The following is a 72,089-nucleotide window of genomic DNA, read 5'->3' on the forward strand; positions in this document are numbered from 1 at the left end:
TTTGCTTAACATGTTACGGATAATAAGTTAGAACCAAGCAAACCTGATCAATCATGACAATCACCCACCACCCACTCAAACAAGTCCATTTATTTTTCACTGAATATATAAGACCGCATAAAAAAATAGCTTTTATGAGTAAACAATATTTTATCTGCAACAATACCCATAAACTACACATACCCAAGAATCAAACATAAAAATGTAAGCATTTTGAACAAAGATAATTTACTATTGCACCAATATTCTATGTGGTGAGAGCAGATGGGTCCCAACTCTGCAGTAACAGAAAATTTTCATCTCATCAAGATGACAGAATGACATTAAAATGTGCATCATGCTGTTGTACCATAAATAATCTCATCACTGTATTAGCAGCCACCACTTAACATTAATCATTGACTAATCTTAGAAGTTTGTAGCATTATAGGATGCAAGTAAAATCCCAAAAATATGCTAAACACATGCCGTTTCGTGCAAATGGTTTTAAATCAGTGTGATGCTTTGTATGTTAACACCCTTTTGAATAGCACTGGTACAAATGGACACATCAGGTTACTGCAGTTATGTGCTGCACACAACTTGCTGTAAAATTTGTGTGGTAATGTTAATCTGTGGATGACACAGCAGATTGGTTGAAAATCTAACAGCAAAGAGGTAGGCTTGAAAATTGCAAGATATTCCCACAGCTCCATTTGTTTCATTCTGTTTTGCAGGTACATTCAACTGGAAACTTTAGATTACATACAGTAAAAAAAAAGTGTGATTATACCTGACCTGCTGAGATTCACACATTTTTTTCTAAGATGCTTTTCAGCTTTGTTCCTTACTGAAAGTTTGATTTCATAAACCACACAGATTGTCAGCACTCCACTTCTGCACATTTTGCACTGCTGTTCATTATAGTGCTTTGTCATGGATGGGATGCTGGCGCTTATCCCAGCAGTCATTGGGAGAGAGGCCCGCTTGTCTATCACAGAGGAGACACATATAGACAGAGAAACACATTCACAGACAGATCACAGAGCTACTTATCGAGTTGGCAAGTTTTACACTGGATGCCCTTCTTGACATACATGGAGAATGGGCAGGGTCGGCCTTAAACTGGGCACCATCTGCTCTGGAAACATGCACACTAACCTCTTGTCCACCACCCTTGCCCACATTCACACCTACAGTAAATTTAGAGTTGCCAGTTCACCTCACCTGCATGTTTGTGGAAGTGGGAGGAAGCTAGACAATCTGGAGGAACCCACCCAAACATGGGGAGAACATGCAACCTCAACACAGAAAGGACACGGTCGGAAACTAAGCTAGGACCATCTCACTGTGAGGCAACAGTGCTAAGCCACAAAGCCACTGTGCTGGCCGTTAACTGCTTTCCAATAAATAAAAAAAAAAAAAAAAAAAAAAAAAAGGTAAATTGAATGTTCCATTCTTTTCAATGAGGGGATGCTGGAAATTTCCACCACCCCTGGCTGTGGAAACAGTCGGTACACAAGACGACAGCATTCCACATCAAAAGTTAAAACTCACGACTTTTTCCACTTAACACAGTGAGAAGGTCAAACCACATTTTACCTTTAACAATGTGGAAAGAGACAGGAATAAATGGACTTTTCATTCAGAGACCCCTGGCCTTATATCAGGTACACAGGATTGATATTAGAGAAGAATTAAGTAAAATCGTCACAAAAAACTCGACATATTAAGCGACAATCACAGCTAGAGCTTCCTGCCTTAATATAATATGCAAAAAGCTAAAGCACTCGCAGCTTTCAATTAAGAAAAATTACTGCTCACCTCACTGACGGAGATGTACTGACAAGTGAGGAGGGTGTGTTGAGAAAGTGGAGCAAGCACTTTGAGGAGTTAACAAATAAAGATGAGAGAGAAGGTTGGCTGATGTGCAGAGTGAACAAAGATGTGAGATGAATTAATGGGGATGAAGTGAAGATGGCTAAGAAGAAGATGAGTGGAAAGGTAGTTGGCCCATATGGGTGATTCTTTAACTACGGGCACTATTGGCCTTGTAAATGTAATTTCCACCACACCATTGCCTTACAATATAAAGCGCCTTGGGGCAACTGTTTGTTGTGATTTGGCGCTATATACTTGTGCTCTGATGTCACTGTTTATCTCCATAGAAACTACCCAAACAATCTTTCATACAAACTGTTTAAAGGGACATTACAGTGTTGTGGTGGAAATTACGGCAATAGTGTGGGACAACTACATTTTGTTTAAAAAAATAAAATAAAAAATTACAACAGTTGTATGACACTGAATACCTCAATTATGTTTTGATTATTTTACTGATATTTTATTCAGATATATTTAAAAACATTATAAAAAATGTTTCTTTACCATTCATTTTTATCATTGAAGATCAAAAGTCTGGGTGTGGGACAAGCACAAAACGGCAATATTTGCATACAATGATGCTGAAAAAAGGTGAAAAAGTCATCATAGACTACTAGAACAAATTTCTTAACACACTTTCATTGTAAAGATAACTATAAAAGTGTGAAATTTCCCCTTTTTTCTGTTTCTCATACAATATGATCAAAGGACATAAGTGTCCGTAGTCTAAGAATCACCCATATATCAGTGGAGGTATGGCAATATTTTGAAGAGACGGAGCCACTAGGCAGGAGGAGAAAAAAAGGCCAAAAGACGAGGTCTATAGAACATGGTGAGGGAGTTAGATGGGTGGTGTGACAAAAGACGATGCAGAGGACAGGTTGAGACAGACAGGGATGATCTGCTGCGGTGACCTCAAACAGGAGCACCCAAGAAGGGCAAGTTGACACTATAACATTACAGCATCTCACATGGACATCTACAGTCTGCGAGTGCAGACAGCAATTGTTTTTACAACTGCTATGACTTTTTTTTTTTTTAAACTGTCAACGTGAATGCAAACAATGTTAAATTGTTTTTACTGTAAAGGACATACACAAAAATGTTAGTAGTAGCTTTTCAGATTTTACTTACTGCTGCTTGCAAAAGAGAAAATATTTTTTGTTGAATATGTGCTAGATATACAAAATGTCTTGTAGTTGGCAGGTCTGCCATCCATACAAGTTAGCTCTGTGATATATTAGTGACCTGCACAGGGTGCTCAAGATGTACCCAGGTCCCACCCAGTATCTGAAGGATTAGCTCACAGCTCCATCATGTTGATCTGCTCACATTCTCTGGCACTGGTACACTGTAAAGCCTGACAAAATACTCAGATGAATTGAGGAAAGTGATTACCTTCAACCAGTTAAGTTCAGTTGGCTCCAGTAACCAACCAATTAAAAATTATTGGAATATAGTAAAATTAACTTGATTCAATTGTGTTACATGAACTCATAACCTCTTGATAAAATAATATGAAGTATTTTCCATTAATTCACAGTGGGTGTGGGGGTTACCCAGAAAAAAAAATTGACATATCAGACACTCTCAGATGCATTGTGGTGCATTTTCAGGTCAATTTACCCACCAAAAAAAAATTCATTTTTTTGTTGCATTTCAGTGATGAGGTAATCCTGTTTGGCAGCCATGATAGTACAGCAGGGTGCTGGTGAACTAAGAGGTCAGCAGATCAGTCCCTGGCTGTTTCTGGGTGGTACAGTTTCCTTGAACAAGAAATTAAACACAAAGTTGCTTCCAGTCCCTGGAGTCATTGGCTGTAAATATGAATTAGTCAAAACCGAGGCTTTTTGTTGAAATGGTACAAGTGTTTTTTTTTATGTATTACATATTTCAAATCATTTGCAGGAATGACATGAATGACTACAAAATACTTCAACCTATTAAGATTGATGTATCGTATGAAATAAGCTATTTTAATTATGGTACTTCATTAGTATATGTTTGTGTACTTGAATTATTTGAGTTATCTAAACGTAAACATTTAAGGCAATCGGTTAAGTTGTGTTGTAATAACTCATCGAGTTTTACAGTGTAGGGAAAAGGAGCTCACATCCCTGTTACACAATGATATTTAGAGGTGAAGACAACTTTGTTGGGTGCCTTTAGAAGGCTGTGCCATATGACATGGCCAAGGTGCATTATAAAGAAGTATTCTTGTTGTACATTATGTTATGCACACTAACATTCATCCATTCCTAACTTCTGAAAATAATATCTTTCATGACTTTGAGAACTGCTGGACTGCAAGCATCTGACCTGTCGCTTAATCATCAAAAGCCATTTGTCTTATAATGAATGTGTGATCCAAGAGGTACTGAAATAGGACAAGTACCACAGTCAAATCACACTTAACAGAAAACATCAAAGAGTTAAACATATATAAACACACACCGTAGCCAAAAGCAACTGAATTTAACCAGCTGAACTCCCTTCCCATCCTACCCGAGTAGTTGCGCTCATTGAAACCCTGGAATATGCTGACAGCACACCTCATCTCAACCTGATGGGCAGCACAGCGGCATGGCTTTTCTTCCCACTAGACTCCGTGCACAATTAAAAACAAATGATATGGGAGCGCTTTCCACTGGTCTATAGTGGTATAAAAGCCTTTGTCCTCCATTTTCATGATCAGTCACATTTCCTCATATGGCCAGTGGTTTGTAGGAAGGTGAGCTTTGATTGACAGGTGAAAATCTCCAAAACAGGTATAACCTGATGAGGCTAGTAAAGATTCCAGGTAGGTTCGGAACCTAAAATGAACACAGGAGTGAGGGAGAGGAGAAGACATTTAGGGGAAACCATCTTAAATATAGACACAATGTGAAAATCTGCACAGATAAATGTTACACACGTGCTGCTCGGGTACTTTTCTCTTACCACAATATAGTTGTCTTTTAATTGGAGGCCATAGAGAACCCAAGAGGAAGAAGTGAGGAAGGTGGCCACAGTCAGAGGGAAGGACAAGCGCTCCACATTACGACTACGCACAATCTCAACCTAGTCAAGAAAAAGTTTGGAGGGGGGGGGGGGAAAAAAAAAAAAAAAACTTGAAACATGCAGTACTGCCAAAAAAAATTATAAGAAGTTTGTTTTTAATGGTCTTTTCAGTTTGTTTTATGCAATTCTACAGTAATTGTATATGCATTGTAACTAAGGGGATGTGACCCAAACAAACAGGGACAGAGAATAACAGGAAAACACAGAGGAGGCAAAGAAAGGCAGGAAACTGAGCGGGGGTCAGTCAGATCAGTAAGACAGATGGAGAGAAGGAGACAAACAGGATAGTAGATGGAGCCACAAGACAACACAAAAGAGACAAAAGAAGAGACGGACAATCGCTTTGATTTCTTCACCAGTAAATATCTGAGACACAGAGACTTTATGCCTGAATATGTTGTTTGCATCATCCTGACGTCACTGATGCATAGACTGCTGAAGATGGGGGGGGGGGGGGGGGGGGGGGGGGGGGGGCAAATACACCTCAAACTCTCACCACAGGCTGTGGTTTGATTATTATCATGCTATCAGATATTGTTACACAGTTAAGTTAAAGTCTGGCATGACCACATGCAAACCATCCCAAAGGCAAAGCAATCCAAAGCAGCTCTAATCCCTCACCTGGACCTTTTGAATCAGCTGTACTGGAGGCTGCAGCCCAATTAGGAACCACGTTATCACACTTTTGAGTCACTTTAATCAAAAGTAACCTCAGAGAAAGCAGGTCACTATAAAATGTAGAGGACATATATTGTTGAAATTTTTGGGTTTTGTTGACAGCTGAGTTATGGCCCACAAAATTTATAATAATAAAAATAAAAAAGTAAAATAAAAATCAAACAATAACCAACAAACCTTCTTTTAGGATTTTATCCGAGTGATTCCACAAGTATGGGTTGATAATTAAATTGCTATTTAACAATCTTATGTGTTGCCTTTTATGACTGCAATTTTAAAAATATTTTGTTTTGTCTTATTGTAAGGATGTTGTAAAAAGCACTGTCAAATGCCAAATGACACTGTAACAAATGCCTGGAAACTGCCATAAAAAAACATGTTAATTTTGTATTATTATTAAATGTCAAATATGTATTTTCCCCATCAGTGATGACCAGAACATTTTTGGCTCCATGTAGATGTTCTGTATGATTTTAAACTGTATTGGTGGATGGACTAACTTATGACATGTTCTTGTTGTTATGGCCTACTGGGGTAATGACAATTTTGTTTTCAGCATAATACTTTTGTCATTACATCCAGCAGTAAATTAAACTTCTTTCCACCATTCTTGTGCAGGCAAAACTATTTCCTACCTGCGCACTGTGTTTGTCTGTAATGCTTGTAGTGCAGTACCAGGTCAGTGAGCGGTGACAGGTACATGCTGATGGTGAAAAGGCTGCAGGTGAGGCCAAGCTGGTTAAGTTTAGTTTCTCCACTGGGCACAAACATGTTGAAGTAGAACCAACTGCAGACCAGCATGACTGCCGCTGCCACAGTTTGGGACATCACACGTGCCTGAAAGAACAACAGGATGACACTGTGAGATATATGCACAAATTAATCTGAGATGCAGTAATCACACAGTATTGATGTCCTGAGTGTGTGGAACTTGTAACCCATGTTGTAGACAAGTTATCTGCGAGTGTACATGTGTGGCCATGCTTACCTTTTCTTTTGTGTAGTTCAAGTACCCTATGATGAAAAGGACCTGAAGAAGTGCCCCAATAATGTTGACCAGGATAAGAGTCCTGTCTTTCTTCAGGAGACCATAGTACAACCAACCCAGATTACTACGGAAACAAGAACAGCACCTTGATAGTTAAATAAGGAAACAATGAATTTGTCACTTTAAAGATAGAAATGAGGCTAAAATACTTACTTGAGACAGGTGGTGAGAAACGGGAGAAACTGGATATTGTTCGCACTCTTGGATGCGTGCATTTTTTTCAGGTCGGTTCTATCAGAAAGATACACAGAGAGAGACTTTCATAAACTTGACAGTTTTTGTTTTTGGTTGTCGTCACACAGAATTGTTTGTCTTTTATGACTATGAAGAGAGAGAAAGGAAAATTAAAAATAAAGGTGGGTCTGGCTTGTTTGTGTACTGTTACAGAAATCTTTGAGGTTGTGTTGTTTCAGATACACCATAAGATGTTTCCATTAGTGGATCCCTTAAATGCACTTGGAGCCTGTTTCAGAAAGTACTTTTAATCTCTGTGTAATCATTTTTTATTTGTTTAATATGTTTTAATCTGCATCAGCTTGCTGTTACTCATTATTTGCAAGGAGGATACAAAATCTGATTTGTTGCATTTCTGATTTACATGCTGTGTGTCCTTTGTGTTGTGCATATCAAAAGTTATACTATTTGTATTCTAACATTTAATCAGTTTTTACGGATTAAAATTCTTTGCTGAAACCCATCTGTCTGCCTGCCTATATGTAACATGCTAAATTAATAAAAAAATATGCAAGTTTTGACAAACACCATCACTCCAGACATTTTTCATGGTTTTTAATTAACACATGCATATTGCTGAAGTCACCAGTTTTCTGCCACACCAGCTCCAATTCTTTCGTTTATGCTAATGCATAAACATATTCTCATATTCTGCATACATGACATTCATTATTATTTCTAACTCCACTGAGGCAAAATAGTAATATTTAGCTTATTTTCTTTTTTTGCAGTTTTTTTCATGCTGATTTTTTTTTTTTTTTTTTTTTTTTTTTTGCAGTGTTCCTTTTTATACATGTGCTCTACTCAGGGTTAATTTGAGCTGAGTGAACAAACTCAATCTGTTCTAAGGTTTCCAACTCAGAGTTTGTCGAACCTGCTTTCTGAAACACTGCCCCAAACGGTGTTGAACAAATCACATGCAAACACACAACCTACTTTACATGTGCCTGCCAGAACAAGCTCAGATTGTGTTCCACTACACCATTCATTCATTCATTCATCTTCTACCGCTTAGTCCAATTAAGGGTCGCGGGGGGGCTGGAGCCTATCCCAGCAGCCATAGAGCGTAAGGCGGGGTACACCCAGGACAGGACGCCAGTCTGTCGCAGGGCCACAAACAGACAAACAAACACAGACACTCCCACACACACACCTACGGACAATTTAAAGATTCCAATCCACCTCACCCACGTCTTTGGATGTGGGAGGAAACCGGAGCACCCGGAGGAAACCCACGTGCTGCCCATTCCACTACACCAATATTCAAATAATTTCTAAAAGAATAAATGCAAATGAAGGTGTTAAAATATGCTAAAATGGCCCAAAATTGGAGATTCACTGGTCCTCAGCTATATCTACCAGAACCCAAAATGTCAAAACTGAATACACAGTAGTTTTAATGCAGTTACTGACAGAAATTTTGAAGACTAATTCATTGACAAAATTAATCCTATGCTTGTCTAAACCTTCTTGTGAGGTTTGGCAAGATCATGTACAAGGTGCATTTAGTATATGAGATATGTGCATTTTTTTTTTTTTTTTGATAAATCTGATATTTGGCAAATTAATCTATTCAAGAAACACTGTAAAGAGTTCTACCTAATCTCAAAGAGTTAACGACACTGCAATGTCTATCTCCATAAAGTGATGGAAACCTGTTAAAAGAAAAATATCTCTTCTCAACATTCTGAAACTAGTGTTCACAAAAGATTGGCGAAAGATTGGATCAAATGTGAAGCACTTTGATCAGCTGTATCAGAGGGAAAAGCACGAAGAAATGCAGTACGTTTACATTTTAGAATAGAATAGAGAAAATTTATTATTATCATTGTACATGACACCAGAAAAAAAAATACTGTGCATGACAATGAAATTAAAAGCAATCTCTTAAAAGCACAATTAAAATAACCCTAAAAAAAGTCTACATAAAACCTAGTTAAAAACACGCAATCACAAAGTTACTCTACAAAAGCTGTTCAAAAGTTTTACATTTAAAAAAAATAAATTAATCACAAAACATGAAGTGCAGCGTTAATTTAATCTAACAAAAAATGTGCTAAGTGCTACAAGTTCGCCAGCATTTGCACATATACATTTTGCATTCACTCTGTTGAGCCTCTTAGCAGTGAGATGTGAGGTTTGATCATGTCGACATAAATATGTCAAAAGAAACTCAGAAGTGTGTGTTTCTATTCAGAGTGAGACAAAAAAAAAAAAAACAAAAAAAAACTACGACATTCATCAAACTTACAGTCCAGTCGAGAACATCCCGACTGTAAACACGATGCAGGCCCATGACAGCAACACAAACCAGTCCATAGAACAGCAGAAGAAAAACTAACACACTAGCTGCTGCTCTACCCTGCAGGCAGAATCTGCTTTATAGTCGAGACGTTAAAATTAGGAAGAAAGACAAGCAACTCACTAACGTCGCCACTAAGAAATTATTTCCGTGTTTGCAATCAGTGTACACAGGAGAATCAGCGCCCTCATTGGTTGGGTGATAAAACACGTGGGGTTAAGGTGCCCCAATCGCATGCTGAAACGATTCCGTCGTGCAAGACGTCATTACGTCATGACGATCTGAAAGACAAGAACAGTTTATTATTTTGAATAATACGTTCATGACGCTAAAAAGGCTGCCCTCGTGAAACATTTCGTTATTAGGTTTTAAAATTAAATGCTTTATAAAACTTTAGTATAAAGTTATGGATAAAAGGATTTAATATTAATTACCATTGTTACTGTTGCTTGTGTATATTTTATTTTATTTTATTTGTCTTAATTGTGTTGTTTTTAATATTGTATTGCTGTTATAGAGGACCACATCGGAAATAAATGTTTTCATGCTTTAAGGTGTTATCCTCGGTTTTATTTATACCTGTATTTATTGGTATGAATTATACAAAATAAATCCATCCATCCATCAATTCTTTAAAATACACAAAGTTGATAATATGCACGTTATAATGCATGTTTTCTATGATTATTATTATTGTTGTTGTTGTTGTTGTTGTTGTTAAGAATAAGATCAACTTTATTTACCCAAAGGAAATTATTTTGCCAGAATACCGAAACAGGAACAGTAAACAGTGAAAAATGTTTTTTTAATAGACATTTGCACAAGATGTTGAACAATATTGCACATAACTCTGAGTAACTGAATAACTGTGAATAACTCTGTTCAATTATGTACAAATGGGAGGAGTTATATTATATTGTTGTTGGTGGTGGTGGTGGCAGTTTTACTGGCATTTAAAATTCTGATTTTATTATTTATGTTGATGGTTTAATTATTTCCTAGACATATTGTTGTAACTGGCTGTTTTCAAAGTTTTTACTTTAATATTTATGATATGCTCTTGGGTGTCAGTATTGTTTGTATTTTTCAATAAAGTAAAAAAAAACAAAACAAAAAAAAAAACAAATACCGTATGGTACAATAAAATAAAGGCGCTACAATGTTTTATATCATTAACATTATCAGCCTTGAACAAAATCCCTTTAGAATTTAAGATGAAAATCAAAGTAAAGAGAGATCTATTTCATTTTCAGAAAAAAACCCCCCACTTTAAATTAATATTTATTGCTGTTTTTAAATGCAATTCATGTTCACCATAATGGAGCATCCAGTAATCACATCCAAAATCTCATTGATGATGTCATTATAGTTTAAAATTTTTTGAATGTTTTGAATATAATTAAATTCCTCACGTTTTGCGTCAGTATTTTCTGTGAGGCTCATTTAAGGTTTTGGAAGTATTATAAAAGGACAATACCAGCATTGTTAAGATGTTAGTGTCAATACGTACAACTTCAAATTTTATTTATGTCTACAGGAATACATGATCGTCAGTTTTTCCACATACTCATGTTATTATGAGGCACTCCAAATGACTAGAGTTCACAGTATTCAAAGATGTACAGCAGCCATCAAGACCAGTGCAGTACTTTCTGCAGTAGTTTCTGTCAGTTTATATCATTTAGTTATATCACTGTCATTAACTTGTTACTAGATCCTTCAGAAATTTAAACTTTACAGAAAACATGATATAAAATTATAATACTGCAATGTATTTAAGCAAGGATCATTGCTATCTTCCATCATTGTGAAGAGCTGTTAATTATCAGTTTGTTTATGACACACTGATATGGATTAAGCAGCCAGTTGATGTGAATACAGTCACAATCCTTCAAATAATCTGAAATAGAAAAAATAAATGGATTTTAAAGGATTTTCATAGGCCCAGCTTTGAAGAAATTAATTTCATATAATGCATCAACAATTTTAAGGGTGTCTCTCAAATTGTTGCTGGATTCATTCTAATTTTGTGACTGCTGTTACTGATACTAAGTATATGCATTAATAGTGTTATGGATTGCATTTATATAGGGCTTTTCCATCTGAATCAGAAGCTCAAAGCACTTTTCAAAGATGTCCCACATTCACCCATTCTCACACACCCACACACCCACACACACACACACACACACACACACAACACACACACACCCACACACACACACACACACACACACACCACACACCCACACACACACACACACACACCACACATGCAGCATAAATACCATGACTTCCTTTAGTCCTTCAGTACACACAACCACATAATGGAGAACACCGTTGACTTCACAGTTGTCTGGAGACAATTATTGATACCCTCCCCTTCTTCTTCTTCTTCTTCTCCTTCTTCCGACTGTTCCCGGTACGGGTTGCCATAGCAGATCAGTTGTTTCCATCTCACCCTGTCCTCTGTACCTCCTCTGTCACACCACCACCTGCATGTCCTCCCCTCAGCACATCCATAAACCTCCTCTTGGTCTCCCTCTTCTCCTCCTGCTGGTGGCTCCAGCCATCAGCATCCTTCTCCCTATATACCCTGGGTCCCTCCTTTGCACATGTCCAACCATCTCAATCTCGCACTCTCTGACTTGTTTCCAAAACCGTTCCACCTGAGCTGTCCCTCTGATATTTCATTCCTAATCTTGTCCATCTTCGTCACTCCCAAACAAATCTCAACCATCTTCAGCTCTGCCACCTGTCTTTTTGTTAGTGCCACCATCTCTAAACCGTACAACATAGCTGGTCTCACTACTGTCTTGTAAACTTTCCCCTTCACTTTTGCAGATATTCTACTGTCACAAATCACTCCTGCCACCTTTCTCCACACACTCCACCTGCCTGCACTCTCTTCTTCACCTCTCTACCACACTCTCCATTACTTTGGACAGTAGACCCCAAATATTTAAACTCATGTAGAAGTTATGATCGTGTCGGGATCACCAGTGAAGAATTTGTGTTGGGTGCGGAAACACAATTTCCTTATTTTATTTTGATTCTACGTGTTCATCGTTCCGTATTGCCGTAGTAGATGTAGTTTGTATCTTTATTCACAGAAGTTACGGATATTTATGCAGTTCAGCACCACCAGTTACCTCACAGGAGCTTGGACAGAGAAAAGCACCACAGGGATGCAGAGAAAAGCTTTGTCGGATGTGTGTGTGTATATGCATGCGTGTCTGTGTCAGTCATCACCCTTCACATATTGATTGCAGGTTTTGTGGTATATATTGCACACTTAATTAATAATAACTAATAATTAATTCATTAATTATTATTAAGTCACAATAAATACTTGCTTGGCTTTATTTTATCCACATTTGCAGCATAACATCATCCAGAACAATACTGCTGAGGCCCATAGTACAGTGAGTACCACGGTCCAGTGAACAGATGTGTTGTGTTACATATGTTGTTGTGATGAACAGATGTGCTACAATACATGTGTTGTATCATACACAACTTTAGAGGCTGTCCGATCACCTGCAGTGAACTTATACTATGACGTGATGACGGAAAAACAAACAGCTCAGGTTTATATTCTGGTTTTGAATGCATATGGTGTGTGGTTTTACAGGGACCAGTGATTTTTGGCAGTTTTCAGTTACACCTCTGAGGTTTGCACATGGAGCCAGGTATCATGGTTTGTTGCATTTCAACATACGTTGGAAATTCAGCTTTCCCTCCATGAAAAGGATGAAGAAAGTAGTAAATGAAAAAAGTGAGACGTTGAGTGAGGAGGCGAGAGTGACACCTTCACACCCAGCTGTCAGTTTGCTCATAGACTTGTCTCGCTGCACTCCCCTTCATCGTCCCCTCTCTCACCTCCTGTGTTTACTTTTCAGAATGTGAAATCTAAGCCCGGGTAAACTGTGTCACCGGGGATGAAAGAGAGTGGAAGCATAGAGGAGGCGATGAGAAAATAGAGAAAGACCCAGAATTTTGGAGGGAGCTTGAGAGGTTTTGTGGAAAGAGAAACGGAAACCTTCGCCAAAATATTGCCGTCCATCAAAATTGCAGTGATGTCTGAAGAATTCAAGATGCAACATCGCAGCCACGAAATATGCTTTCAAACAGACCAAAACATCTTACATCACCATTTGCTTTTATTTCACGAGATATTTCACATCTTCAACAGTTTCTCTTAATATAATTTTCTCTATGTACAAATTTACAAAATGACACAAGGAAGTTTTTACAAAACAACTGTTATACATGATGACCGTCAATGTACTGTGGGAAGTCATTTCAGAATGAAATTATCAATGTGCAAAGAGGTTCAAACCAAGACTTAGAACCAGTTCAAAGAATGAAAACAAAAACCAGAAACAACTGATGTATCACCAGGAACAAAACCAGAAACTTTACAATGTATTTTATTGTTTCAGAACAGAAACCTTTATTTGAAATAATGGTTACCGGTTAATAATGTTATTATTACTATTATTATTATTGTGTTATTACAAATTAAAATCTTTTCTGCTTGCAATAACTTGGTGCTGAGTTCACGTACATCTTGGAATGAGAGAAATCTACCAGCGGTGGGTGATTAAAGTGAAATGTTGTGTGCTCTCGTTTCCAACCAGTGGAGGTAAATATTGTGATAACATCGAGTTACATATATGAAAGCTAGATGGCAGACTCACGCGTGGCCGTGTGCCGACAAGGAGCCTCCTGCGCCATTACAAAAGAGTTTGTCTTTTTTTTGTTGTTCTTTTGTTTTCTTTCTGGTTTTCTGGCCTCCACATTCACTCAACACACACGCTGTATTGCACATCTGGTTACTTTGTGTCCTCCATTTTGCCCTCTTTGGTAATGGCGGCTGTGAGCCCACATAGGCACGGCGGGGTTACATTAGCAGTACAGGGAGTGTGCACTCTAGCTTTCATATATGTAACTCTATGTGTGATAAGTACCTTTCAGGCATGCACATAACTGGTACTCATGGCGCTTGTACGTGTTAAAAATAAATGATGCGCAGCAGAAAATACAAGGGATGCACTTCATAGGAGGAAAAGCAATGACAGATTGTAAAAAAAGTGTTTCCCTCTGTGTGCTGTCTGCTGTGCATCAATGATTTTAGCACACTGCGAGCATGATGAGTACCAGTTATGTGCACCCCGTTTATAAATTTTGCTCTTAGACATAAACTTAATCAATGTTTGATGGGCAAGCTAACAGGTAAAGACAAGTTATGTTAGAAATAGTTCGCTAGCTCCAATTAGGGTGAACCATGTGGCCAACATGGCCTAGGCTGGCTAACTGCAGTATTAGCGATAGAGTAAAATATAGTGTACATCAATAGATATTTTTACAATGTCTGAAAGATACATATTGTTGTCACTGTTATGCAGCCTTGAAACATTATTAAACGGTAATTATTTTGGTTGTAACTGGTTCGGGAATGATAATTTTAAAGTGGAACCTAAAACCAGAACTGTTAAAATAGATTCTGCCCGAAATTAACCAACTGAAAAAATTCTGGTTTGAAGCCTGGTTCAAACACCAGTCAGTGTACCACAATACTGTCACCAAGGTTGGGTAGGATTACTTTGAAAGAATACATGTGGATTACATGTATCTATGTACATACATTTGGATTACTTGTAATCTGTTTACTTTTGGATTACATTTCAAAGTAATCCTACCCAACCTTGACTGTCACCATAACAAAAATGAAGAATCTTGGCCTATATTTCATTTCATTTCATTTGACACATAGTTCTCTTGATCAGTGGCTCCACACACTGATTTAAATTTATGAGTTTTTCTGATTTGTTCACATGAGTTTTCATATTTTTCTCATGAAATACAGTAGTTTAATAGAGTAAAGAATAATAAAAACATTTTTTTTTCCATTTTTGCTTATTTTAACACAAGCATAAATATGCATTACTCTTTTAAGGGGACATGAGAGGCTCCAAAAAAAAAAAAAAAAAAAAAAAAAAAAAGAAGTTGAGCTGCATTTGTCACTTTTGTTGTCATTCTCTAAAATCTGAAGCAAGCCACTGATACACACCAGCTACATATCAGACACAATATGGCGTGCAGTCAAGTTTTCACTGGTTATGAATAGTAGTAATATGGTTTTGGTTTGACGCCACAATTTTATTGGATGTGCAGCCGGTGTGGCTTTGACTTTTAAGTGAAACAACAAAAACACAAGTTTTTATAACATCAAATACCTCTGATCTGCATGGAAGCTGCAGTACCTGAACCAAGTGTAATTGTTATAGTGTGTAAATATCACAGTGGTGCATACTGTATGACCGGGAACTGAGGTGCTACATAACAACATGACAAAAATCCTACATTTCACCACGGCTACAGTCCGTACGCATTACCAGCACAGAGCAGGAACATTGAGATTGAAAAGCTGAAACGAATAATACAATTACACAGCTGTGCCAGCGGTATGAAAGCATTAAGATGAATTAATGACCTTTAATGTCATTTTCATGTCTCATCTGTTTTCTTGAATTCATGGTAATAATGTCAGAAAATGGTCCACAATAAGAAACTGCTGTCCTCACAGGTAAAAAAAAAAATCTTTGAGGTCCTCTTCTGTGGAGCGATCCACGTTCCACTCTCACGCAAGCAAACGCATCACACACAAACACACACACGCACATGCACACACAGTTCTGTCCATGCTCATATTTATATATAAAAAAATCTGTATAAAAAAATCTCTGAGTGTTTATTGTGCCAGTGACCAGCACTGGCTAGCTTTGTCGTTGTTGTGGCCAACGTCCCGGCGGCTCAGTTAGCCTCAGTGTAGCATCAAGGCTAATAAGACTGGGATTATGACACTTAAGAGAGACAAGGAGACCGGCCGTGCTCCTGAACCGCCAATGCTCCTCTGGACGTTGGGCTCCATTGCAGCTGGGTCGTCTGCGGAAGGAAAACAGAAGGACAGTCAGTGATCAGTCCTTCAGTTTAAGATACAGTGTGTAGGATTTAGTGTCCTCTAGTGCTGCGATTGCAGACTGCATTATGCTACGGCTGGTCACAATTTTGATTCCCTTTCATATTTTTGCTTCTTTGGTAACAGGGATTCATCCTCCTTTGCCTTCTCTTGTGAACACAACATGTACAATCCTCAGTTTAACAAAAACAAGGGTTTTCAAACTAGCCAGCGTATATGATTGATTTTGTTTCTTTTTTCTTCAGTATTGCAGGTGCGATGCAAAATGTGTCAGTATGACCCTTTTGGGCTACTGTATCAACATTGTGGTGAATCCAACTGAGGGCCTACTCACATGTCAATATAACGGACTCATACTAAGTTTTTGAAACTTCAATTTGTTGTTGTTGTTGGTAATAACGTAACACTGTCTTAACAAAATCTGCTGCTGCTACAAATACTAAATGGTTTGCACTACTGCAGTATCTCACTTTTTACTACTACCTTAAACACTACACTGCAAATACTTGTGCACTTTACTGTTCTTACTGTCGAAATGTCTTGTCCTGTCATCACTGGGTGAAGGTGAGAAATGCAATTTTGATTCCTTGTATGCCTAGTACATGTGAATAATTGACAATAAAGCCGACTATGACTTTGACTTAATAAGACACTAATGAAGAAATGGTTTTGAATGTTATATTATATTTATATATTGAAATTTGCGACTGGAAAGACAATTGGAACAATAGTCTTCCCCAACATGTCTTGGTCAACCATGGAAAAGACATTTTGCCTGGAGGTCTGTTTTGCCAACAAATGATACCATTTGGAGCATAATTTTGAAAGAACATGACTTTTATGCAAAGCGGCCAAGATAACTGAAACTTTGGGGAATGATTGTACACAGACTGAAGTTTACTTTTGTAGGATTTATTACAATTTTTCTGAGTTCTGTTTTTGTGGGTCACCTTGCACAATGCAGCATGATTTCTTTGAGAAGAAGTCTCACCTGCTGGGAGCTGGTTAGATTGGGTGTGCACTCCTCCAGCACCATTAAATTTAGGGTCTTCCTCCGCCAATATCTTTTCTTGTCTCTTCTGCCTTGGCTTTGTCCAAATGGGTCTTCCCAGAACCTTTGGGCCCAGCCACATCCACTCTCAGCTTCAAACAGTCTTGGCCGTGGTGATGCATTGGTTTGGCTGGTGAAAGACAGACAGAAGCATAAGGTGAACTTGCGTAGCTTTCTCAGCATCACAGCAGAACAAAATGGGCAGTGTGGAACACTTACAGATATAATAGTAGCTCTCGCCCTGTCTGAACTCCTTTCCCAAAGTGAAAGGGGTGAAACGCTGGAACTTCTCGGAAAACTTCTCAGGAGCATGTGGGGCAAAGGGCCGGGAACATTCCCAACGAAGCTGGTCAAAGGAGTGAGGCTTACACACATCATAGTCCTCCTTCTCCACCATATAGAGAACGTAGCGCTCCGCTGCGTGCGACGGCACCTCTCCATGTGCATAGTGGGGGCAAATGATGTCCAGATAGTCATTGATACGCACTTCGACTGAGTAGTCATCCCACAGAAAACTATGGGGAATAAAAAAAAAAAGAGCAGGTTATTCACAAAACCTGTATACATACACTGGAAAAACTAAAACTTGAAGCAGCTGGAATGACTGTGACTGCTAGGTTAGACAATCATCTATAACATTACTGCAACAAGAACAGAGTCTTTCAGTCATACTCGATGTGGGGCGTGGCAAACAATGGTTACAATGAAATTTCCAAACAAAATTTCCAAGGGTTTTATCCACCGTATGGGTTTTCCCACATGTGGGCTGTTTTCCAGTGTTGATTTTGTAATAAAATGAACTGTAAACTGGTGTTGTTCTTGGACCTACCTGCAATTTAAAATGTTAATAGCCCCAACTTAAAATATTAAGATACCAACTCTAACTTAGAAAATATTATGCTAGTAACCCAATTTAAAATATTGAGTGAATAATGCTAACTTTAAATATTAGGCTAATAATCCTAATTTACTTCGATACATGTACTCAACAATTTTAGAATTTCAACAATTTTAGAATTGTACAATGACCAGTTAAACCCTAACTAAAAAATATTATGTTAGTAACCCTAAATTAAAATATTAAGTGAATAATGATAATTTTAAATATTAGGCTAATAACCCTAACTTACTTCGGTTCATGTACTCAACAATTTTAGAATTGTACAATGACCAGTTAATAAATCCCTAACTAAAAATATTATGTTTGTAAACCTAAATTAAAATATGAAGTGAATAATGCTAACTTTAAATATTAGGCTAATAACCCTAACTTACTTCAATACATGTACTCAGCAATTTTTAGAATTGCACAATGACCAGTTAGTAAAACCCTAACTTAAAATGTTACATTAGTAACCCTAATTTAAAATATGAAGTGAATAATGGTAACTTTAAATATTAGGCTAATAACCCTAACTTACTTCGATACATGTACTCAACAATTTTAGAATATGACCAGTTAGTAAAACCCTAACTAAAAAATATTATGCTTGTAACCCTAATTTAAAATCTGAAGTGTATAATGCTAACTTAAATAGGCTAATAACCCTAACTACTTTGATACATGTATCTCAACAATTTTAGAAGTGTGCAATGACCAGTTAGTAAAACCCTAACTTAAAAATGTTATGTTAGTAACTCTAACTTAAAATATGAAGTGAATAATGCTAACTTTAAATATTAGGCTAATAACCCTAACTTACTTCAATACATGTACTCAACAATTTTAGAATTGTACAATGACCAGTTAGTAAAACCCTAACTAAAAAACATTATGCTTGTAACCCTAATTTAAAATCTGAAGTGTATAATGCTAACTTTAAATATTAGGCTAATAACCCTAACTTACTTTGATACATGTACTCAACAATTTTAGAAGTGTGCAATGACCAGTTAGTAACCAGTTAGTAAAACCCTAACTTAAAACATTATGCTTGTAACCCTAATTTAAAATCTGAAGTGTATAATGCTAACTTTAAATATTAGGCTAATAACCCTAACTTACTTTGATACATGTACTCAACAATTTTAGAAGTGTGCAATGACCAGTTAGTAAAACCCTAACTTAAAAATGTTATGTTAGTAACCCTAACTTAAAATATGAAGTGAATAATGCTAACTTTAAATATTAGGCTAATAACCCTAACTTACTTCAATACATGTACTCAACAATTTTAGAATTGTACAATGACCAGTTAGTAAAACCCTAACTTAAAACATTATGCTTGTAACCCTAATTTAAAATCTGAAGTGTATAATGCTAACTTTAAATATTAGGCTAATAACCCTAACTTACTTTGATACATGTACTCAACAATTTTAGAAGTGTGCAATGACCAGTTAGTAAAACCCTAACTTAAAAATGTTATGTTAGTAACCCTAACTTATCTACTCATCACTAATTGAAGAAAATAAGAACAACCCCAGGTTTCTTTTCAGTACTGTAGCCAGGCTGACAAAGAGTCAGAGCTCTATTGAGCTGAGTATTCCATTAACTTTAACTAGTAATGACTTCATGACTTTCTTTGCTAACAAAATTTTAACTATTAGAGAAAAAATTACTCATAAACCATCCCAAAGACGTATCGTTATCTTTGGCTGCTTTCAGTGATGCTGGTATTTGGTTAGACTCTTCTCTCCGATTGTTCTGTCTGAGTTATTTTCATTAGTTACTTCATCGAAACCATCAACAGGTTTATTAGACCCCATTCCTACCAGGCTGCTCAAGAAGCCCTACCATTATTTAATGCTTCGATCTTAAATATGATCAATCTATCTTTATTAGTGGCTATGTACCACAGGCTTTTTAAGGTGGCAGTAATTAAACCATTACTTAAAAGCCATCACTTGACCCCAGCTATCTTAGCTAATTATAGGCCAATCTCCAACCTTCCTTTTCTCTCAAAATTCTTGAAAGGGTAGTTGTGTAAAACAGCTAACTGATCATCTGCAGAGGAATGGTCTATTTGAAGAGTTTCAGTCAGGTTTAGAATTCATCATAGTACAGAAACAGCATTAGTGAAGGTTACAAATGATCTTCTTATGGCCTCGGACAGTGGACTCATCTCTGTGCTTGTTCTGTTAGACCTCAGTGCTGCTTTGATACTGTTGACCATAAAATTTATTACAGAGATTAGAGCATGCCATAGGTATTAAAGGCACTGCGCTGCGGTGGTTTGAATCATATTTGTCTAATAGATTACAATTTGTTCATGTAAATGGGGAATCTTCTTCACAGACTAAAGTTAATTATGGAGTTCCACAAGGTTCTGTGGTAGGACCAATTTTATTCACTTTATACATGCTTCCCTTATTAGACGGTATTGCTACCCAGCTTTATCTATCCATGAAGCCAGAGGACACACACCAATTAGCTAAACTGCAGGATTGTCTTACAGACATAAAGACATGGATGACCTCTAATTTCCTGCTTTTAAACTCAGATAAAACTGAAGTTATTGTACTTGGCCCCAAAATCTTACAAACATGGTGTCTAACCAGATCCTTACTCTGGATGGCATTACCCTGACCTCTAGTAATACTGTGAGAAATCTTGGAGTCATTTTTGATCAGGATATGTCATTCAAAGCGCATATTAAACAAATATGTAGGACTGCTTTTTTTGCATTTACGCAATATCTCTAAAATCAGAAAGGTCTTGTCTCAGAGTGATGCTGAAAAACTAATTCATGCATTTATTTCCTCTAGGCTGGACTATTGTATTCATTATCAGGTTGTCCTAAAGTTCCCTAAAAAGCCTTCAGTTAATTCAAAATGCTGCAGCTAGAGTACTGACGGGGACTAGGAGAGCATATCTCACCCATATTGGCCTCTCTTCATTGGCTTCCTGTTAATTCTAGAATAGAATTTAAAATTCTTCTTCTTACTTATAAGGTTTTGAATAATCAGGTCCCATCTTATCTTAGGCACCTCGTAGTACCATATCACCCCAATAGAGCGCTTCGCTCTCAGACTGCAGGCTTACTTGTAGTTCCTAGGGTTTGTAAGAGTAGAATGGGAGGCAGAGCCTTCAGCTTTCAGGCTCCTCTCCTGTGGAACCAGCTCCCAATTCAGATCAGGGAGACAGACACCCTCTCTACTTTTAAGATTAGGCTTAAAACTTTCCTTTTTGCTAGAGCTTATAGTTAGGGCTGGATCAGGTGACCCTGAACCATCCCTTAGTTATGCTGCTATAGATGTAGACTGCTGGGGGGTTCCCATGATGCACTGTTTCTTTCCTTTTTGCTCTGTATGCACCACTCTGCATTTAATCATTAGTGATCGATCTCTGCTCCCCTCCACAGCATGTCTTTTTCCTGTTCTCTCCCTCAGCCCCAACCAGTCCCAGCAGAAGACTGCCCCTCCCTGAGCCTGGTTCTGCTGGGGGTTTCTTCCTGTTAGGGGGGGTTTTCGTTCCCGCTGTGGCCGGTGCTTGCTCGCGGGGGGTCGTTTTGACCGTTGGGGTTTTGCATAATTGTTGTGTGGCCTTGCCTTGCGGTGTGGAGCGCCTTGGGGCGGCTGTTTGTTGTGATTTGGCGCTGTATAAAAAAATTGATTGATTGATTGATTGAATAATGCTAACTTTAAATATTAGGCTAATAACCCTAACTTACTTCAATACATGTACTCAACTATTTTAGAATTGTACAATGACCAGTTAGTAAAACTCTAACTTTCAAATTAGTCAAAAACAAGACAATTAAGTCATCTGAATAAACTATAAACTTACATGAGTTGGGCTCAAAACCTGCCTTGATATTTAGAGTTTTGTCAAGCTTTTCCATTTGGACAGCACAGATTGAACAATATAAAACATGCTTATTCATGTGTTTCCGCACAGTTAAAGCGTGTAACTCTCTCTCTCTCTCTGTGTGTGTGTGTGTGTAAGCCTGTCACTGTGACAGAATTAGAAAGCGCATGAGCAGGCTGGACCCGTTCACATTGTTTTGCAACGAGTACACATGCCTCATTTCTCATCTTAAAGCTCTACTACCATCCCGATTACACACCTCCTCCCTTATTCATCTGGTCCTCGCCCTGCAATAATACCTTCTTTTCACCTTCCGTCAGGTTTGGATTCCTTCCCTCTTTCCATGCACACAGCTCGGTGCCCAGGCTCTTTCGGCACCTGGATGTTCGTCTGTGAACCTGCCTGCTGTGGCTCTTGTTTTGACTCCTCAACTTAATTTGCTGTTTCTATTGCCATCTCTGTCTCTGTTTTCTCTCAATTTGTCTGTAATTTCTTCAAAGAAACAGACAGAATGGGGTGGAGACACTCAGACTGTCGTGCCTTGGTCCTTTTCATCTCTACCCTTCATTTAGTTTTATGGCTTTTTTTAAAGTGCTCTCTGGCTCCTGTTTGCTTGCTTCCTGCTCATTTCCTGCTGAAGCACAGCATCATGGTGAAAAAGCAGTTACAGATCCGATCCCACTGATTTGCTGATCACATAGAATAAACTTTGATTTGGAGATTCATTCAAATTCCATCTGACATTTAAAGTTACAGTGTGCAGGATTTGGTGTTATCTCGTGGTGAGGCTGCAGACTTATACTGTCGCCGGTCATGATTTTGTTTATCTTCAGGTTTTAACTTCCTTGGCAGAGGGGATTCATGCTCCCTTGCCTTTTATTTTGCTAATCTTGTATTTCATCCAAAAGAATTCAGTTTAAAAAAAAAAAATCACCCAAGATATTTATTTTTTGCAGACTTTCATGCTTCATGCTCTTTATTGTAAATTATTTGATATGCAGAAGCTTTTCAACATTTTTGTAGTCTTTGGTTTATGATTTTTACTCCTTATGATTTTTTTTTTTTTGCACAGATTTTCTGGAACTTCAGTGCACGCTTCAGCAAAACACCCTGCACTAACTGTGCGTCTGCTATTGTTTACAAGAGCTGCAAGCGTTTGCACCAGCATCAAAGCCTGGGCCGTGGCGGCTCTGATCCCCCCCCCCCCCCCCTTGGTGTTGTGACTCCCGTTAGGATCCCCCAGCCATGTCACAGACACGCCGGCTCCAAACGTGGGCCCCTGACCCCTCCCCTATGTATCAGTTAGCACTAACCTACCTGTCAAAACATGCTTTGTTAGCCGAGCGCGGCTCTGCACTTGTTAGCCAGGGTTAATAAGTACGTCATCCACCAAACCCATTTCAGACTCACTTTGTAGTATGTCCTGTGCAAGTGGACACGCCCTGTGTGTGTAGTGAAAGGAAACCATTAAGTGCAGCATAATTGGGCAAATAATCTCTGCTATCTTCTCTGTTTTCCTCTGAGTCGGCCCACTAATAGCGGTGCAGGAGAAAACAAGCTCTGTTGTGGCTCTTGATAAAGGAAAGAATACTTTTAACTTGCGTGGGTGACACCTTTCCCTACTGTGTCCTTGTTAAGGCACCTTGACTCTTGCACGAATTTTGGCTCCGCACTGCCACGCAATTCGTTGCACCAATGCATGTCATTAGATGATCTGCACCTTGACACTTGCATGAATTTGATCCCCACACTTGCACGGAATTTTGCATACCAATGAGTATACTCATTGTAAACTGTACGTGCATTGACACGCAGTGTTTGCGAATAGGTTACACAATATTCACGGCTAGTTCACGCAAGTGGTATGAAATTTATGCATGCTAGAAATTTGAACATTTCAAATCTTCTTTGCGCACTGGTACGCAGCCGTGCACAGTTCATGAACAGTTATGATGAGTTTAACTCATTGACACGCTAAATTACGTGCCAATGCAGGGATCAAATTTGTGCAACTGTCAAAGCACCTTTAGACAAGCTCCCAATAAAAACACGATGGCTGTCAAATGCTAATAAACAACAGTTTCTGTTGTCACTTTCATTAAGAAGCTCTCCTTTTATCCTTCTCTTCACCTCCTCCTACCCCCCCCAATGGCCCAGCTAATTAAAAGCTGTTAGGGGTCTGGGGCCAATGTGCTCTCTAGAAACGGAGGTGAGGACAATGAACAGGGTGTAATTATACCCTTCTTTCCCCAAAGACAGAATGCCTGAAGGCTACAGGGCTCCTTTAACCCCAGTAACCTACCCGCTGTGGAGTTTTCAACATTCACACTGCTTGGGGTGTCTGGTGAGTGTTTTAGTCTTTTTTCAGATTTCTGAAAACTTCTGGATGTCGTTTTGTGTCACCTTACGCAATAACATGCCCAAAAAAGAGAAACCTCAAACTCACAAGTTTTCATATTTGTTTTTCTACTTTGGCAACCACAGTTGTGTCGGACACGCAAAGTAAATAGCATTCAGGATCTCCCGTCAAGTGTTGTGACACTGTGTAATGGGTTAGTGAGATCATTAAATTGTTCTTTAAAATAAAAAAATCCCGTCATCTTCTCTGTGTTGTATTTTGCATGCACGTGGATCTACTGCCCCCACTGTTGAAGCAGGCAGTTCACCTTATAGACATGTTGATGTTAGGAAATGCGCATGTTTTGTGTGGCATTTTGCCATTTTTGTAATTTATGGAATATTGCAAAGATTCTGCCTGTTTTATCTTTGGCTGATGCAGAGATAATGCCTTATTTCACCTATACTGATTGTTTGATTGATTGATTTTCCAGGTGTCACACACCACAAAGTGCCCAGATCCACATGGACTTACAAGACACAATTCAACAATATCAAGAAAGACTGAACTGAACAACCAACCAGGATAACAGAAGACATATAGTCAGATGAATACCTTCTGCAAACAGTTTAATTATGATAAACTGCACAATAAACAAAAAGTGTCTTTCAATTTAATTTTTTGATCTTGCCACAAACTAACATTAGAGGTGTTCATTTGGTTCAAAATGCTGCTGTTTGAGTTCTAACAGGGATAGAAAATTTGACAATATGACCGCAGTTTTCTCTCATGTCATTGGTTTCCTGCTTATGGGAGGATTCAGATTTTAAAGTTTTATTAAGTGATGAAATTTTAAATGATCTACCAAGTAGATCTTGTTAAACCCTATGTGCCATCCCATACTCCATATGTCTCCCATACTCCTGTAATCCTCTCTGTCCTGAGGATTAAAAGAAGTCTGCAGGCCACAGAGCCTTTTCATTTTGTGTGTCCTTTACTGTGGAACAGTTTGCCAGCTGAGATTGGAACAATGTGATTCTGTAGAGGCTTTCAAAATATACGCCAAAGAAACACTTCTTCTACTTATAATCAGGAATAATACTATTAGCATCGTGTTAATGAGTACTTATTGTGTCTGCATAATTGTAAATTTGGATTTGCAAGGCATTTGCATGTTATGTACCTGAACTGAAAATCGCGATACAAATAGAGTTTATTCTTATTATGTTGAGTAGTTGTTTGTGTAGCGAACAGCAAGCACACCAGCAACACCTTGTCCTAAAATCGTCCTTGCTTTCTCCATCTTACTTCACACTCTTCAAGCTCTCTGCAGCTGGAGTCTCTTGTTTCTGCTCCATCTTTCACCTCTGGCTGACACTTCTCAGGAGAGTGAGAGTCACATTTACGTGATAGCTGTGCAAGCCCCAGATGTGTGCAAAGATAAAAAAAAGAAAAAAAAAACACTGCCACCTTGTCGTGTGTGTAAATGTTTTAATCGGGGAGATTCTCTGAAGACCATTATTGAGGGCGTCTCATGCCCCAGGCTCATGAGTGCATCTGTTATGAAGACCTGCGTGATTGTGTGTGTGTGTATGGTACATACTGAGGTGTGAGAAAGCACTGAGGTGGCTGCAGAAATTTTACGCTTAACAAAAAAACAAAAAAAAAAAGCCAAAACATTTTAATTTCTGACCTCCTTCTCGGCTTAGCATCACAGAATGTCTTATCTTCTCTGTTTACAGCCGTGTTAAAATAGCACAATACTTATAGCCGCAGCGGATTATTATTATTATTATTTATTTATTTATTTTTTGTCCTTTATTCTAATAACCTTAGAGATCTCAGGAAGAAGGAATTTTCACTGTAATGCCTCCGAGTGAGCAGTTTCCTCTATTCCTGGGTCAGGCTTGTCAATCCAAATTTAGTCTTTTTAACAGTGCATTATGGCTGAATGTCCCATTAATTAAACACTTTTTAGGCTTAATATGTTTTACACCGTGACGAAAGTAAATGGAATTTTGCATTAAAAACAATGTTGCTGCAAACATTAGCACAACTCACCTCTATTTACTATTTACTTTTGTACATTTGACACACCTCATCAATTTGCATATGAAATGTTGACTTCATTATACTTTATTCACTTTTAAGAGGTCATAAACTGAAAATACCGATACTAACTGATATCAACTAACAACACTTAAAAATATGAATGGTTAATCTGATTAAATTTGAAGATATAGTATAGAACATGGTAGAAGTGTGAACATTGTAGTGCATCATAACCTGACAACTATGTAACCGAAGGTATTCTCCTTTGTGTATTTGAAGCCTATAAACAGACAGGAACAAACCTTAAAGATTTCACACAGTTAGCCTCAGTAGTTCTAACATTATGAGTGTTTCCTCTCTGGGCCCCTGTCAATCATGGGCCCCTAGAATCCTTCTCCTTATTCTCCCCTTTTGGCACCCCTGCACATGTGTGAATTTACTGTGCGTGCACACCAGTACAGCTTTAATGGTTATGACAGCAGGGCCGGGTTTCATGAAGCAGTCTAATCTTTTAGTCTGCTAAACTTACTTAGTTGACTACAGTTAGTTGCCCACATTAGCCTGTTTCACATAGACAGCTAAACTAGTAGATTAGTTGTTTAAACATTAGTCAACATTTACATGGGCATAGCAGCCTCGGGAGTGTCCATTACGAAGAAACGCCTCCATATGCGTGAGAGTTATCTTTACTTCTGAGTTGCTACAACCTTGGGCTGGAGCTGGGCCCTGAGGAGAATCGTTCTTGGTCTCCACATCCGTAAACATCTCCAATGGATTATTCCGGTCACTGAACACCTGCTCCCGCCACAAGGCTCTCCTTCCTTCCTGCTCCATCAAGTGGGGTTACATGATAGCCACCATTTTTGAGGGTAATATATTGAAGTTTTGTAGACTGAAATAAGATTAGTCTCCTCTGTAGCAGGCTAAATAAAACTTTATTCAGCTAACATGAATCTTTAGCAGACCAAGCGATTTGTGCAATGACTAACGTGAAAAAATGAAGTCGATGAAGTGAGTTTAGTTGACTAAACAAGATTAGACCGCTTTATCAAACCAGGCTCTTCTTCTCTTCTTTCTTTCTTTCCTGCAGTCCCTCCATTTGTCCCCAAGCCCTCAGCAGCTTTGACCCAAGGCCTGACCTCAGAAATCTGTCTTTCACTGTCTCTCTGGAGTGTGTTTCAAATTGTCAGAGGTGGGTCAAAAGGCTAAAGTTCAGGATCACAACATCTCACACACTATACCACTGACTCAGCAGAGAAGATATTTGTTTTGTGTGCACACACACACACACTCACACCACACAACACACACACACCACACACACACACACACCACACACACACACACACACACACCACACACACACACACACACACACACACACACACACACACACACAGTGCCTCTGAAACACCAAACAGATGTGCCCATTTGGTCTGCAGGTAATCAGTAGTTCGTGTGCATACACTGGAATGTCACAACACTCGGGTTGTGGTTTGATGGTTTGTACATTCTCACATGGGCACTGATCAACTTCCAGTTGCACTCTGACACGCTTTTACCGTTGAGGTGTACATTTAATACTCTATTAATTTGCTATGGTGTGGCAGATTCACGCCTGTGTTCACACGGGCTAAGGAGCTGTCAGTGGTTATAATGGTTTAGCTGTTCACCCAGTGGGCTGCTCGATTAGAGCCAATCTAATCTACACTGAAAAAGTCTATCTATTTTAGCCTCTAATATAACTGAGCTTCAGTCTTCCCTTGAGCTCATTGTCGTGCAAACGCAGTGGGAACCCAACTCTTTTCTTCCTCTGCTCTGTACTGAAGCTGCGTTTACATCACAGGCTGAAGTGGCACCCAACTGAGCTTTTCTGGAGCATGTGACAAGCCAAATATGATTTATTTTGTCCTTAATCACTCTGCCAGAGTGACCTCAGTGAGAAGAGTGAGGTCAGAGTTTGTGGTTTTCAGCGTCTACGACACACTCCTCTCTGTAATAATGCCATTGATTCATTAAAATTAAACGTTTCAACAACTTCTTATGATAAATAATTGAGTGAAATAATAATATGGTGATGCTCAAACACTGAATACTCACAAGCACTAACACAATGCTGAATATGACACAATGAATATAACAACAATACAGGCCCTGAGGCCCTTTAGTTCTGGTGCTCATTCCCAGATTTTGTAGCATGATAAAGACAAGAGTCATTGACTCCATTGGATGGGACGTCAGTCTGTTGCAGTGTCTTGATCCAGGACACAGGACAGGTAGTGTGAGCAGGACTAAAACCTGGGTCTACATATTACAGACCAGCTTTCTTATCCCACTGAGTCACCTGCTTTATGACATTTATCTGCAGAAATGGAATATAGCATCTGCTTATGAACACATGGACACATCCATCCATCCATCCATTTTCTTCCGCTTTATCCGGAGTCGGGTCGCGGGGGCAGCAGCTCAAGCAAAGCCGCCCAGACCTCCCAATCCACACACACCTCCCCCAGCTCCTCCGGGGGAACCCCAAAGCGTTCCTAAGCCAGCCAAGAGACATACTCCCTCCAGCGTGTCCTGGGTCTTCCCCGGGGCCTCTTCCCAGTGGGACGTGCCCAAAACACCTCTCCAGCGAGGAGCCCAGGGGGCATCCGGAAAAGATGCCCGAGCCACCTCAACTGACTCCTTTCGACGTGGAGGAGCAGCGGCTCGACTCCGAGCTCCTCCCGAGTGACCGAGCTCCTCACCCTATCTCTAAGGGAGCGCCCAGCCACCCTGCGGAGGAAACTCATCTCGGCCGCTTGTACTCGCGATCTCGTTCTTTCGGTCATGAGCCAAATCTCATCACCATAGGTGAGGATCGGAACGTAGATCGATCGGTAAATCGAGAGCTTTGCCCCCCTACTCAGCTCTCTCTTCACCACGATGGTCCGATACAGCGACCGCATCACTGCAGACGCTGCACCGATCCGTCTATCAATCTCACGCTCCATCCGTCCCTCACTCGTGAACAAGACCCTGAGATACTTAAACTCCTCCACTTGAGGCAAGGACACTCCACCGACCTGAAGAGGGCAAAGCACCTTTTTCCGGTCAAGAACCATGGCCTCGGATTTGGAGGTGCTGATTTTCATCCCGGACGCTTCACACTCGGCTGCAAACCACCCCAGTGCACGCTGAAGGTCCTGATTTGATGAAGCCAACAGAACCACATCGTCCGCAAACAGCAGAGACGAGATTCTGTGGTTCCCAAACCAGACCCCCTCTACACCCTGGCTGCGCCTAGAAATTCTGTCCATAAAAATAATGAACAGAACCAGTGACAAAGGGCAGCCCTGGCGGAGGCCAACGTGCACTGGAAACAGGTTTGACTTACTACCGGCAATGCAAACCAAGCTCCTGCTGCGGTCGTACAGGGACCGGATAGCCCTTAGCAAAGGACCCCGGACCCCGTACTCCCGGAGCACTCCCCACAGGGTGCCCCGAGGGACACGGTCAAACGCCTTCTCCAGATCCACAAAACACATGTGGACTGGTTGGGCAAACTCCCATGAACCTTCGAGCAGCCGATGGAGTGTGTAGAGCTGGTCCAGTGTGCCGTGACCAGGATGAAAACCACACTGCTCCTCCTGAATCCGAGGTTCGACCATTGGTCTAATTCTCCTCTCCAGTACTCTGGAATAGACCTTACCGGGGAGGCTGAGGAGTGTGATCCCCCTATAGTTAGAACACACCCTCCGGTCCCCCTTCTTAAACAGAGGGACCACCACCCTAGTCTGCCAATCCAGAGGCACTGTCTCCGATCGCCACGCGATGTTGCAGAGGCGTGTCAGCCAAGACAGCCCCACAACATCCAGAGACTTAAGGTACTCAGGACGGATTTCATCCACCCCAGAAGCCTTGCCACCGAGGAGCTTTCTAACCACCTCAGTGACTTCGGCCTGGGTAATGGATGAGTCCGCCTCCGAGTCCCCAGTCTCTGCTTCCTCTTCGGAAGATGTGACGATGGGATTGAGGAGATCCTCGAAGTACTCCTTCCACCGCCCAACAACATCCCCAGTCGGGGTCAACAGCTCCCCACCCGCACAGTAAACAGTGCTGGTGGAGAGCTGCTTCCGCCTCCTAAGGTGTCGGACGGTTTGCCAGAATCTCTTCGAGGCCAACCGATAGTCCTCCTCCATAGCCTCCCCGAACTCCTCCCAGACCCGAGTTTTTGCCTCTGCGACCGCATGGGCTGCGGCATGCTTGGCCTGCTGGTACCTGTCAGCTGCCTCTGGGGTCCCACCTACCAACAAAGATAAGTAGGACTCCTTCTTCAGCTTGATGGCATCCCTTACTTCCGGTGTCCACCACCGGGTTCGGGGATTGCTGCCGCGACAGGCACCAGAGACCTTGCGACCACAGCTACGAGCAGCCGCATCGACAATGGAGGTGGAGAACATGGTCCACTCGGACTCCATGTCTCCAACCTCCCCCGGGATCTGGGAGAAGCTCTCCCGGAGGTGGGAGTTGAAGACCTCGCTGACAGAGGGTTCCGCCAGTCGTTCCCAGCAGACCCTCATGATATGTTTGGGCCTGCCAGGTCTGACCGGCTTCCTACCCTCCCAGCGGATCTAACTCACCACCAGGTGGTGATCAGTCGACAGCTCTGCCCCTCTCTTCACTCGAGTGTCCGAGACACGTGGCCAAAGATCAGATGATACGACTACAAAGTCGATCATCGACCTCCGGCTCAGGGTGTCCTGGTGCCACGTGTACTTATGGACACCCTTGGACACACATGTAACAATAAATCAATGTGTTTTCATGAGCTTACACTGAACCCTTTATATCTACATGGGAGCAGCCCCCCTCATGAAGGCTGCCATGTTGCAATACAATGTTGATATAGTAGCCCAAAAGGGACATACTTTGTCTGCCTTTCACACTTTGCAGCACAGCCAGAATACTGAAGAAAAAAGAAAAGAAAAGGAATCAGTTGGTGCTCCCTTATACAGTGTCTGCTGGTTGCTACTGCAGGCTAACAAGCTTGAGAACCCTAATGTTTGTTAAATGGAGGATTAGCATCATCTTCTATGCTTTAGTGTGCTGGGGCAGGAGGCTGAAGGCAGCTGACCTAAACAGACTCAACAAGCTCATCAGGAGAGCTGGCTCTGTCCTGGGGTTGAGCTGGAGTCAGTGATGGAGGTGTCAGAGAGGAGGATGCTGAGGAAACTGCTCATCATCCTCAACACCTCCCGCCCATGCATGCCACACTGATGTCCTATCAGAGAACCTTCAGTCATAGACTGAGACCACCGAGGTGCACCACAGAACACCGCAGTTCTTTTCTACCCATGGCAATCAGACTGTATAATTCCTGCCCCTTCTGCAGGATGGATACATAATGAGTTATTCAGAGGTATGTGCAATATCGTCTGACATCTTGTGCAAATGTTTTGCAATCATTTTGCATGATTTTGTTGTGCGAGAGTAGCCAATTCTGGCAAATAATTTCCTTCGTGATAAATAAAGTTGATCTTATCTTATCTTATACATATCGCTTATCACAAGAACACAACAATACCTCCACACTTTGAACTGCAGTAACTGCTGGTAGGGCAACAGCTACAGGTATGGCCATTTGCCACCTTTTTGTCTTCATCAGCACCATCTGACTTTCATTTTACTTCACAGAACACAATCCTCGACACATGTTCCTGCATATCTTTGAGAGCCTCTTTGATTATCGAAGTTTCACTCACGGCGGCATCAGATACAGGTCACCTGTCTTCACTGTGCTCCAACAAAGTGATTGGAAATAAGGTTTGGTTATGAAGCCCCAGGAGTCACAAAGTGCTTCACAAATCCTTTAAATTTGCCAGACACAGGCAGTTGAATGTACACAACAGTGTGTGATGTTTTCACATGTGATGCACTAAAAGAATGCAGAGACACTAACCGGCTTCAAGAAGTCTTAAAACCGTCACTGCTGTTGTTTCTCACTTATTCAATTCCAAACTCTCCCCTCCCTTCATCCATCACTGTCCTTTTTCTCCTCCTTCTGTCTGCCTTTCTTTAATTCTTTCAAAATTAACCCACCCCCTCTCCTGCCCCCCCCCCTCCTTTTTTTGCCATGCCTCTTAATGCTGACATAATATGGCAAAGCGTTTCATCCAGGCTAATTTCTCAACACAGCTCCCTTTCTCCACTTCACCCTTTCCTCACCCTGCACTCTCAGCCCAACTCCCCCCCTCCCCACAAATCCTTTCACCCTGTTCCCTTTTGGCAGCCCCCCATTCTCCCTCTGATGAATAGAAAAAAGACAAATAGCATCATGCTTGGGTTAATATGTGTGTGTGTGCACATGCACGAGGGGCCACGAAGAACCTGTTTGTCCGAGAGCAATAGGGTGCAAGTTCAGTCACCTCTAAGAATTAACGTAAAGATTCTAACTGTTTAAAAAAAGAAAAAGGAAAGCATGATCTGGATAACGTAAAGCAAAACTAAACATCACCGGTCACATAAGCAGCTGTCTGAGCCACAACTGTAGTGCACATTCTCTCCTTTAGGGGGAGATGGTGGCTACGTGTGGCCGGTGATGCCGCGGTATGCTTGAAATGCTATGAATGAGTGGCGTACGCACGGGTGAAAGCAGGCGTCGCTAATGACAGTGAGAGCTGCTCTGCCCTCCTCCTGTGGAAAACTACTCTGACAAAACAGAGGAGGGTCTGTGAGCGAGACGAAGACTGATGGAGAGCGACCGGGGGGGAAGAGGAAGTCTGGACCACAGATAAGGAAGCGAGAGGAAGAGCAGAGGAAAAAAACAGATTGCACACAGATGCTGTGACAAGGTCGGACACAAAAATAAAGTTGGCACTGTGGTTCACAAAGTGGATGAAGTTGTTGTAAATTCCACGTCCACGTGGTGCCATCGAGCATTAAAGAGTAAACATATACATATAAGAGTGTAAGTGAGGCACATCGCTACTAATCAGGTGCAAAGAACTTGGACAGTAGAAGATCTGTGTCTGCTAACCACTAATCAGTGGGTATGAAGTGTCCCCGAGCAAGACGCCAAACCCCAAAACTGCTCAACCATGGGGCCGACCCCATGTGTATGTGGGAAAAAGCTGCAGAGAAAGAAGACTGCCGGGTCTTTGTTTTCCTCGTAGTCCAGGAAATACTAAGTGGAGCTTAAAGGACTGAGTGGAATGGACATCCACAACTGTCTGCAAAACTGCCATGTAATTTTCTGATGTAAAAGATCAACCCAGTTCAGTTGTGGAATGTGAAAAACACAAAGACGCTGGACTGACCAGGTGGTTCAAGTCTTTATGTGGACAAGCTGTCACTGCCAAGTGAAAACATCTTTCAGTGTTTAACACTTTATTACAGCCCGGTCACATGGCACACAGCAATTGTTGAATGAAGGAAAAAAGTCACAAAGTCACAAATCATTGAGAAAAAGTGGACGAATGAAACGGCACTTCTCCCATCACCGAAAAGCCTGTGAGTTCAGAGCACATAAAAGAACGAAACAAAATCAAAATTAACAAAAGGAAAACGAAGTGAACGCCAACCTTGACACTTTGAACAAAATCAAAACAAAACATTCATGATGACAGCGGGTGTCAGACCGAGTGCAGCCTGTGATCATTTCTGCAGCCAACATGCGCTCTCCACAGCACCTGCAAGTGTGAGAGTTATCTTGACAACAGGTCTGTCTTCACAAAAACAATGTGTTCGCACATGCATGTTCGCATGCTGTCTGTGGGTGGAACAGACAGCATGCGAACGTGCGCACAGCCGTCTGTGGCACACAGCCATTTGTGTGTGTGCGCACAGCCTCTCCAGTCACAGACGGCATGTGAACGTGTGTAAACAGTAGTTGATAAAATGTTCTTGCCGCTATTGTTTTCTGTATGACAACGTTGCTTTTCATCCCACACATGGACGAGTCACGTTCAGCTCGTCGGATCTTTAGTTAATGATCCGTTCAGATATCGTCAATGTTCGTGCAAGATGTCGAACTTGGGAGGTTAGACGAAGTTGGACAACAGTCAAACGGAACGTTGACGGTACAGAAACTATGCAAACGGTGAGGAACCATCAAGACAGAAAGCAAAACGGAATACGGACAAATTGAGTTGTCATCGGGATTCGTTAACATTTTTCAACAGTGACGAAGCCCCAGCTACAGGAACGATGTTTAAACAATGTCTCCAAAAGTCAATGTAGATACAGATTTCTTGTTTCGTTTTGGCTTCGGTGTCCTTCGTTAGTGCCGTGTGACCGGGGGGCTTAAGAACAATTTCAAATAGTGCCTGACAAATTTAGTTTTAAATTAAAAAAGGGTCTTAAAAAAACTGTTCAGATATACAATACTGATCACTCACACTCAATTGGCCAAATCCTGAAACTTTATCAAATGCTGAAGGGTACTTAAAGTGCATTTTGAAAATCAGTACAGTGACAACAATCTCACATTCCAGAGTCACATCTTTGGCTTTTTGTCATTGTGAACACTGGACTATACACTGGTATTGGTGTTTAGCAGCATCATTTCTATCACTGTATGCTCTCTGACAATGCTGTGTTGTTTAGTTTAATTTCTTAATATGGTCAAACCCATTGTTCACTCCACTGGACTCAGTGGGGTGACCACTCTGGGGTGATCACTCTGCTTTAGATTTCTTTCTGTAATCAACAATAACCTGAAGATGTTACCTTATCAGTGTCACCAATGTGCGTGCTTGTGTATAGATGTATAACAACAGTGCAAGTGTATATTGTGCAAAGAGAAGTGCAGGTTTAATGAAGTGACCGTGATGATACCAGCATAACGGCAGCATGAAATGGAGAAAAGTAGCAAATGCTAATATTCGAGAAGATGGATGCATTCAAAGATTAAACGTGGTGGAATAATTGACAGAAAAAGTTGGAATCAGACACGCACAGCTGATTACAATACCCTCTTGCCGCCTTAAAAAAAAACAAAAAAAAAAAAAACACAGGATCACAGAAGCACAAATAAATCCAGACTAAAAGCAGCGGGCTGATGATTTGGTGTCTGTGGGTCACTGATCAGATTACAAAACCGTCTGTAATCTCTGTGTTCTCATTCTGCTCAGATTAGAGGCCGACGACCAGACAGGACACGGTCTGGGGAGGGGTAACCAGGCAACTAATGAGTGAAAAGAGGTGCACAAGGTGGTGAGCTGGTGTTGAAGGAAGCACAGGGGTTACACCGTCCACCACGACTCCAAAACTCCAGGCTGCAGGTCCTGTGCATGTTCAGGCAGGCCGAGACGCTATAAACTCAGCAGGACAGACAGGCAGGAGCAGACCAGACGGAGATAAACACAATATTACGTTACAGCCACCTCTGATAAAGATACTCGCACCGACACAGACAGCAGGGGAATAAACGAGCAGAGATGGATGAAAACAGCCAAGTAACATCCAGATAAAGAATATAAAGGCAGAGCAAACACTCTCTAATATTATCCACATCGGCGGGAAAAAGATCTTCAGTAAACACGAGTGTCTGTAATCAGACAGTGAACAATGGCAATTGAGAGAAGGAGGCCGGTTTAGGAGGAGGCGCAGCTGTTGAAGAGGGCAGAGGGAGTGAAGGTGGAGCGAGGAGCAGACAGGTACAGCAGGACGAAAAACAAAGCTGACAGATGAGAATAGTTACGTGACGTGGAACGCCGGCTGCAGCTAATATTAACAACCATGTCTCGCTCGTGCGCCCTCAGTGTGGATCTGTGACTCACACATTCATCATGAGTGCCTACGGTAAGAGACACACCCTACTCTGACGTTGATACACACAAACACATTTACACACTTCTGCTCCAAAACAAAAATCAAATCACTTCCAGGAACAAGCTGCTTAAAGTTTCTGCTTCAAACTGTCACGTCATGGGACTTTTTGAGGACTTTCACGGATTCCGTGGGAGGCAAACCTCACCTACCCTGAGCCGAACCCCGAACAAAAACCTCATCTTCAACTTTAACACACATGGTCCCCACAATAGAAGTGCGTCCCCACAAGTGACTGTGGAAACAGATTTATGTCACTACAGATTTATGTCTAGAAATAGATTAAATTAAGGTCAGCTTTACAAAATTTTACAAAATTTACAATTTTAACCAGCGACAACCTGGTTATTTCTGGTAAAACTGGTAATTTCCATGACGTGACTAATTGTTGAGCAAATAAATTGTCAGAAAATTTGGCGTTATCCCAGAGGTTATAATAAATCATTTAATTTCAGGGTAAAGCTGAGAGGATGAGGCTGATGCCCACACATGGTAGTGCGATGACTCATTCATCAGTGGCTAATATAGACACGTGTCAGTCACGACACTCCATGATTACGACACAACATATTACAGTCATGTGGCAAGTGAGATACACACTGACATTTGTGTTACCCAAAATAAAATGTGAATGAGGATCAATAACAGATGTGTGAGCTCCCAGATTTATTCCATTCTTGAACCCAGATGATCATCTATTCCAGGGCTGCCAAGAAGCCAAAGCCAACCAGGAGTTGTACACTCACATACACTCACGGGTATAAATGATGTTACAAGCACAGTATGTGAAACACAGGACATGGTTTAATGAATATTTTACTTTGGCAAATGCTTAATGTTTGACTTGCAAGAAGTGAAAAAAAAAACACATTACAGTTTGCCAGATTCTAAAGTGACATCTTCAGTGGTTCCCTGTGTTCAGCAGGACTTAGATTCCCAAAATATCCTAATATGAGTGAGTGAGTGAGTACAGCAAAATTTATATTATCAAGGTAACTCAAAAATTAATTGACATAGGTACTTCAAATTTGTCTTGACAATGATTATTAATATGAGATGACCTGAAGATAATTTGACATATCCAGTCTTAATCATAACATATTGACACATTATTGATTATCACTGACTAGCATGCTCTCATGCAGGCAAGTAATCCCACGCTGCCTCCTCGTGGACGACAGCATAAATCTTATATACATTACTGCAAGAAATTTGCTTACTAAACATGCAAAAATGAATCAAAACACCCTTCTATCACAACAAGAAGGCCTTGGGTTTGATTTCATACTAAAGCCAAGTTCCTTTCTATGTGGCATTTACATGCTCTCTCTGTGGGTTTCTGGCACGTCTGTTTTCTATCACGATCAAAACATGACGTGTTAACCTAGAGTTGATATCCAGGCCCTTTAAAGTAGCTGTCCACTGCCCCTAGTGGTTGGACTGACTGCAACGGTCAAATTAAATCTTAAATTTTTACACTTGAGGAACTGAAACCAGTTTGACACTTTTCTGTGACAATTAAATGATTAACCAATTATTTACAAGACTGATTAGACTATTCCTTTCAGCTCAACTCCTCACTCTCTGTCTTCCTCCACACTCTTACACAATCACTTGAGCTGACACAGGCTTAGACACGAAGAGCAAAAACAAGACCGGACCGGACTGACTGCAACGTGCCCTTCCACCTGCCACGCAGCAGTTTAAAGGCACACAATCAAATCCCTGCAGGACTCAAACTCAGGATTAACCCATAATCATTAAGTCACACAGACAAGTTGGTGAAAAACAAACCCACATACACCTCAGATACTCTGAGTGCAGAGCTGTGCTCCACACCTTGAATGGGCAAACCGCTACCATCTGGTCACCGTCTTCACTAGAAGACAAATCACTGCCACTCACAATCACATCAAGAATCAATTAGCATCAATTATCCATGGCCGTCTCTGACAGAGCACTGATTGATCACTACGGATGGTTTGAGGCAGGTGGACATTAAGTCCTGCTGGAGGAAGTGAGAATAACAACAGAAACCAGGAAAAAGAGGACGTGTGAAATGTGTGAGTGTCATGTGCAGGTTTTATCCAGTGTGATATCAAAGATTTAACAGTCTGAGATCGACAGGAGGAGAACAGGATCCAATACATTCCTTCACATGTTGGTATGTGAACTGTATGTTTGTGTCACACTCTGTGTTTAGCCAACTATAACAAAAAGGAGGATGATAATATTATGGTTTCTCTTCTTGTGGTTATGGAACTCCAATTTGACATCATAGTCCATGGCTGCAATACAGGCTGCAGATATAAGACCCTATGATTCTCTCTGGAGGTGAAATGACCTGTTGATTAATTATTAGTTTACTAACTAGGTCAACAATTAACATTATATGCCAAGAAAAAAAGAGTTACACTTTTATTTACCAGTATTTCAGCTTCTCGAGTGTTGGATGTTATACTTGAGACAAACTAATCTCAAAGTCTATGCCAAAGCTGGTTTAAATGTCTTTTTAAATGTTTAAAAAATGTTTATAACATGTTGTGAACTGATTTATATCAGATGTCATCTTATTTTATATCTGTATAATAATCTGACTGGGTGTCAGTTTTAATCTGGATTTAAACCAGTGATTAGCTGCTTTCACAGTGTTTTCAACAAATCTAAAGGAATTGTAAAATAAATTAAACCTCATTTAATTTAGTTGAATTAAAAATAATATAATTGTTATGGTTTTAAACAGGTCTTTAGTGAGGAAGGATTGGTTTAAAGCTGTTTTAGCCATTTTAAACAGGATTTAAATCAGAGAGGAACTGCACTGAAAGTCTAAAGGAATTGTAAAATCATTTAAAAGAATGCTGTTTAAATTGGTTCTAAATAGACCTGTAGGAAGGACAGACAGATTTGTCAGACAGATGTCTAACTGTTTTAACAGGATTTCAACCATTGATTAATTGCTCTGAATGTAATTCAAACAACTCTCCACCAACAGAAAGCTGATGAACTCTGCTTGAAGTTAAGTAAAACAATTCTGACAGATTGTCAGAATTTGAATAAATATCTTTAGATGGAATAAATGAAGGACTCTGTCATAGTGCTCTGGGACAAACTGATTTTTTTTTTTTTTTTTTTTTTTACTATTTTTTAGGTATTTTATATACAAAACATGTAAAATCTATTGACAGCTGAACAGTAATCATTATTTGTCTTCACTGCCTCTTTTGCCTTTCTGATCTTAAATAAAGCTTAAGGATCGGGTTCTCTCTTTTAGTGTGTTCTGAAATGGACTCTGATTTCACATTTGTTTTTCCCCCGTCGTCTCACCTGAGTTCCTCTGTCTGTGGTGACTCAGGTGTAACTCAGGCAGGTCAAACCCGGGGTTCTGAGTCACACATGGACTAACCCATGACACAGGCACTGCTCACGAGGACAGAACCTTTCATTGGACTCCTTATCCAATTATCAAGACAACTGTTTTCTTGTTGCAGGGCTCCTTTCTTCGCCTGAACCTATTCTCTTTGTTAAAGGGCAATGGAGAGCCACCAATGTAATCAAGACAGGACTAAAATGCCTCTTGCCCTTGTTTGGTCATGGTGGTGAATTTTAATCGAGCTGTATGTGCAGAAGCGGGGGCCGTCCTTCTGTTTCAGCTCGGTTATAAAATAATATTGTCTTTCCAGCCTCAGGATCGCTCGCTCTGCGCTAAAAGCTCAATAAATCGGGCTGTGATGTTGCACGCCTGTCAAACTCCATCGATTCCACTGAGTGGCCAGATAGCATTACATTTGTGACCTCAAAACACAGTAATCAGCAATATGTGCCCCCCCCCCCCACTCCCCCTAACCCCCCTGCTTCTCTCCCTCCTGCTCCACCTCCCTCTTAGCCAGTGAAAACTACACACTGGACAGGCTGTGGACATGATTTATTTGTAAAACGCTTTATGGAATCACTTTAGGGTGGTTTGTTTGCCTTTCACGTGCGCGCACACACACACACACACACACACACACACACACACACACACACACACACACACACACACACACACCCACACACACACACACACACACACACACACACCCTTACAGAGTCACTGAACAAGTTCATGTCATCTCTATTATTGTTTATAACATCTGCCAAGTAGGTTTGCTTCAGTCATGTCAGATTACCCAACAATGTATGGGCTGATTTTTATGAATGTTGTGGAGGGGTGGAGCAGTGGGACAGAAACGAACCAGTTCACTTTTGGTGCAGATCCAGATAGATATAGGTGTGGTTTCAGGACATTTTGACAGGTGTCTTAAATGTTATGAGATATGCCTGTTGTTATGCATGTTGTTGTTTTTTGTTGTTGTTTTTTTTCCCAGTGATTTTTCATGAAATAATGCATTACCTCAACACAAAGTCCTGGCAGAAACATGCAATCTATTGAGAGTCTGGTTGTTTTACATTCCCCCCCCCCCCCCCCCCCCCCCCACCCACCCACACACACAACACATACTCACAGAGACAAAAACAACGTGACAGAATGTGCTTTAAGCCACATACAGATTTCCTGCTGATAACAGGGTTTTTTTTTTTTCAAAGAGTGCTATAATATCATGAATACGATTAATGCAATTAAACCTATATCCTGTCAACAAACAATAATGTTATTTTGTGAGGTATTATGATTTCACAAAACTAATGAATGTGACCCATTTATGATATCATAAAGATCAGGTATTATGACATCACCAAATGTGAACACCTTTATGACACTACAGAGATGTATAGGTATTCTGCTGGCAGACTGTTGGTGGTAGATCTTGTGCTGTCGGAGTGCCCTGTAGTTACCAGTTGGCAGAAAAGGGGAAAAGGTTATGTGGTCACCCTTATTTGTGTGTTTGTTTGCTTGTTTGACAAAAAAAAGCTCATAAATTTGAAAATTGATTTTTGACTCAGTTTTATAAAGAGACAGTAACGAATCAGGAAAGAATTTGGCAAATTTTGTCAGTGATCAGAGTCTAAACTCAATATCTTGAAGTCCCCCTTCAACATTGTTGCTTTATGACATCACATCCATGGGGAGAGGGGATCCCAATTGTCCTCTAGTGTCTGGTGGCAGAGGGAATAATGTGCCCATTGTGACCCTGGCGGGGGTTTGCGCTCCCAGAGTGTCCTGCAGTTAATGTTGTATTGTGCTTAAATATAATGATAAATCTGTTCCCATCCTCTGCTGCATGGTGCTGAACCTTTTTAAGATTGTCATATCAACACTGAACTGCTTATGAATGAAAAGAGTTTTAACTTGAGAGCCTCAGGTGTGTATTTTTTATAGACTGATGTGGCGTGAATGGCAAAGTCACAATCAGTCAGTCTCTTAATAAATAAATAAGTATCCGAAGTAGCACTTACTTTTGGTTGGAGCTGTTCCAGTAGACGCTGTGTCTCTCCGCGGAGACGAACCAGGCGCAGATGCTGAGTACAAAACACAGCAAACAAAGCAAATCCATCTCTCTTCTGCTGCACACAAATCTGAAACACTTCAGGCACTGAGCGACGCTTCACGTCAAATGGCGAAAATGTGCACAAGGAAACCAAAACGCGGCACTTTGCAGCTGAAAGTAGCGCGGCTATACAAACACTGTCACAATTCTTGACTGAGTGCGCTGGAGCGAAAGTTGCCACTTTTGTCTAACTGTAGCCCCGCCCCTAACGCTCCGTAGCCAATAGGGGCGAGGTAGTCAAAATGCCCCGCCTTTCCGTAGCAACCGGAGACGCTCCGTGTCGCTGCTGCTGCTTCGACACGCCACAGACAAAACAACGCCAGCACAAAGGTAATAAGAGATATATTAAAATCAAACTGGAGAGCTAGTCTTGTAGAACGTTAGAAATATGAAAAAGTGGCAAAATAGAGAAACACAGGCTTACTTAGAAAAAGGATAAAAATGAGTTTGCTGTCTACCAAATGAAAAATCAGTCAAGTGCATAGAGAAAATATATATATGGCAAATGAAAGTGTCATTCCTAACATTTAAATACCTATTGTATGTACCTCTTTATATTAAATTTGGTTAAAATAACGTTGTACTGTAAATAAATAAATGAAAAAAATGTGTTGCATCTGCATACCTGCCAACATTTGAACTTACCAATGCGGGACACTCATGCGTGGCTGCAAGCGCCAAGGGCGCGAAGCGTAACTAGGGGGGTCCGGGGGCATTCCCTCGATCCACACGAATGCTGGACAAATGGGCATGCGGGATGCGGGACAGGGGTGTAAATACTGGAGTCACAGACTGAACAGTCCCCCCTAAAAATTGGTCCGCCCAGCCTTCACTGCGCATACATCATTTGGGACCACAGCAGCTTGTCTGAGATGGACTTTCTTCACCCAAAGTGATCAAAGGGAATAATGTGAACATTAACCATCATATGACAAGGTAAAACCTCTTAAGTCATTCTAAAGTCAGTTTTAAGCAGAAATGAGGCTGTTTTAAGCAGAAACGAGGCAATAATCAGTGACATTTTGAAATGACGGAGGCGCAGTGAACACAGCAGGAGCAGCTTATCTGGCTGCTGCTCTCTGATCGCTTCCTCCATCTTTTCTGATGAAATAATGCTGAATTTATGTGGCAATGATTGTTGTACAAAAGCTTCAGATATCTGTCATTGAGATAGATGATGATTGGAGTGCAGTTTGAAGCAAAAATGAGGTGTTAATCGGTGAAATACTGCCAAGGCGCCGAAATGATGCATGCACAGTGAAGGCAGGGCGGGTTGATTTTTAGGCGGGACCGTTTGGCCTGCGACACTGGGACTGTCCCACCCAAGTGGGACGGTTGACCAGTGCTGCGTGGCATTATGCTCCAATGTGTTCTTATTGTGTTGTGTTTTTAAATGCTGTTCATACAGAATTACAGCATATTTTCTTAAATATTTTGCTGTAAACATTATATATATTACTCTAAAAACTAAAACTCAAAAAAGGATCAAGATAGGTCAGTTGATAGAGCAGAGATTGTTGCTGCTGAGTTTCAAAGTTGGTGGGTTTTCAATTCAAAATTTCCTGAATGGAAACGTGCATTTTGAAAAAACAAACAAACAAACAAAAAAAACAAAAAAAAAACAACACAGATTTCATAGACATTCAAGTCAAGACAAAAGACACATCTATTCTCCCTGTCGTATGACTAGGATACCAGTGTAGTACGGAATTATGTTTCCTCTCCTTTGAATTAATATTATTAGCAGCAGAACAGGTTTCAGCCTCATTACATCTAAATTCTGGGTCTGCTGGTGAAGTACAGGGCTACAGGGCTAGTACAGGGCTAGACCACCTTAATCTCTCTGCTCCTCTGTTGATTTATGGCTGGTCAATTAATGCCTCAGGTGCAGTTATTGCCGGCCAAGTGATTCTGCTCTTTTTCTCTCTGTTTGAGGCACTGACGAGACCTTTAACGGATGGTGGCCCTGCACCGCAGGACGTGTGGACTGATCCCAGGAAGCCCTACATTTTCAACCACCTGGAGGCACAGAGACTAAAGACCCAAGATGGATTGCTTTTTCATTTCAAATAAGGACTCTGTTTTTGTTGCCTCTTTCTGTTTTTCTGCTTCTCATTTCTGTTTCTTCTGTTTGTAAAGAAATTCTTGTAAAATTTGTAAAAACCTTGCAAATGTTAGAACAGCCTTAGCAGAGGGTCACCCTCTGAGGTCTGGTCTGCTCAAGGTTTCTTCCTCAGTATGACCAGAAGGAGATTTTCCTTCCCACTGTCACCTGTGTGCATGCTCAGGATGGTTGCTAAGGTAAGATCTTACTTGTGTGACGTTCATTGAGGCAGCATTGTTGTGATTTGGCGCTATATAGCAAACAACCTGAATTGAATTGAACACAAATCCTCAGTCTGTTTCATTTTACATGTTAATCCCATGTGAATGATGTTAAAGAGAAAGAATGCAGTGCTGTGCTCTAATTCAATCCAGTTGGTTTTCCTGTTACTGTGTTACACATCTAATTGTGTGAAGCGCCTTGAGGCAACCTTGTTGTGATTTGGCACTATAGAAATGAAAATAATGAAATGAAATTAAAATTAAATCTAAGATACTTCAGTGATTGAATTGCCTTAAGTGTCTCTTATATGACAAACATAATGCAGCATTTGCATACTAACGCACATGATCGCATGTTAATTGTCATATTGACACAGGTGTTAATCCACTGACAGTGCGGACAATTGTGAGTACTTGTAATTGTAACTGCAATATCTTACTTCTGTTTGATGTTTTTTTTCTGTTTCCTATCTGACCTCACGACTGCAGGCACAGATAGATTGGAACACTATGCGACAACCTTGTGATTATCTTTCATGGTGCTGAGGGGCCTCCTGCACCCCCTACTGGCAAAAGGTTATAGCTGCAGGGATAATTCATACTTAGTAATCCCCGTTGGGAAATTATTCTCTGCATTTAACCCATTCATAATTTCAGACATTTCGAAAAGATCTGCTCACACTAGGAGCAGTTTGGCAGCCAACTGAACAGCGCCCAGAGACCAATCCAGCTCTTTACACACTGCCTCGGTCATTGGCTGTGTAAGGAGCACTAGCCTAATAAGCATTTAATGGTAGGAAGAAACCAAAGTGCCCAGTGGAAACACAGGCAGTCACAGAGTGAACGAACATGCATACCAACACAGAAAGGAACTGGGTATGGGTGGATTGAAACCTAGAATGTTTTGCTGAGAGGCAAGAGTGATAACTACTGTTCCACCATTAACCAGGATAACGACAGGGTAAAGTCTTTTTTGGGTTACCTGTGACATGCAATATACATTTATGTACAATGACAATGAATTGCATTCACACAGGACAACCCCTTTGGGGTGGAAGAGAACTTTCCGTGTCTACTGCAGTGGACTCACATGCAGAACAGAATATGAAGATATGAAATTCAAGATAACAAGGGAAACACTTGTCACAAGACTTATTAGTGCTATTTCAGGGGGAGAAATTCCCCTCTAACCATCAAGTAGGTGGCAGTACTTACAATAATTGAAGTATGTTTACCCGTATAACTGCCGACTTTTGTCATACATAAGAGAGACATATTAAACTTAAGTACTTGTATTTTTACACTAGAACACTCCGGTGCTTATAGGTGTTGGACTACCATCCAGCATACTGGGGTTTGATTCCAGGTCTAAATGGGTACCGATCTCGGCTTTGAAGTAACCTGTGATGGACTGGCAACTTGTCCAGGGTGAGTCATGGAGTCTCTTCTGCTCACAACTATGGTATCTAAAGATAAACACCTGCCCGATGTGCATGTATAGGACATCTCTCTCTTTATACTCTGAGAAGGTTTTTGCTTGTTTTGTTTTAACAAAGATAACTGGCCTCATGAGTCCACATTCTGTCATTTGTGAGTATCTGCAAAGTGGAGTGTGTGTTCATCAGGTTGTTGTTGTCTAGGCACGCTAGTGTTGTGATTACGGCTTGTCAGATAGCACTGATTTATTCCTCTGTTATCAGCCAGTCTAATCTTGCGGTCGCCACGCAGCTCCACAGACAGGTAGCTTTAGAGAAAAGCCTCACAGATGGGGTGGATAAAGTCCAGAGTGTGGGGTGTCAGCGGGATTGTGCCCCAGCAGAACGGGGCTTCCCTCAGGCAGCAATGGATCCCAGCCTGCGCTGGTTTAGAGCTCTGGGAAAACAGGAGGGAGCATCGAGTGTATGTGTATGCGCCTGTGTGTGTGTGGGGGTGTGAGTGTCAGAGTTTGCCTATAGGCTTTGCTAGGCAAGCACCCACATGTTGTAGAACTCTGACAGAGGTTTACACAAAAACACACTGAGTGCAGATGCTGCATAAAGTGGGTAAGTTTAACCACACGTGAATGTGCTGTTCAGTGTCTCACCCCAAAAAACAGGATAAGGTGAAGGAGAGTGTATAACAATATCATGCGTGATATTATGTTTAAGTGTTCACTATCTAAAAGACAGATTATAATCTAGATATCTATGCCATAGATATCTATGCCACCAGCATAGATAGATTATCTATGCTGGTGTCTGATCATACAGTCACGTAAGCCTTGTGGCACCTTCAAATGTTGTACTATATTCCATGAATTTCTCTAGTAGCTGTTGCACAAAAAGTATAGCTGATGGATGGAGGAATTGTGTGGCTGTGCCCATTCATAAGATGAACAGAAATGTTCAGGGTTGTGAAAACTGCTGAGCAGTGGTCTCCAGTCAAGAGCCATAAACTCTAGAGAAAGCACCAGTTATCACTGCAACAAGCATGTACATGCTGATTTCACTGATTAACATCACTTTGCGGTGAGGAAAGAAGTTCAAGTACAGTTCGTGATTACACAGCTGGAGACCACTGATGTGAAACAATCAAACAGATGTCACATACAACAAAGGTCTAAGAAACAGGTGGAACAAATAACCAATATGAAAATTCCTTTTCAAGTTACAGATTAAACTACAATGATATGTGAATTCTTTGTGAGGTACAAATAAAATCAACATATCCGATAGTGGTTCATGATACAAAAGTTAAATGTTCATGTTTTAACTTTACGTTCAGTTCACATGTTGTTCATGCAGCCCAGTCTCATTTTATTTTCGTGCTCCCATCACGAAATGATGTCAAATTTTCATGACGGGTTTTTTTTTTTTTTTTACTTGCTATTACTAACCCTACTCCTACCCCCCAACCTAATCTTAACCATAACCCTAATCCTACTCCTTCCCCCCACCCTAACCATAACCACCCCTGACCCCCCGCTTTACTTTTAATTTCGTGCAGCCATCACGGAATGAATTAGAATGAATTTGTGCTGCTGTGACGAAAATGAGGCGCTTTTCCTCACAATATCACGAACCAATAGATTAATGTATATTTTGTGCTGCTGAATCACAACTTGCTGTGAGACCAGGTTGGTTCATGCTATGATACTGGTTCAGAAACAGGAAAGTCATACTATGCTACTATTGGCATGCTAACAACAGTTGCTTGTTTTGGCTTTTTTACTTTGCTGCAGTTTCTGATCCTGTATGTAGTGCTCCCCCCGGTGGTGAACAAAAGGTCAGCAGAGGCAGCTCTAATGTGTTGCAGTATCCACCCATTTTCGTTACCCGCTTACTCCAATTAAGGGTCACATGGTAGCTGGAGCCTATCGCAGTACTAATAGGTGTGAGGCGGGGTGCACCCTGGACAGGACATCAGTCTGTTGCAGGGCCACATATAGATGGACAAAAACATTCACACCAGCATGCACACCTATGGGCAATTTAAAGTTTCCAATTTACCTATCATGCATGTCTTTGGATGTGGGAGGAACCCATACAAACATGGGGAGAACATGCAAACTCCATGTAGAAAGGTCACAGGTGGGAAGCGATCCCACTACCTTCTTGCTGTGAAGCAACAGTGTTAACCACTAAGCCACTGTGCTGTCCATGTTTCAGTGTGAAAGGCCCTTTAGCCACTGTGCTGTCCATGTTACAGTATAGTTAAAAAAAAAAAACCCTGAAGGAAGGTCCCTTGTTAGGCCTCTACTGGTGGTTGGCTCTCACTGCGGTATTGTATCACTTCCTGTTCCGGAGCACAGCGGTGTTTTTCTGTATCTGTTAGCTGTTTAATCTGCGCAGTTAGATTGATCTAGTTATCTAGATTACGATTTGTTTCCCAGTGTAATCTTTACGTGCCTTAACTAAAGCACTCCTTCTGCTGAATCATCTGTAAATTATTTACACATTATTCACTTTGTGTGTTTTTAGGAATCCGCTAGCTTAGCGTAGCTACTAGCTCTTAGCCGATTTAGCATGGCGGCTTCTCCTGTCTCTCCCGCACTTTTCTGCTCTGGGTGTGAAATGTTTAGTTATTCCTCGGCCTCCTTTAGCAGTAACGGTACTTGTAATAAGTGTAGCTTATTCGTAGCTTTGGAGGCCAGGCTGGGCGAATTGGAGACTCGGCTCCGCACCGTGGAAAATTCTACAGCTAGCCAGGCCCCTGTAGTCGGTGCGGACCAAGGTAGCTTAGCCGCCGTTAGTTACCCCCTGGCAGATCCTGAGCAGCCGGGAAAGCAGGCTGATTGGGTGACTGTGAGGAGGAAGCATAGCCCTAAACAGAAGCCCCGTGTACACCGCCAACCCGTTCACATCTCTAACCGTTTTTCCCCACTCGACGACACACCCGCCGAGGATCAAACTCTGGTTATTGGCGACTCTGTTTTGCGAAATGTGAAGTTAGCGACACCAGCAACCATAGTCCATTGTCTTCCGGGGGCCAGAGCAGGCAACATTGAAGGAAATTTGAAACTGCTGGCTAAGGCTAAGCGTAAATTTGGTAAGATTGTAATTCACGTCGGCAGTAATGACACCCGGTTACGCCAATCGGAGGTCACTAAAATTAACATTAAATCGGTGTGTAACTTTGCAAAAACAATGTCGGACTCTGTAGTTTTCTCTGGGCCCCTCCCCAATCGGACCGGGAGTGACATGTTTAGCCGCATGTTCTCCTTGAATTGCTGGCTGTCTGAGTGGTGTCCAAAAATGAGGTGGGCTTCATAGATAATTGGCAAAGCTTCTGGGGAAAACCTGGTCTTGTTAGGAGAGATGGCATCCATCCCACTTTGGATGGAGCAGCTCTCATTTCTAGAAATCTGGCCAATTTTCTTAAATCCTCCAAACCATGACTATCCAGGGTTGGGACCAGGAAGCAGAGTTGTAGTCTTACACACCTCTCTGCAGCTTCTCTCCCCCTGCCATCCCCTCATTACCCCATCCCCGTAGAGACGGTGCCTGCTCCCAGACTACCAATAACCAGCAAAATCTATTTAAGCATAAAAATTCAAAAAGAAAAATAATATAGCACCTTCAACTGCACCACAGACTAAAACAGTTAAATGTGGTCTATTAAACATTAGGTCTCTCTCTTCTAAGTCCCTGTTGGTAAATGATATAATAATTGATCAACATATTGATTTATTCTGCCTTACAGAAACCTGGTTACAGCAGGATGAATATGTTAGTTTAAATGAGTCAACACCCCCGAGTCACACTAACTGTCAGAATGCTCGTAGCACGGGCCGGGGCGGAGGATTAGCAGCAATCTTCCATTCCAGCTTATTAATTAATCAAAAACCCAGACAGAGCTTTAATTCATTTGAAAGCTTGACTCTTAGTCTTGTCCATCCAAATTGGAAGTCCCAAAAACCAGTTTTATTTGTTATTATCTATCGTCCACCTGGTCGTTACTGTGAGTTTCTCTGTGAATTTTCAGACCTTTTGTCTGACTTAGTGCTTAGCTCAGATAAGATAATTATAGTGGGTGATTTTAACATCCACACAGATGCTGAGAATGACAGCCTCAACACTGCATTTAATCTATTATTAGACTCTATTGGCTTTGCTCAAAAGTAAATGAGTCCACCCACCACTTTAATCATATCTTAGATCTTGTTCTGACTTATGGTATGGAAATAGAAGACTTAACAGTATTCCCTGAAAACTCCCTTCTGTCTGATCATTTCTTAATAACATTTACATTTACTCTGATGGACTACCCAGCAGTGGGAATAAGTTTCATTACACTAGAAGTCTTTCAGAAAGCGCTGTAACTAGGTTTAAGGATATGATTCCTTCTTTATGTTCTCTAATGCCATATACCAACACAGTGCAGAGTAGCTACCTAAACTCTGTAAGTGAGATAGAGTATCTCGTCAGTAGTTTTACATCCTCATTGAAGACAACTTTGGATGCTGTAGCTCCTCTAAAAAAGAGAGCTTTAAATCAGAAGTGCCTGACTCCGTGGTATAACTCACAAACTCGTAGCTTAAAGCAGATAATCCGTAAGTTGGAGAGGAAATGGCGTCTCACTAATTTAGAAGATCTTCACTTAGCCTGGAAAAAGAGTCTGTTGCTCTATAAAAAAGCCCTCCGTAAAGCTAGGACATCTTTCTACTCGTCACTAATTGAAGAAAATAAGAACAACCCCAGGTTTCTTTTCAGCACTGTAGCCAGGCTGACAAAGAGTCAGAGCTCTATTGAGCTGAGTATTCCATTAACTTTAACTAGTAATGACTTCATGACTTTCTTTGCTAACAAAATTTTAACTATTAGAGAAAAAATTACTCATAACCATCCCAAAGACGTATCGTTATCTTTGGCTGCTTTCAGTGATGCCGGTATTTGGTTAGACTCTTTCTCTCCGATTGTTCTGTCTGAGTTATTTTCATTAGTTACTTCATCGAAACCATCAACATGTTTATTAGACCCCATTCCTACCAGGCTGCTCAAGGAAGCCCTACCATTATTTAATGCTTCGATCTTAAATATGATCAATCTATCTTTGTTAGTTGGCTATGTACCACAGGCTTTTAAGGTGGCAGTAATTAAACCATTACTTAAAAAGCCATCACTTGACCCAGCTATCTTAGCTAATTATAGGCCAATCTCCAACCTTCCTTTTCTCTCAAAAATTCTTGAAAGGGTAGTTGTAAAACAGCTAACTGATCATCTGCAGAGGAATGGTCTATTTGAAGAGTTTCAGTCAGGTTTTAGAATTCATCATAGTACAGAAACAGCATTAGTGAAGGTTACAAATGATCTTCTTATGGCCTCGGACAGTGGACTCATCTCTGTGCTTGTTCTGTTAGACCTCAGTGCTGCTTTTGATACTGTTGACCATAAAATTTTATTACAGAGATTAGAGCATGCCATAGGTATTAAAGGCACTGCGCTGCGGTGGTTTGAATCATATTTGTCTAATAGATTACAATTTGTTCATGTAAATGGGGAATCTTCTTCACAGACTAAAGTTAATTATGGAGTTCCACAAGGTTCTGTGCTAGGACCAATTTTATTCACTTTATACATGCTTCCCTTAGGCAGTATTATTAGACGGTATTGCTTAAATTTTCATTGTTACGCAGATGATACCCAGCTTTATCTATCCATGAAGCCAGAGGACACACACCAATTAGCTAAACTGCAGGATTGTCTTACAGACATAAAGACATGGATGACCTCTAATTTCCTGCTTTTAAACTCAGATAAAACTGAAGTTATTGTACTTGGCCCCACAAATCTTACAAACATGGTGTCTAACCAGATCCTTACTTTGGATGGCATTACCCCTGACCTCTAGTAATACTGTGAGAAATCTTGGAGTCATTTTGATCAGGATATGTCATTCAAAGCGCATATTAAACAAATATGTAGGACTGCTTTTTTGCATTTACGCAATATCTCTAAAATCAGAAAGGTCTGTCTCAGAGTGATGCTGAAAAACTAATTCATGCATTTATTTCCTCTAGGCTGGACTATTGTAATTCATTATTATCAGGTTGTCCTAAAAGTTCCCTAAAAAGCCTTCAGTTAATTCAAATGCTGCAGCTAGAGTACTGACGGGGACTAGAAGGAGAGAGCATATCTCACCCATATTGGCCTCTCTTCATTGGCTTCCTGTTAATTCTAGAATAGAATTTAAAATTCTTCTTCTTACTTATAAGGTTTGAATAATCAGGTCCCATCTTATCTTAGGGACCTCGTAGTACCATATCACCCCAATAGAGCGCTTCGCTCTCAGACTGCAGGCTTACTTGTAGTTCCTAGGGTTTGTAAGAGTAGAATGGGAGGCAGAGCCTTCAGCTTTCAGGCTCCTCTTCTGTGGAACCAGCTCCCAATTCAGATCAGGGAGACAGACACCCTCTCTACTTTTAAGATTAGGCTTAAAACTTTCCTTTTTGCTAAAGCTTATAGTTAGGGCTGGATCAGGTGACCCTGAACCATCCCTTAGTTATGCTGCTATAGACGTAGACTGCTGGGGGGTTCCCATGATGCACTGTTTCTTTCTCTTTTTGCTCTGTATGCACCACTCTGCATTTAATCATTAATGATCGATCTCTGCTCCCCTCCACAGTATGTCTTTTTCCTGGTTCTCTCCCTCAGCCCCAACCAGTCCCAGCAGAAGACTGCCCCTCCTTGAGCCTGGTTCTGCTGGAGGTTTCTTCCTGTTAAAAGGGAGTTTTTCCTTCCCACTGTAGCCAAGTGCTTGCTCACAGGGGGTCGTTTTGACCGTTGGGGTTTTACATAATTATTGTATGGCCTTGCCTTACAATATAAAGCGCTTTGGGGCAACTGTTTGTTGTGATTTGGCGCTGTATAAAAAAATTGATTGATTGATTGATTTAATTAAATATGTATTTGAATGTAAGCAGTGTCACTTTTGGCTCATTCTAATTTATCATGTAAAAGTCTTCATTAACACAGACTTGTATTGTTTGTACTGTATCACACCAAATCAAATTGTTCCATAATAAAAAGTATGGTTACGGAATTGCATCATAGTAGATCATTTTATAAGAGAGAGGTACAACCCCTATTGAGAAAGGACTATAGAAAAGAAAAAAAAAACTCAGGGAGGAGAACACTGTGGCAACAGTGTGTTGGGGAAGTGTCGTGACACGGACCCACAACAGGGGGCGTTAATGAAGGGACAATGGAATAGCCAAAAAGTAACAATTTAATGTTGTGAAGGTGCACAACGTGATACAGACAGATACAAATATGTGTTATATCAATCCAACAAAGGTGACGTGTGGCAGGCTCGAAGATAGGAGACGTCCGGTGAGAAAGAAGCCGGAACCCACACAAGCCTCACCACCAACGGACCTGAAGAACACCGGAGCCGCCAAGCCCTGCACCCCAGGTGGCCTCTGTCTTCAGCAGTCAGACCCGGTACTGCTGGCAGAAAACAGAAACAGTTCTGGATGAGTGTGAGTCCGCACACTCAGTAATCCCACAGTCTGTGTTCAGTTACGGAGGGAGAACCTCCACCTCCAATCACACACTCGTGCAGCTCCTGTCTAACCACTTATCTGATTGGAGTGTGAAGCGAAGCCGTCGTTGATCACACCAAACGCCAATCCCACAGATAAGGCAAGCACCACAGGAAAACGGCTGCAAAAGAACTTCAGACTATTACTCAATGTTTTGTTCAGCAGAGAAAAATTACCTGTATGGTAGACGATTTCTCGGCGAGGAGGTGGAGTTGCAGTCCGGTCTTTATAGTGGTGATGATGGGTGACAGCTGGTGTTGAGTGATGACAGCTGTCACCTCCAGCGGCTCCGAGGCCCTCGTGCTTGGAGCCCGCACTCCAAGCAGGGCGCCATCTGGTGGTGGTGGGCCAGCAGTACCTCCTCTTCAGCGGCCCACACAACACAGTGTGCACAATGCAGTGTTTGTATTAATGCAACTCATGTAGCGAAACAGAAATTTCGCTACATGTTGAAAGGCTAGTGTTGGTGTGCACCAGGGATCTTCTGCTAAGCTCTTACATTTTTCATGTCATTGTAGATGTGCTGACTTTTGGTATGAAAATAAAAACCTCTTTGATGTATGCACACATCAAAATCCAAAGCTTAAGGCTTTTTAAGACAAGTCACTTCTCAGCTATAGCCCTGCCCTGCATTATTGGCATCCATGAATATTAAGTGCAGAATTTGAATATTAAAAACCTGAATGCAAATGAGTCCATTTTGTATATTTACAATATTTAATAAAATGTCCAAACCTATTGAGCAACAAATAGAGAGGTGGATTTGTGATCAGAGGATCATTGGATCAGTTCTCCATCAGACAGAAAACTCACCAAGGTGCCTTTGAGCAAGGTTCTTAATCCCTAGACTGCAGTTGATCATCTCCATCAGATGGAAAAGCCCCACAGAAATTCAGTCCATTTATTATTTAAAGAAACAAAACATTGGCACAGTTTAAAAAAAAATGAATTTACAGTAAGTCGTCACTTTTACAGCCAATTTTCTTCAGGGGATGGATAATGAACATTTCTATCATGGGTCGCGAACACGCATGTGCCCTTTTGCGATTTTCCTTTGTTTAGTTATGTTTGCTTCATTCCTCTCTCCCTCCTCTGCGTTTTTCCTTCCTTGCAGGGAACGTATGTTCTCTGGTTTGGTTTCCTTCCACAGAGCACTCCTGTGTTTCTCTGTTAGTTTCCACCAGTGGTGCAGAGCAATGTACAGGTCTCTCTAGTTAATTTACTTACTTTTGTTTGATGCGCTCTTGTTTCTTCCTCGTGTCTGTGTCTTTTTCCACTGCACCATTTGTGTTTCATTTTTAAATTTTGACCTCTCATTGATCATAGTTTAATATGTTTCCTCGTGATTCTGGTTTTATGTAAATTGTGGTTGCAGAGTTTCCTTGTAGTTTTAATTCTTTGAGCTCTTATGTGCTTCCGCTGTTAGCAGATGAGTGTCCTTTAGAAGGCATTTCATGTCACTTGACCCCTGCCAGATCGTGATTTTATTCTGCTTTGTTGCATTCTCCTTGTGTTCCTAATGTTCCTATAGTATTCCAGGTGTTCCAGTGAATATCATTGTAGACTTCTGCTAGGCCACTTGATCTCCAAGCTTGCCAAACGTCTAAAGGATATTGTAGAACTATCACACTTTCTTCTGTGAAACTGACCCATAACCTGCTTAAACTGGTTAACTTTCTTGCTTTACCCATTGAAAGATTGCTGCCTGATAAACTGCCATACAGTGTACTGAATCTCAGCCTGGAATTTGTCCTGAGCAACACCTGCCACATTGGGAACTCTGCTTTTCTCTGGACTGCTTCACCTGTGTATTACCTAAGCCTGTTCCTGGTTCTTGATTGTAATAAATACTGTTAAGCCACTCAACATTGTCATTCAGGGTCTGTGACATGTTTCAGAGTCACTGATTGTGTCTTAGGCTTAATTTTATATCAAGTCAAGTCAAATCAAGTCAGGTCTGGGAGCATGCACTGATGCTGCACTTTACTGCATCCACAGCACCACGGAACCGCCTTGGATCCTGGATGATTGCCATCCAGGATCCACAACCGACAACCGATCCATTCTCACTTCACTAAAATAACCATCTATCTGCCGGACCTAGGGGGAATGTGGGTGTCTCCTTTGCCTTCTCCAGCTGCTGGGTCCTCAACACTCAGGCACCTACGTGCTGGATGAAGCACAGAGAAAAAGGCCACATGGCCAAAATGTCAAAACTGACATTCTTTCACAATGCAAGTAATACTCCTCATCCTTGTCTCTCTTAGTTACCACTCATTTGATACAAAGTCATTCCAGTGGTGCCCAAGGATCCTCTGAAGGGAGACCTAATAAACATCCAGTCATTGCCTTAGGTCACTGGTCCAAGTCTTACAACCACACAACAAGACAGACATTTATATCAATCATTAAGAAATACAAACACCATGGTACTCTCTTTAGAGAATGTAGAGGTAGTGCAAATAAGGATTTGTTGACTGTACTGACACAAGTGACCTTGTTGCTTGACTGAGTGAAATTGTGTCATGTAATGGTGTCAAGTTTTCAGCAGTGACACTTGACAGGTACATGAAAGTCTCATGTGCCTTCTGGTAAACTGCTGCTGAAATTTCACATCTTCTTTTGAAGAAAGTTCTTCACTGTTCCACTCCACCATAAAGCTGTGTGACTGGTGATATGATACAAAGCTGGTTCAATTACATTTATTTCTGAACATATTTTAAGTTCTACACTTAAAATTCAGGGGTGCCAATAATTCTGAATAGGACTGTAACAATTATTACAATCCTATTCACCCGTACAACAAAAATGTCTTTAGTGGAGGTAACAGAGAGGCAGAGAAAAAAAGGGAGCTGTCATTAACTGTAGGGGCTGTACTCTTTCTTGTCTGTGTTGCGTTAGGATTTTGACTCCCCCCACTTGCTCTCCTCAGGAGGCATACACGATCATCCGGCATGGAGGCGGATGCTCTGACCAGTTGGGCTAAAAAACTGGGCTGTGGGCTGAGTGGCCAAAGTATATCCATTGGCTGTTGGGGGAGTGGGGCCTATTGACCACCGCATGCGCAGCGACTCCTGCTGGCCTCCATCACACTCAAACTCCCCAAACCTCACTCCGCATCCGGGTCACGGTACCGTATAGTGGGAGGGGCCTCTGGCATCTGTTTGGGGAGGGAGGTTTACTGACTACTATTGCACACATAAGCAAAACGTCCGTATGATTTTCTTTGATCAACAGTAATGCACAAGATGGTGACCAGATAACAAATGCCTTAAATTTAAACATATGGAGGAAACTATGAAGGTCATCAAAAAAAAAAAAAAGTAGATTCCACAGGTGGGATTGATCACAACATTTTGGGACTCAACTCTCTGGAATGACTGAAACAATACAAATACTGTTTCCGTCAGCTCCCAGCCAGCCTGTGATTCATAAAGTTCAGACTCCCAGACACACACACATACCACACACCACACACACACACACACACACACACACACACACACACACACACACACACACCACACACACACACACACACACTACTTGTGGCCGTCTAAGTCCTCTTTGCAGCCGACATCCATCGCTCGAACACAGAAGGAGCATGTGCATCCAACACTTCATAAATCGTGCAAATTTAGAATCACAACCCACAATGCACTTCCTGTCTGTAACCATAAATCAGATGGCTGGGCTCTCCCATCACACACATACAGGAGCTGTTCTGCCTGTACATACACACACGATACAAATGTACCTGCAGACATATAGTACATATCAGGTCTGTATCAGCTCTTACGGCAGCGTTGTTGCCAGGAAAAACCACAGCTGACTAAATCCTCCCACAGCTCGACATACACACTTGAGAAGTCAGTCGACAGTTTTAAAAGTGGATTAAAGGGATGTTGGGGAAAGACCTGACAGCCCTAAAAACACCAGCAAATGGAAACTGGCTTGTTTACTTTCTAGTGACTTGTCTCTGGGCGTCATACAACCTGCAGTAAATCGTTTAACACGCTATGTTAATCCCCCTGTTGCATAACTGGTGTTATAATTCGGAAAACAAGCAGCTCTTCCCTGTTATGTCTCACAAACCGATTCTCTTTCCTGAAAGTTTGTTACCATTATCAAACACCAAGTTTGTGGAGGAGATGCACATTAAAGTGAATAGGAAGAGCAGAATTACTAATGGAGCTTGAATAAACAAGATAAAACTGTTTCTGTTGTGTGGGCCGCTGAAGAGGAGGTACTGCTGGCCCACCACCACCAGATGGCGCCCTGCTTGGAGTGCGGGTCTTCAAGCAGAGAGGGCGCCGGAACCAGTGGAGTGACAGCTGTCACATCATCAACCACCAGCTGTCACTCATCTATGTCAAACCTCCATAAAAGCCTCAACAAGCCTGCAACTCCACCTCCCCGCCGAGAAATCAGCTACCATACAGGTAACTTCTCTGCTGAATCTAAAACCGAACAAAAGTCTGATCTCTTTTGCAGAGCCGTTTTCCTGTGACGGAGTCCTTGTCTGCTGTGTTGGCGTTGGTGTGGACTGCGACGGCTTCGCCTCCCACCCCCACCCAGATAAGTGGTTGTCTCAGGAGCTGTCCGAGTGTGTTATCGGAGGTGGAGGTTCTCCCTCCTAATTGAACACAGACTGTGGGATTACTGAGTGTGCGAACTCACACTCATCAAAAACTGTTTCTGTTCTTTGCCAGCATACCAGGGTCTGACTGCTGAAGACAGTGGCCACCTGGGGCGCAGGGCTTGGCGGCTCCGGTGTTCTTCAGATCCGTTGGTGGTGGAAGCTGTGTGGGATCCGGCTCTTCTCGCACCAGACGTCTTCTATCTTCGAGCCTGCCACACGTCACCTGGTGTATAATTGACATTCTGCAATATTTGTATTGTCTGTACTTCGTTGTGCGCTTCACAACATTAAATTGTTACTTTTGGCCATTCCATTGTCCGTTCATTAACGCCCCCTGTTGTGGGTCCGTGTCACGACACTTCCCAACAGTTTCAGGATGGTGCCATTTTAAAAAGAGAATTTCCTCAAACTGTTAAAAGAGCAACGTTGCTTCTTTCTTTCCCTTCTGCCTCCATTATCCTGTCGGCCTCAGGCAGGGATCAGAGCAAGACTGCATCTCTATCTCTGGAGGAATACAAGGTAGGAGTGTCGGCTTAATAGATAGGAAAGAATAAATCAAAACGAAACAAGACTATGAAAGAACACTGACAACTGGGTATAACAGGCAAAAGGCACATCAAAATAAAACACTGACACGTAAGTGGTGGTGGGGAGACGGAACGGTCCGAAGAAGCAGTCAGTTGTGTTTTCAGTGTTTTCAGCGGCACATTAATGCATAGGCTTGTCTGAGCTGAGGTCCAGAGACCCTGATTTTTTTTCTCCAGGACATATTGTGGTGAATTACAGAAAGGAAAAAGGACTCAGTGAGACACAACAAGCTTCTATTAAACATCAACATTTAGAAATTGTTGCATTTTGTTGTGTACATCAGAAGGTACACCATCAGCACATGATGCAAAAGTTTCTCCCTGTAGTACATCTTTAGCATTTGTATGAATGCTGTTGATTTGCGTTTTACCAGCACTGAAATCAACAGCTAACTTTCAGGAACCTTGTCATTCATTCTAATCAGTGACTTTCACCTTTTCTTCTAACGTTAAAGTTTTTCTTTTCTGAGATGCGGACGTTTTGCCAACAGGAGGCATTTTTCTTTGTTCTTTTGTTTATGGGAGTAATCTTGCAAGCTCACGTTAGTGGGAGGGTTTTGACGCGACTTCAGTGAGAAAACTCTGGTTGGGAATTTCCAAGGAATGGCCACTGTTGAGGGTATTTTTGTCCTTTTGAGCGGGCCGCTGGCAGCGACTTCACATTTATTTCATAGAGGCATAGCCCCAGAGCCAATAGGACACCGCAGTCCCATTTGAACCCTGCATGATATCGCGGGATTTGAACACTTATGGGGCTCCTGTTGTGCAATATATACACAGCATAATTTCACACAGACAAATGGCGGACCAGTTTGTTTTCGGCTGCAATCACCGAAGCAGTCGCGATAAGTGGTTTTTTCGGTTCCCAGTGGAGAAGAAAAGACGTACCGAGAGGGAGACGTTGTGTCAGTAAGTGTTAGCCTACACGGCTAACCAGAGTAGCTGCTTTCTCTTGCCTGCAAAACCACCTCAACATGTTTGAGCTCCAGGTCATAAACAAACCGTAACACGTCAACTTTCCACCGTATTGTCACTTTTTCTTCGCATTTTCAATTTGTTTGCATGTAATTTGCATCATATTTTACCCCTTTAGCACCCGCCTTCAAACGAGACTGCGGTGCCCAATTGGACTTCCTGCATGCATGAGAAATAAAAATCACTGGAGACACAATGCAGACTCCAAACTCAGACTAAGAAGCCCCAGCAAAATCAAACCTGAGTCTTAAGCATTCCTCAACAGAACCACGAGGTCAGAAGAGGAGAATGTCACCTTAAATATCAGGAAATGTGAGTCTGACATCCACAAGCTGTTCCAGGGACAGGGCCGCTATTATCGTGTGGTTTATCACACGTGGGAAGTAGTGCTATTTGCAGTATTTGAATTTGCCGTTATTCCCCTACATTTTAAGATTTCAGTGGCCCAGAAACAAGTGCAGCCCTGAGGCTCACAACCGCTTTAGTCCGTCCCATGAGTGAGTGCCTGAGCACATGCACGCTCACAGCACACACACACTATCTTCTCACTTGGACCATTAGTACGGAACACACAGCAGCGTGCAACAGCTCTGAGCTCTGCTGCCATCACGACTGTCGTTGCGTTAGAAAAGCGAGATGTTATCTTGATCACATTTCTGCTTTATCGCTTCATTGCTCCGTTGTGCCCTTAAGCCTCTGCCTAAAGTGCTGATGCATATTTTCTTCCCCGACATGTCTTACAGAGACCGACCTCACAGCTGACACATGACATGCAGGTCATACGGAAGGCCCTCATTATGACAGGGTGCAGAGCATCTTCACGCAGTTAAATCGCTGCGCTCTGCTGTTTATTGACTCTCAGTGGGCACAGATTGCGTTTCAAACACTTTCCTTTTGTTCACTTTCCCTGTGTCATTACCGCTGTGACGCTGTCTCAGGCTTGTTACAGCTCGGCTTGGTTTCATCTGCACACAGACAGCTTGTCACCCCACTGTCCTCTGTCCCCTTTATCCTCGGCCTCCTGCGGCCTCTTGGCCCTCTGGCACGTAGCGACACACTCCAGCAAGCTGCTCGCGGTCTGGCACCACAAAAACACGCCACAGCTGCACATCTGCATACAGGTGATCTCACATTAAAACTCTTCTTTAACACACCAATTTGGGTTTAATTTTGCCCATTATGGTTTCAGTTAGCAGTTTCTGCAAAGCTGCAATAGCGCATCGACGTGTGTAAGTATCACACACACACACACACACACACACACACACACACACACACACACACACACACACACACACACACACACACACACACACACACACACACACACACATAAAAACACTGTTGCACGTGTGCATCAGCATGGGGTAAATGAATCTCTGCCTCCCTCCAGGTCGCACACTGTCTCACTATTCAGACCACAAGAATCATTAGCTCGCCTAGTCAACAAGCACACTTCACATCTCTACACTCTCTGTTGCTTTGTCCTCCTCTCTGTCCCCCAGGGAATGTGACCCCCCCCCCCCCCCCCCACGTACACACACCTGCACACAAACCTCAGTGAAATATTTAATCAAGCCTCTCGGCATGTGTTGCCTGTGCTGTCATTTGTTATAATGGGTCTCTGCATCTGTCTCTGTGTTCTCTCAGCTCATCTGTTGTCTCTGCTGCTGTCTTTCTTTCATTCTTCTGTTCATCTGTTCAGTTATTTTCACGGAGTGCTCATCAGCCTCTGGCCAAAACACGCCATATACAAATCTCCATGATATCTTTACTGTTGCTTCTTTTCTGTTACATGCTTGATCAGGAGCACCTCCCTTTTTATCCCCCCCATCTTTGATGGTTGTTCAGTGTTGCCAGGTCTGTCTATTATAAGCAACTTTGTTTATTTTTCTTTCTTTTTGGTAATTTTGCTTATAAATATTCAGTCGCATATATATATATATATATGTGTGTGTGTGTGTGTGTGTGTGTGTGTGTGTGTGTGTGTGTGTGTGTGTGTGTGTTGTTATGTGTGTGCGTGTATCCTTATTTTCAGAATATAGTTGTTTCTCTGAGCTTGTTCTCAACATGTCAGTAACAAGGATAAAACTGGACATCATCATTGGCAGCGATTTTCTTTATCATCACTTGGCTTTTACAGTATGTTGATGTTCCCACACATATTCATTCATATATGCAAATCTAATGGTGTGACTAGTTTGTAAATCAAGTCAGGTCCACAAATATTTGGACAGCAACATTTTTTTGTAATTTTGCCTCTACGCCACCACAATGGAGTTGAAATGAAGCACTCCAGATGTGCTGGTAGTGTAGAAATTCAGTTTTAATTCAAGGGATTTTACAAAAATATCACATTAACCATTTTAAATTACAGCCATTTTTATACACAGTTCCTCCATTTTCAGAGAACATAAGTAATGTCACAAACTACACATATGGATTATTGTTTATATACATCATCATTTTTATAGCTAGTTTTCTTTAGTCATGTCAGGAGATGGACATGTCAACATTTCAAGTAACTGCTCTTGACCTCATTTACATCAATCATTAAGAAATACAAATAGTATGGTAAATGTGTCTGGAGTAGGAAGTTTTCAAAAACTGAGTGACAGGCAACAAAGAGACGTTTAAGGTAAACCACCAAGACACTCAGACAACTCTGAAAAAGATATAGGCTTCTGTGGCTGTGACAGGAGAAACTGGCGTCATCCATTACACCTTGATGGTGGGAAGGATTTTCCTTGATAAAAAGAAATTCAGATTCAAATTTAGTTCTCCCATGTGCCTTCTGGTAAACTGTAGCTAAAATTGCAAATCTTCTTTTGAAGCAAAACCTTCTTTATGCCACTCCACTGTGAAGCTGTATCCTTGGACAAAACACTTCATCTGCATTGCATCTGTCCACCCAACTGTAAATGGGTACCGGGCCTGCTTGGGGGGAAGTAACTTGCAAAGGGCTGGTGTTCAATCCAGGGGCACTGGGTGACTCTCATCCACTTCATTATATGGTTTCTGGGGATAAGCACCAATGGCCCTTGGCTTCAGTGAAAAGAAGGAGGAAAATGAAAATGTCGATAGAATAGTAAGACCTCTGATCAGATTTTAATGAGGGCTAATCAGCTTGTGGCAGAGCAGAGAAAGTGTAAAATGTGAAGGTTAGGTGGTTCTTGAAGACCCGGTTTGAGAACCAGTGGTTTAAAGTGCCACGGAAAGTACGATGCTGTGGCATCGTACAAGCTTAACTGTTTTGAACAAGCTACAGAAAGACATGGAAGTTGTACATTTGCCTCTTTCCTTCAAAAGATCTGGCAACATTGATTCTATCTACTTTCAACATTCACTACTTTTGCGTGGTCCAGTTGTTGCTGCATCTGTGTTCCTCCCTCCTTCTGTCTCACTTCTAATCTTTTCTTATCCCTGTTGTTTCCCTAACACTACCTCAGGCAGTGCATTTGTTAGAATCTACTGTCCTCCTCCATCCTCCAATCATCTCTATCTCTCTCTCTCTCTCGCCTCACATGCTCCTGGCCTCAGCCCTATATTCATTAAAATAGTGTTAATGATCCCAGATGGACTGACATGCACGGTATGGGGGCGAAGTGTGAGCGGCTTCTTCCAAGGGTGTGCGTGGGTGACTTGCATGTGCATCTGCGTCTGTGGATGCATGTCTGTTTCATGTCTGCATAGCTACATGTGCATGTGTGCACTGACGTGTCTAGATATGTGCGTAATCGCAGGCGCATGTGCTTATATTAGCATCGGAATCAGAGTGAGTGTGCTTGCTTCTCCTTCAGCAGGAGATTGCTCCATTATGTAGATATGCATCTCTGATGACCTTCACTCAGAAAGCCAGCAACAAACAGCATTAAACAACCTGCAGCTGAAAGGATGTCAACTCATGTAGCATTGGTTTTGAGACGTCTGTGAAAATTACCCAAATGAAGAGAATGTGAGCTTGTCAACCATGAAAAGGAACTGAGAAAGATGATTAATATCACTTTGAGCAGATGGAATCAGTTAATCAGTGAAATCACCTGGTGGGGTCAGTGGCTGCAAACAAAACCTGCATCCTCTTGGACCTTTCTGGAACAAGTTGCCCACCCCTGTGCTAGACGATAGCATACAACGGAGAAACTAATTTCTCTTCTTTTATTTTCAGACTTTAGGCCCTGCTGCAAAATGCGAAAAACAATAGGTATGTGCTTTCTGGGCTACTGTATCAACATGGCAGTGCAATATGGCAGCCTCCATGAGGGGTCCCACTCCCATGTAGATATGAAGAGCTTGTTTTTGGCTTATGAAAACACATTCTTAGTGCGAAAGGTTCCCAGTTCAAACTCCTGCCACATTTTTCCATGTAATGTGGAGTTGCGTCAGGAAGGGGATCCAGCGTAAAACTTGTGCCAAATCAACATGTAGCTCCATCTTGCATTTGCTGTGGCGTCCCTGAGTGCAAACAAGGGAGCAGCTGAAGAGACTTACTAATAGGAAAGGTAATGGTCTAGTGGATAAGTGGTGGGCTTGAGACTAGAAGACCCTCAGTTCAAACACCTGTCAGGTAGGAAAGCCACAAGGGCCCTTGGTCAAGGTCATTAATCCCAAAGTTGCTCGGTGTGTAGTGAGTGCCTTGCATGGCATCACGCTGACATCAGTATAGGTGAATGTGAGCCATCAGAAGCACTTTGATTCTGATTCAGATGGAAAAGCACTATATAAATGCAGTCCATTTGAACATTGGTTATGAATGCTTATACCATGGTCAGTGAGAATTTCATGTCAAACTGCCATGCATTATTTTCGTGTATACGCACACGTAGTTCTGCGAGTTAAGTCACTGTTATAATCACTCTGCTCTGGTCGTCACCACAGCAACCCACAATTCAGTTGGCACAGATCAGCTGTGTTTTGACAGGTGAATGACAGAAATGCGATAAAACATGGATTTCCAAGTGAATTTTAATATTTTTGGCCAAAATAAAACATTTGAGGAATGGGAAGAGGAGGAGAGCAAACGAGAAGAACAGCAAAAGCAAGGCATAAAGATTTAACATCGGACGAACTGGAGAAGATTGAAGACGGGAAAGAAGAAGAGAACGGTTGCCAAGAATGAAAACATCTTGAGACTGGCAGTGGTGGGCACTGTTCCGATAATCTGATAACAGATAATTATTGAAGATAATGTTTTCATTATCGGATTATCTTTTTAGATAACTTTAAAAACCATTATCGGACTAATTACCTTCCGATAAATTTTTGTCCAATAACATAGTAAACAAAGCTGAACAGCGGCAAACATTTTTAAAATTTAAAATCAGTTGAGCATCTACCTGTTAAAAGTTTCCTAACAGATGTATAGTTCTACCCTTTGCAAACAGAAGAGAGCTGGTTCCAGGAGAAACTGCTCTATCCTCTGCAGGCAAAGGAGAACTGATCACAAAAAAAAAAAAAAAAAAATTCCTTTAACACCATACTGATATGCTGGCAATATCACCCAAGTCATCCAGAGGCATACATTTTTAACTTATGGTTCAAATTTTAACCAAACTAATTTTGGACAAGTTATTTAAAATTACTGTCATGTCTGAAGTTTTATAAAGTGAAAATATCAGATATATGTTTTAGTTTTAAAGTAATGTGCTAATTTGTAAGGTTTTAGTGAGCACATGCTGTGCCCAGCAGTGCATTATGGGTAGGATAGGGTAATCTCAGTACGTTCACGACAGGACAAATGCATTTGAGACACTCTGTTCAGGCTCCATGGACAATGGCATTAAACTCTAGTGCCTAAAACTCTTGTGAATATATTCTCTGGGTTTATAGACATTGTTATTGTATTTGTGTTTGTTAAATTCCACACATCTTAAATGTAGCGGACACGGATTATCTGGAATTTTGTTTTGGCAAGTTTTCAAGGCCTCTACTGCTATCTACTGGCCAGTAGTGTTCATGGCAGTTCATGGCAGTATCCCTCCTGAAGCTGAGCAGACACTGTATGATATTTTAATCACTGTACTCGGTTTCAGTTCAAACTGTACAACAGAAACGCACAGTGTAAAAGTTCAGAGCGCCCGATTGATGTTCTCACACACATTGTACATTCAAAAACCACATGTCGAACTCATGTTGACCATACGATCGGCGATCAGGAGGTGGTCGTGAGATGTTAAACACAGCTTGTTACTCCTTGTACACTACACGATGCAGGACGTGCAATTAACCTGAAACTCGGTCCAAAAAATTCTTGCATAAATGAAAAATCATCTGAAAAAGGGCCAAAACTCGCACAGTGTAAAGCCAACATTTATGTGTCAAGACAATATTGAGTGCATGTTTTACAACATCATCAAACGTGCGCACGGCCCTAATAAAACGTGCACAGATTCTCTCCACATGCAAAACATTTTGCAATGACACTTCATGACACATGACACACATCACATTAACGTGTTGGTTTACATAATGAATGACTGAACCAATCAGTGTTTAGCAGAGGCACATTTACCCAGAATCCTTTGCGATCGGTCTGTGTTTGTTACAAAACCTCAGAATGAGTGCATTATTCAACATTAAAAGATATATGTTCTATTTTAACTTTGTACAAATGACAGAATTGACATTAATGGAGTTATTCTATCAGTATTCACACCAAACCATAAGTCAGCATAACTTTATTTTCCAAGACCTCCGCCTGACGTTGGGATTGGTAGAGAGTGAGCTTTGTGGCTGCTCTCAGCTTGCTTCTGTGCTGTAAGCTGTGTAGTAAACAAGAGCTTCCAGCAGGGGGCAGGATGTTCAAACATAGAAGTGCGGGCTCATTGTTTGGGTCTTTTGTTGCTTTTGATGCTTCCAAAAGCGATTATGTGTTAAAACTCAAATTCATCTTGTTAGTAGTTGTAAATGTACCAGAGACAATACTGGAATTTATTGGTTATCGGTTATCTGTAACTTCCGATACATTTTTGGGTGGTTTATCGGTTTATCTTTATCAAAGATAACTTTTCAGTTATTTGATTATCTGTTATCGAAGTTAATTTTTTGGTTGTCTGTGCCCACCACTGGAGACTGGCATAAAATAGTCCCAAATACTTATGCATTTTTATCAAGTTCTGTTAACTTAAATAAATATTTGTGTGTTAGCTCACTGTGTGGGACCATGGTATAAGCGGATTAAACAACTCGAAGCCGTGCATATGGTTTGAATGCACTTCGCATGCACTCTGCTTCGCATCGTGGTGTTTAAGACTCCGCATCGTGCATTCAAACCATATAATGCACGGCTTCGAGTTGTTTAATCCTTACTTAATCACTGCCCCTAAATCACTGTGGGTTCAACAGTGCAGCAAATAGATTTTGGTACAAGCTGTCAAATTATTCCCAACATACAAAACCATTTCCCTTCAACAGCCTCAGTGGTAACCAAACATACACAGTAATATACACAGAGTTAGTTCAAGTCACATATAGTGTGAAAATTAACACGACACTAGAGTTTACTACACAACTCCCACCAGTTTTGAGTTAACGTTACGCTATCGATAGCATTAAAATATTTACTGAACAAATTAATTTATTTATTCGGCACACAGAATAACAATACAGGCAATAACAAAACTCATAAAAAGAACAACGTACAATGAACCTGTGTGGCTGAAAGGGTGAAGGCAGAAGCAAAGCTTGTAAATACCCTCGCTTTATACCATAAGAAAATAAAGAATCTATACATATATAAATATATATATACTCATAACAACAATACAAAAGAAATGTGCACAAACAATACAACTCAGTTAATGCACCAGAATTTCAAAACACAACCAAACAAGCAACAGTGCACAACCCCAAGCACAAGAACAAGAATGGTAAACCTAATTATTCAAACTATAACGGGTAAGTATATTGTTTTTGTAAAACCTTTTAAAGCCAACTAAGGTACCAAGTAATTTAATATTATCAGGACAATTATTCCAAATATTAACACATCTTCAATGGAAACACAATGACTTTTTACAGTAGTTCGGATCTTTAATGTCTCAAATAATAATGTCCCTCTCAAATTGTAGCTGGAGTCCCTCATTTTAAATAGATCCTGGACATGTTGAGGCAAAAGTTTATTTCTGACTTTATACATAATTTGTATTGTAATGTAATCAACCAAGTCCCAGAATTTAAAAATTTGTAAACAAGCAAATAATGGATTTGTTGGCTCATGATATGGCTTGTTACTGATTATTCTTATAGCTTTCTTTTGCAACAGAAATACTGGATTAGTATTAGTTCTATATGTATTTCCCCAAACCTCAATACAATATATCATATATGGAACAAGTAATGTATGATATAAAATGGCCAAAGAATGTTGGGAGAGGAAGTCTTGTGCTTTATGCAGAATTGCAATGACTTTTGACATTTTAGATTTAACATAATTAATATGTGATTTCCAGCTTAATTTATCATCAATATAAACACCAAGAAATTTTGTGTCTGTTACAATTTCAATTTCGATATCATGTAATAATAAATTTTTGCTTAAGTTCCTGGACTTATTACCAAATATGATACACTTAGTTTTATCAAAATGGAGCGATAATTTGTTTGAATTGAACCAATGTTTAAATTTCTGTAATTCATTCTCCATTGTGTCCAGATGGAACTCTATTTTTAATAGTTATTTTCCTGACAGGTGAAACTATGGAGTGTATGTCTTAAGTGCTTTATTTTCAATGTGGAATTAGTAGGAGTTGGTAAGGTTTTGACCTCATTTGTGTGAAGCGCCTTGAGGCAGCTTTGTTATGATTTGGCAGTGATTTACATAAACTAAATAAATTGAAATGTGCAAAATTGTTTTTTTGTAATACCACGAACAAAGACCTCAGACTGGTTTGAATCAATAATTTATGAGTTATGACGCAACAGCATTCTCATTGCTCCACCACTGACAACACACAATAAGTCTTACAAGAAGAACCTTTTCTCATTTCTCCAGCTAGACCTTCAGAGAGTTAAATTACAATTGTGTAAAGTTGAATCAACACTTATGAACAACTCTGAGAACCAACACAATCACTGCAAAGTTTAACACAGGTCCGGACACGTCAGGTTAGGGAGCATGCACTGGATCCATGCAATGCTGCACAATGCCGCACTACTTGGCAACTCACCCTAGCAGATAAAGCTTAACACTCAAAGTTTTACAATATGAAGAATTGGTGCTCTGGAAGTTCAGGAAGCCAACATGTGACCAGAAGATCATTGTTCAGTTCCCCAATTACATCACTAGGGTGTTGTTGCTTCCTCTGTGCAGTTGGATGTTTTGTGTAGCAGCACCTTCACATTGGTATGAGTGAATGTGAGGCACCATTGTAAAGTGCTTTGAGATAGAAAAGGATGACAGAAATGCACTCCATTTTAAAACTTTAAGAATCAACTCTGATATACAGTATTTGTGAGGTTTCAGTTTTTGTTGTGCATGTCACAGTGATAGGGTGAGTTCATCAGGGTCAAAGATTAAAACAGGCATGTCCTTTCATTTTTAAGAGAAGTGATTATTTGAAGGAAAATCTCTGAGTAATGTAAGATCTCCCCTCCAGCTTTTATGGCGACTGAGATGGTGACGCTTTAGTTTCAAAGAAAAATTTTCACCATAGCAAAGAGAAATTTACATCTCCCAAAATAATTAGACACCAAAATTAACTGAGGTATGGCATAACGTTCACACACACATTAGACCTGTGCTTATAATCTGCAGTGTGTTTTTCAATAAGTCGGTGTTGTATGCTGAAGGTGTCCACAGACCACATCAAGAGTTCAGTAGGTTACAGAAGGCAACATTGCTGCCAACCCAGTTTAGACCATGGGGCATGCACACACACACACACACACACACCCACACGCTGCTAAAGTTACACTGTTACAGGTGCGAGAGCAAAGTGCAGAAGTGTATGTGCCATGGATATTTTAGCATTGCCTAAATATTTGACCCCCTCCAAATATAGTTTATAGTATGCTTACTTGTAGCATAAATCCCATCTTACACACCATAAAACAGAATGTCCAACTAAAGTTCAGCTCGACACTTAATCCAAGCAACTTGATGTTCAATCCTTTTTCTCTTTTTCTCTTTCTAAGTGTTTAAACTAGTGCTGTCGCACTGTTCTCACTGCCTTCTGTCTTTCTGTGCTTTCTTTGTCTATCATTGGCATGGTCACACTTGTTGCATAATCGCACAGTCACTTAATTATCAAGAACATTTAGTCTATCACTTGCTGTGCAGGGCTGTCCTGTGTTCTCTTTTGCATCAAACACTCTCAGCACAGACACTTGAGCAGAAACCTTACCATCTTTATCTAAATCAGGGGTTCAAGGTCCAGTAAATTGTGGGCTGTACAAATTAAGGCCGGGTCCTTTACCTCTGTGTATTTTCACATAACGTTTACTGACAGCCAATGGTAAATTATAACACTATATTAGCTGATCATTGAAAGCAGACTGGACTTCAACTGTTAGACTGCTGCTCATTTGGAAAAATGGGTTGTCCATTAAGTGTAGGGTTGAATTTCTACATAACATTCATTTAAACTATTTTAAGACAGAATGTTAGCAATAATTAAGGGTGTGGACATTTTGAGTGACAGTTAGTGTGCTGGGTCCTGTCCTGGGCCCCTTTTCCAGTGGCCACTGACATTAGCAGAGGTTGCTAACAGTAGCTTCTAGTTGCTGTGGACTTTACCATGTTTGTTCTTTCTGAATATTTTGTTACAGTTATCTGTGATAATATGACTTTCTCTGCAGTTAGTTCTACTTATGGAATATCTAAGTCTGTGCAAGAGTATTTCTGCTGAGATGAATTATAATTTTACTTGTATGTTCTGTTAGCCCAAATTTGCAAGTATTGATAGCTTCGTGACATTAGCTACAGGAACAGTACCATGGTTATAGAAGCAATGCTAGTCAATGATATTATTACCCACAGCCACCTGTTATAAGAATCACCATCCATTCCATAAAAAAAAAATTAATTAATCAGTCACCCAAACTCAGGTGACTTAGCCTGTTAGCCTAAGGTAACTTAAGCTTTGATTGCCTGAACCTGACTAGGTAATTCACTGCAGTATATATGTGAGGGCGGAGTTTGCGTGTTCTCCCCGTGTTTGCGTGGGTTTCCTCCGGGTGCTCCGGTTTCCTCCCACATCCAAAGACATGCGGGTTAGGTGGATTGGGATCTTTAAATTGTCCGTAGGGGTGTGTGTGTGTGTGTTTGTTTGTCTGTTTGGGGCCCTGCGACAGACTGGCGTCCTGTCCTGGGTGTACCCCGCCTCGCGCTCTATGACTGCTGGGATAGGCTCCAGCCCCCCGCGACCCTTAATTGGACTAAGCGGTAGAAGCTGAATGAATGAATGAATGAATGAATATATGCGAGGGCCCAATCACACATAGTACGAATTTGGTCGAATTGCACATCAAGTGCACATGAAGCAGGAGCCGTATGCAAAACGTGTAGAATCATAACTGCTTCCAATGCTTCATACACCTGTTGCTAGAACTATTTGTGCACACCAGCGGCTGAAAGACAGAGTGTGCACTGCACAAGCCCATCGAACCCTCTCATGGCAGGTGTCGGCCAAATTCCAGGTGACAAGCACGAACATCTAACACCGCTCGCATGGCACTTAGAAAATGTGTGGCCAGTCACACTATTCACACGACAACAGTCAGCAGACAATCACTGTCGTGTTGGATGTGAAATTTGTCTAAGTGCCCCATGAGTGTGGCTTTGCAAACAGACACAGTGACACGTTGGTGTGTGCACTGAACTGACAGGGGGTGTGGCCACTGACAGAAGCGGCTGCGGAGATCTGCGGTTCTGGACGTCACGGCTGGGGAACACGTACTGTGTTTGGACGGACATGGATTAACAACTGCCCACTGTGATGTGCGTGTGTCTGCTTGCTGTCTTCACATGGACATAAAAACATATATCGCTGGTCGATGGGATGCGAGCACTCGCACGACACGCACATTGACAGGCTGCCCCCAGGTTGAAACAGACCGTCAGATCATAACATGCAGCGGGCGATCTGACTGTCATGTCACCCATGTGAGCTCTCTTCCACATGACGCGGTGTCAGTCCTGCAGCACTCCATCCACAAGACACGCGTGTCGGGCAGGACATGCACACGGGCCCGGCTGGACACTCCGGAGCAGTAGATGTGGACATGATAAGAGCGCCATGTCATTTCATGACTACGTCTGTGACCACAGGTCATCTACAGAGGAACAGACGGATCATACTTGTATTGTCCGCTTAATAAGAAGGATTCAATAAAATGCGGTGTTTTTGTATGGTGTGTGGTTTTATTTTTTTTTAATACATCCATGTCCTTCCTGATATCAGGCAGTTTCCCAGATGTTTCATAGGACAGTGATGGTAGCTCAGTGGTAAAGTTTCTGACTGGCACTCAGAGCTTTTGGAAAGTGCGGGTTCGATTCCTGTGGGTGGCATGTAATTTTTATTTTATTTTTTATTTTCACAGCAGCTGCACGATGAAAAGCTGCTGTGTTCCCGTGTGCATGAACTGTCACAGCGGCATTGTTCACACTTGCCCGTTGGCGTGATGTTTGCCTGGTTTGCTCATAAGACCTGTTCCTATGGGAGTCGCCCTGAGTTGTACATATTCGCACTATGTGTGAAGTGGCCGTGGAGGCTGTTTGTCCAAAAGACTTTATGGAAGGAATAAGAAGGGACATGGGGTCTGAATGGGTATTGCAGCAGGAGTTGTGGATGCTAATAGAAGGTGATAAATTCGTGGGGGCATTTCCATAAAGGATGCCATGCATGTCATGTTAGTTTCAGCTGTTTAACACGAAGATCCAC

At 41.2% G+C, this 72,089-nt stretch overlaps 2 protein-coding genes across 2 annotated transcripts; both read right to left on the reverse strand.

The window, feature by feature from the left end:
- Positions 1 to 2,890: 2,890 nt before the first annotated feature.
- Positions 2,891 to 9,336, reverse strand: slc50a1 (solute carrier family 50 member 1). Its single transcript, XM_034174756.1, has 6 exons — positions 9,135 to 9,336; positions 6,803 to 6,880; positions 6,590 to 6,713; positions 6,277 to 6,438; positions 4,804 to 4,923; positions 2,891 to 4,676 (listed from the first exon to the last, which is right to left on the reverse strand). The coding sequence occupies exons 1-6, from the start codon at positions 9,200 to 9,202 to the stop codon at positions 4,569 to 4,571; spliced, it is 660 nt and encodes a 219-aa protein (XP_034030647.1). The 5' UTR covers positions 9,203 to 9,336; the 3' UTR covers positions 2,891 to 4,568.
- A 5,911-nt stretch (positions 9,337 to 15,247) lies between these two features.
- efna1b (ephrin-A1b) lies at positions 15,248 to 41,808 on the reverse strand. Its single transcript, XM_034174755.1, is given in 5 exon segments — positions 15,248 to 16,136; positions 17,162 to 17,261; positions 17,263 to 17,351; positions 17,441 to 17,736; positions 41,569 to 41,808. Coding segments are annotated over 5 exon segments (705 nt in total). The 5' UTR covers positions 41,667 to 41,808; the 3' UTR covers positions 15,248 to 16,014.
- Positions 41,809 to 72,089: the final 30,281 nt, after the last annotated feature.

The sequence above is a fragment of the Thalassophryne amazonica genome, chromosome 7 (assembly GCF_902500255.1).
Source record: "Thalassophryne amazonica chromosome 7, fThaAma1.1, whole genome shotgun sequence".
Lineage (NCBI taxonomy): Eukaryota > Metazoa > Chordata > Actinopteri > Batrachoidiformes > Batrachoididae > Thalassophryne > Thalassophryne amazonica.

What these genes read in the sequence shown, in the direction of transcription:
- slc50a1 (XM_034174756.1), bottom strand. Translation starts at nt 9,202, where the DNA reads ATGGACTGGTTTGTGTTGCTGTCATGGGCCTGCATCGTGTTTACAGTC. An exon ending in GGGATGTTCTCGACTGGACT is followed by an intron (nt 6,881 to 9,134) that starts GTAAGTTTGATG and finishes TCTTTCTGATAG; the next exon opens with AACCGACCTGAAAAAAATGC. An exon ending in TAAAAGACAACTATATTGTG is followed by an intron (nt 4,677 to 4,803) that starts GTAAGAGAAAAG and finishes TGTTCATTTTAG; the next exon opens with GTTCCGAACCTACCTGGAAT.